The sequence below is a fragment of the Mesoplodon mirus genome (assembly GCF_964341445.2).
Source record: "Mesoplodon mirus genome assembly, chromosome: 1".
Classification (NCBI taxonomy): Eukaryota; Metazoa; Chordata; class Mammalia; order Artiodactyla; family Ziphiidae; genus Mesoplodon; species Mesoplodon mirus.
This window is the reverse complement of record NC_138976.1, coordinates 172095803-172167891: the sequence shown is the minus strand read 5'-3', so window position 1 is coordinate 172167891 and position 72089 is coordinate 172095803.

The window sequence follows — 72089 nt, the reverse complement described above, 5'->3', positions numbered from 1 at the left end:
TAAGGGTATTTCAAATGGCTTGTCTGCAAAGAAAGGTGAGATGTAGGGAATCACAGAAAGTCGAGGGGAAAATAGGTCAATATATACATTGCTATATGGTGAACTAAACCTTAGGCCAGCAACAATGGAGAGGACCTGACCCTTAGAAACTTACAAGTAAGCTGGAATCTTCAAAAGTTCCAATCTTTATAAGTAAAATATTTATTAAAATGAATAACCAAGTGTTTTAATTGACATCAGAAGATCAAAACAATAAACCCTGAGAACATAGAAAAAAGATAAATAAAGATATGAGCAGAACTTAATACAACAGAAAACGTATAAAATTGAGGTGATTTAGTAAGTCCAAAGAATCTTCTTTGAAAAGATTGAAAAGACACACTTTGATTAAGGAAAACAAAAACATAAGTATAGAATATACAGAAAGAATCAGGACAATGTATAGCAGAGAATATATGAAATGCCAGTAAATTTGAACATTTCTGTAAAGTGGACCATTTCCTAGCTCCTAAAGTTTACCAAACCTGACACAAGAGGAAATCATTTAAGGTCATCATGTCTGCCCTTGGCATTCTCGGAACACCCTGGCCTCAGGATGCAGCCTCTGTAGTCCATGGTAACCTGCGGAGAGGGGGCGGGGCTGAGGGTGGGTGGAACTCTGGCCTCACTGGAGGAGTGTGTGTGGCCATCTCTGCTGTGACTGAACAAAGGGCAGGGGAGCAGGGGGCCCAGGGCAGGGCCCTCAGAGCCGGCAGGTCCAGTGGGGTGTCACAAGAATTTAGGCCCAGGCCAAAGGGCGCCTTCTTTGTTTGCAGAGCTGCCCAAACTCTCACCTTTCCACTCAGGCCGACCTCTTACTTGAAGTGTGTGTGGAAACTGTCCTCACAGTACACTTCGCTGCACAGCTAACCATAGGTCTGGGCATCGTAGCTTCCTGCCAGGTGACCGAAGTTCGCAGGCAGATGTTTCCCAGGGACACATGCAAAGAGGCTCCAGCCCGGGCCACAGGCTGCCCACTGCCCCTGCCCCAGATCGGGGGCCGCCAATCAGCCCTGTCGGAGTCCACTACCTCTAGAGGGAGTATTGGACCAACACTTGTAGAAAACGGTGTCCTCGTGGGCAACTCATTGGAGGGACACAAATAAATCTTTGCCGTCTTTCTGCAGAAGCTTACGAGCGTTCACAACTAAGCGTCTTACAAGGTCAGCTGTTTAGCTAAACATGAGCTCATGATCTAAATTTACACAATAATGAAAAAATCAGCTACGAGGGAAGACAATCAGGAAAGAGTATCAATACCAGAATTAGATTCCCAAGGCCATCCATCAATTGTTGGAATATTCAGGTGCAAGGCAGAATATATACATAAAACTGGAACTGAAACAAGGAACAAGGATGTTTTCAAAGACTGGTAGGATGTCTAAAACATTTTTAAAGTACATGTCATTGATAAAGCTAAATACTCAAAGGTTGTGTAATACAACAGATTAAGAATTGAGAAGAGTGAAATTATGCTGTTTTGAAAACTATGGCAAGTGAGATTTTCTGCCTAATTATATAAGAAGATTTCTCTAAAAATACACATTATTTCAATGACTTATTGGCTGTGAAATAAGTTAAGGGTATTTCAAATGGCTTGTCTGCAAAGAAAGGTGAGATGTAGGGAATCACAGAAAGTCGAGGGGAAAATAGTTCAATATATACATTGCTATATGTTGAACTAAACCTTAGGCCAGCAACAATGAAGAGGACCTGACCCTTAGAAACTTACAAGTAAGCTGGAATCTTCAAAAGTTCCAATCTTTATAAGTAAAATATTTATTAAAATGAATAACCAAGTGTTTTAATTGACATCAGAAGATCAAAACAATAAACCCTGAGAACATAGAAAAAAGATAAATAAAGATATGAGCAGAACTTAATACAACAGAAAACGTATAAAATTGAGGTGATTTAGTAAGTCCAAAGAATCTTCTTTGAAAAGATTGAAAAGACACACTTTGATTAAGGAAAACAAAAACATAAGTATAGAATATACAGAAAGAATCAGGACAATGTTATAGCAGAGAATATATGAAATGCCAGTAAATTTGAACATTTCTGTAAAGTGGACCATTTCCTAGCTCCTAAAGTTTACCAAACCTGACACAAGAGGAAATCATTTAAGGTCATCATGTCTGCCCTTGGCATTCTCGGAACGCCCTGGCCTCAGGATGCAGCCTCTGTAGTCCATGGTAACCTGCGGAGAGGGGGCGTGGCTGAGGGTGGGTGGAACTCTGGCCTCACTGGAGGAGTGGGTGTGGCCATCTCTGCTGTGACTGAACAAAGGGCAGGGGAGCAGGGGGCCCAGGGCAGGACCCTCAGAGCATGGCAGGTCCAGTGGGCTGTCACAAGCATTTAGGCCCAGGCCAAAGGGCGCCTTCTTTGTCTGCACAGCTGCCCAAACTCTCACCTTTCCACTCAGGCCGACCTCTTACTTGAAGTGTGTGTGGAACCTGTCCTCACAGTACACCTCGCTGCACAGCTAACCATAGGTCTGGGCATCGTAGCTTCCTGCCAGGTGACCGAAGTTCGCAGGCAGATGTGTCCCAGGGACACATGCAAAGAGGCTCCTGCCCGGGCCACAGGCTGCCCACTGCCCCTGCCCCAGATCGGGGGCCGCCAATCAGCCCTGTCTGAGTCCCCTTCCTCTAGAGGGAGTATTGGACCAACACTTGTAGAAAACGGTGTCCTCGTGGGCAACTCATTGGAGGGACACAAATAAATCTTTGCCGTCTATCTGCGGAATCTTACGAGCGTTCACACCTAAGCGTCTTACAAGGTCAGCTGTTTAGCTAAACATGAGCTCATGATCTAAATTTACACAATAATGAAGAAATCAGCTACGAGGGGAGACAATCAGTAAAGACTATCAATACCAGAATTAGATTCCCAAGGCCATCCATCAATTGTTGGAATAATCAGGTGCAAGGCAGAATATATACATAAAACTGGAACTGAAACAAGGAACAAGGATGTTTTCAAAGACTGGTAGGATCTCTAAAACATTTTTAAAGTACATGTCATTGATAAAGCTAAATACTCAAAGGTTGTGTAATACAACAGATTAAGCATTGAGAAGAGTGAAATTATGCTGTTTTGAAAACTATGGCAGGTGAGATTTTCTGCCTAATTATAGAAGAAGATTTCTCTAAAAATACACATTATTTCAATGACTTATTGGCTGTGAAATAAGTTAAGGGTATTTCAAATGGCTTGTCTGCAAAGAAAGGTGAGATGGAGGGAATCACAGAAAGTCGAGGGGAAAATAGGTCAATATATACATTGCTATATGGTGAACTAAAACTTAGGCCAGCAACAATGGAGAGGACCTGACCCTTAGAAACTTACAAGTAAGCTGGAATCTTCAAAAGTTCCAATTTTTATAAGTAAAATATTTATTAAAATGAATAACCAAGTGTTTTAATTGACATCAGAAGATCAAAACAATAAACCCTGAGAACATAGAAAAAAGATAAATAAAGATATGAGCAGAACTTAATACAACAGAAAACGTATAAAATTGAGGTGATTTAGTAAGTCCAAAGAATCTTCTTTGAAAAGATTGAAAAGACACACTTTGATTAAGGAAAACAAAAACATAAGTATAGAATATACAGAAAGAATCAGGACAATGTATAGCAGAGAATATATGAAATGCCAGTAAATTTGAACATTTCTGTAAAGTGGACCATTTCCTAGCTCCTAAAGTTTACCAAACCTGACACAAGAGGAAATCATTTAAGGTCATCATGTCTGCCCTTGGCATTCTCGGAACGCCCTGGCCTCAGGATGCAGCCTCTGTAGTCCATGGTAACCTGCGGAGAGGGGGCGGGGCTGAGGGTGGGTGGAACTCTGGCCTCACTGGAGGAGTGTGTGTGGCCATCTCTGCTCTGACTGAACAAAGGGCAGGGGAGCAGGGGGCCCAGGGCAGGGCCCTCAGAGCCGGCAGGTCCAGTGGCGTGTCACAAGCATTTAGGCCCAGGCCAAAGGGCGCCTTCTTTGTTTGCAGAGCTGCCCAAACTCTCACCTTTCCACTCAGGCCGACCTCTTACTTGAAGTGTGTGTGGAACCTGTCCTCACAGTACACTTCGCTGCACAGCTAACCATAGGTCTGGGCATCGTAGCTTCCTGCCTGGTGACCGAAGTTCGCAGGCAGATGTTTCCCAGGGACACTTGCAAAGAGGCTCCAGCCCGGGCCACAGGCTGCCCACTGCCCCTGCCCCAGATCGGGGGCCGCCAATCAGCCCTGTCGGAGTCCCCTACCTCTAGAGGGAGTATTGGACCAACACTTGTAGAAAACGGTGTCCTCGTGGGCAACTCATTGGAGGGACACAAATAAATCTTTGCCGTCTTTCTGCGGAAGCTTACGAGCGTTCACACCTAAGCGTCTTACAAGGTCAGCTGTTTAGCTAAACATGAGCTCATGATCTAAATTTACACAATAATGAAAAAATCAGCTACGAGGGAAGACAATCAGGAAAGAGTATCAATACCAGAATTAGATTCCCAAGGCCATCCATCAATTGTTGGAATAATCAGGTGCAAGGCAGAATATATACATAAAACTGGAACTGAAACAAGGAACAAGGATGTTTTCAAAGACTGGTAGGATGTCTAAAACATTTTTAAAGTACATGTCATTGATAAAGCTAAATACTCAAAGGTTGTGTAATACAACAGATTAAGCATTGAGAAGAGTGAAATTATGCTGTTTTGAAAACTATGGCAGGTGAGATTTTCTGCCTAATTATATAAGAAGATTTCTCTAAAAATACACATTATTTCAATGACTTATTGGCTGTGAAATAAGTTAAGGGTATTTCAAATGGCTTGTCTGCAAAGAAAGGTGAGATGTAGGGAATCACAGAAAGTCGAGGGGAAAATAGGTCAATATATACATTGCTATATGGTGAACTAAACCTTAGGCCAGCAACAATGGAGAGGACCTGACCCTTAGAAACTTACAAGTAAGCTGGAATCTTCAAAAGTTCCAATCTTTATAAGTAAAATATTTATTAAAATGAATAACCAAGTGTTTTAATTGACATCAGAAGATCAAAACAATAAACCCTGAGAACATAGAAAAAAGATAAATAAAGATATGAGCAGAACTTAATACAACAGAAAACGTATAAAATTGAGGTGATTTAGTAAGTCCAAAGAATCTTCTTTGAAAAGATTGAAAAGACACACTTTGATTAAGGAAAACAAAAACATAAGTATAGAATATACAGAAAGAATTAGGACAATGTATAGCAGAGAATATATGAAATGCCAGTAAATTTGAACATTTCTGTAAAGTGGACCATTTCCTAGCTCCTAAAGTTTACCAAACCTGACACAAGAGGAAATCATTTAAGGTCATCATGTCTGCCCTTGGCATTCTCGGAACGCCCTGGCCTCAGGACGCAGCCTCTGTAGTCCATGGTAATCTGCGGAGAGGGGGCGGGGCTGAGGGTGGGTGGAACTCTGGCCTCACTGGAGGAGTGTGTGTGGCCATCTCTGCTGTGACTGAACAAAGGGCAGGGGAGCAGGGGGCCCAGGGCAGGGCCCTCAGAGCCGGCAGGTCCAGTGGGGTGTCACAAGCATTTAGGCCCAGGCCAAAGGGCGCCTTCTTTGTTTGCAGAGCTGCCCAAACTCTCACCTTTCCACTCAGGCCGACCTCTTACTTGAAGTGTGTGTGGAAACTGTCCTCACAGTACACTTCGCTGCACAGCTAACCATAGGTCTGGGCATCGTAGCTTCCTGCCAGGTGACCGAAGTTCGCAGGCAGATGTTTCCCAGGGACACATGCAAAGAGGCTCCAGCCCGGGCCACAGGCTGCCCACTGCCCCTGCCCCAGATCAGGGGCCGCCAATCAGCCCTGTCGGAGTCCACTACCTCTAGAGGGAGTATTGGACCAACACTTGTAGAAAACGGTGTCCTCGTGGGCAACTCATTGGAGGGACACAAATAAATCTTTGCCGTCTTTCTGCAGAAGCTTACGAGCGTTCACACCTAAGCGTCTTACAAGGTCAGCTGTTTAGCTAAACATGAGCTCATGATCTAAATTTACACAATAATGAAAAAATCAGCTACGAGGGAAGACAATCAGGAAAGAGTATCAATACCAGAATTAGATTCCCAAGGCCATCCATCAATTGTTGGAATATTCAGGTGCAAGGCAGAATATATACATAAAACTGGAACTGAAACAAGGAACAAGGATGTTTTCAAAGACTGGTAGGATGTCTAAAACATTTTTAAAGTACATGTCATTGATAAAGCTAAATACTCAAAGGTTGTGTAATACAACAGATTAAGAATTGAGAAGAGTGAAATTATGCTGTTTTGAAAACTATGGCAAGTGAGATTTTCTGCCTAATTATATAAGAAGATTTCTCTAAAAATACACATTATTTCAATGACTTATTGGCTGTGAAATAAGTTAAGGGTATTTCAAATGGCTTGTCTGCAAAGAAAGGTGAGATGTAGGGAATCACAGAAAGTCGAGGGGAAAATAGTTCAATATATACATTGCTATATGTTGAACTAAACCTTAGGCCAGCAACAATGGAGAGGACCTGACCCTTAGAAACTTACAAGTAAGCTGGAATCTTCAAAAGTTCCAATCTTTATAAGTAAAATATTTATTAAAATGAATAACCAAGTGTTTTAATTGACATCAGAAGATCAAAACAATAAACCCTGAGAACATAGAAAAAAGATAAATAAAGATATGAGCAGAACTTAATACAACAGAAAACGTATAAAATTGAGGTGATTTAGTAAGTCCAAAGAATCTTCTTTGAAAAGATTGAAAAGACACACTTTGATTAAGGAAAACAAAAACATAAGTATAGAATATACAGAAAGAATCAGGACAATGTTATAGCAGAGAATATATGAAATGCCAGTAAATTTGAACATTTCTGTAAAGTGGACCATTTCCTAGCTCCTAAAGTTTACCAAACCTGACACAAGAGGAAATCATTTAAGGTCATCATGTCTGCCCTTGGCATTCTCGGAACGCCCTGGCCTCAGGATGCAGCCTCTGTAGTCCATGGTAACCTGAGGAGAGGGGGCGTGGCTGAGGGTGGGTGGAACTCTGGCCTCACTGGAGGAGTGGGTGTGGCCATCTCTGCTGTGACTGAACAAAGGGCAGGGGAGCAGGGGGCCCAGGGCAGGACCCTCAGAGCACGGCAGGTCCAGTGGGCTGTCACAAGCATTTAGGCCCAGGCCAAAGGGCGCCTTCTTTGTCTGCACAGCTGCCCAAACTCTCACCTTTCCACTCAGGCCGACCTCTTACTTGAAGTGTGTGTGGAACCTGTCCTCACAGTACACCTCGCTGCACAGCTAACCATAGGTCTGGGCATCGTAGCTTCCTGCCAGGTGACCGAAGTTCGCAGGCAGATGTGTCTCAGGGACACATGCAAAGAGGCTCCTGCCCGGGCCACAGGCTGCCCACTGCCCTTGCCCCAGATCGGGGGCCGCCAATCAGCCCTGTCTGAGTCCCCTTCCTCTAGAGGGAGTATTGGACCAACACTTGTAGAAAACGGTGTCCTCGTGGGCAACTCATTGGAGGGACACAAATAAATCTTTGCCGTCTATCTGCGGAATCTTACGAGCGTTCACACCTAAGCGTCTTACAAGGTCAGCTGTTTAGCTAAACATGAGCTCATGATCTAAATTTACACAATAATGAAGAAATCAGCTACGAGGGGAGACAATCAGTAAAGACTATCAATACCAGAATTAGATTCCCAAGGCCATCCATCAATTGTTGGAATAATCAGGTGCAAGGCAGAATATATACATAAAACTGGAACTGAAACAAGGAACAAGGATGTTTTCAAAGACTGGTAGGATCTCTAAAACATTTTTAAAGTACATGTCATTGATAAAGCTAAATACTCAAAGGTTGTGTAATACAACAGATTAAGCATTGAGAAGAGTGAAATTATGCTGTTTTGAAAACTATGGCAGGTGAGATTTTCTGCCTAATTATAGAAGAAGATTTCTCTAAAAATACACATTATTTCAATGACTTATTGGCTGTGAAATAAGTTAAGGGTATTTCAAATGGCTTGTCTGCAAAGAAAGGTGAGATGGAGGGAATCACAGAAAGTCGAGGGGAAAATAGGTCAATATATACATTGCTATATGGTGAACTAAACCTTAGGCCAGCAACAATGGAGAGGACCTGACCCTTAGAAACTTACAAGTAAGCTGGAATCTTCAAAAGTTCCAATCTTTATAAGTAAAATATTTATTAAAATGAATAACCAAGTGTTTTAATTGACATCAGAAGATCAAAACAATAAACCCTGAGAACATAGAAAAAAGATAAATAAAGATATGAGCAGAACTTAATACAACAGAAAACGTATAAAATTGAGGTGATTTAGTAAGTCCAAAGAATCTTCTTTGAGAAGATTGAAAAGACACACTTTGATTAAGGAAAACAAAAACATAAGTATAGAATATACAGAAAGAATCAGGACAATGTTATAGCAGAGAATATATGAAATGCCAGTAAATTTGAACATTTCTGTAAAGTGGACCATTTCCTAGCTCCTAAAGTTTACCAAACCTGACACAAGAGGAAATCATTTAAGGTCATCATGTCTGCCCTTGGCATTCTCGGAACGCCCTGGCCTCAGGATGCAGCCTCTGTAGTCCATGGTAACCTGCGGAGAGGGGGCGGGGCTGAGGGTGGGTGGAACTCTGGCCTCACTGGAGGAGTGGGTGTGGCCATCTCTGCTGTGACTGAACAAAGGGCAGGGGAGCAGTGCGCCCAGGGCAGGGCCCTCAGAGCACGGCAGGTCCAGTGGGCTGTCACAAGCATTTAGGCCGAGGCCAAAGGGCGCCTTCTTTGTCTGCACAGCTGCCCAAACTCTCACCTTTCCACTCAGGCCGACCTCTTACTTGAAGTGTGTGTGGAACCTGTCCTCACAGTACACCTCGCTGCACAGCTAACCATAGGTCTGGGCATCGTAGCTTCCTGCCAGGTGACCGAAGTTCGCAGGCAGATATGTCCCAGGGACACGTGCAAAGAGGCTCCTGCCCGGGCCACAGGCTGCCCACTGCCCCTGCCCTAGATCGGGGGCCGCCAATCAGCCCTGTCGGAGTCCCCTTCCTCTAGAGGGAGTATTGGACCAACACTTGTAGAAAACGGTGTCCTCGTGGGCAACTCATTGGAGGGACACAAATAAATCTTTGCCGTCTTTCTGCGGAAGCTTACGAGCGTTCACACCTAAGCGTCTTACAAGGTCAGCTGTTTAGCTAAACATGAGCTCATGATCTAAATTTACACAATAATGAAAAAATCAGCTACGAGGGGAGACAATCAGTAAAGACTATCAATACCAGAATTAGATTCCCAAGGCCATCCATCAATTGTTGGAATAATCAGGTGCAAGGCAGAATATATACATAAAACTGGAACTGAAACAAGGAACAAGGATGTTTTCAAAGACTGGTAGGATGTCTAAAACATTTTTAAAGTACATGTCATTGATAAAGCTAAATACTCAAAGGTTGTGTAATACAACAGATTAAGCATTGAGAAGAGTGAAATTATGCTGTTTTGAAAACTATGGCAGGTGAGATTTTCTGCCTAATTATATAAGAAGATTTCTCTAAAAATACACATTATTTCAATGACTTATTGGCTGTGAAATAAGTTAAGGGTATTTCAAATGGCTTGTCTGCAAAGAAAGGTGAGATGTAGGGAATCACAGAAAGTCGAGGGGAAAATAGGTCAATATATACATTGCTATATGGTGAACTAAACCTTAGGCCAGCAACAATGGAGAGGACCTGACCCTTAGAAACTTACAAGTAAGCTGGAATCTTCAAAAGTTCCAATCTTTATAAGTAAAATATTTATTAAAATGAATAACCAAGTGTTTTAATTGACATCAGAAGATCAAAACAATAAACCCTGAGAACATAGAAAAAAGATAAATAAAGATATGAGCAGAACTTAATACAACAGAAAACGTATAAAATTGAGGTGATTTAGTAAGTCCAAAGAATCTTCTTTGAAAAGATTGAAAAGACACACTTTGATTAAGGAAAACAAAAACATAAGTATAGAATATACAGAAAGAATCAGGACAATGTATAGCAGAGAATATATGAAATGCCAGTAAATTTGAACATTTCTGTAAAGTGGACCATTTCCTAGCTCCTAAAGTTTACCAAACCTGACACAAGAGGAAATCATTTAAGGTCATCATGTCTGCCCTTGGCATTCTCGGAACACCCTGGCCTCAGGATGCAGCCTCTGTAGTCCATGGTAACCTGCGGAGAGGGGGCGGGGCTGAGGGTGGGTGGAACTCTGGCCTCACTGGAGGAGTGTGTGTGGCCATCTCTGCTGTGACTGAACAAAGGGCAGGGGAGCAGGGGGCCCAGGGCAGGGCCCTCAGAGCCGGCAGGTCCAGTGGGGTGTCACAAGAATTTAGGCCCAGGCCAAAGGGCGCCTTCTTTGTTTGCAGAGCTGCCCAAACTCTCACCTTTCCACTCAGGCCGACCTCTTACTTGAAGTGTGTGTGGAAACTGTCCTCACAGTACACTTCGCTGCACAGCTAACCATAGGTCTGGGCATCGTAGCTTCCTGCCAGGTGACCGAAGTTCGCAGGCAGATGTTTCCCAGGGACACATGCAAAGAGGCTCCAGCCCGGGCCACAGGCTGCCCACTGCCCCTGCCCCAGATCGGGGGCCGCCAATCAGCCCTGTCGGAGTCCACTACCTCTAGAGGGAGTATTGGACCAACACTTGTAGAAAACGGTGTCCTCGTGGGCAACTCATTGGAGGGACACAAATAAATCTTTGCCGTCTTTCTGCAGAAGCTTACGAGCGTTCACAACTAAGCGTCTTACAAGGTCAGCTGTTTAGCTAAACATGAGCTCATGATCTAAATTTACACAATAATGAAAAAATCAGCTACGAGGGAAGACAATCAGGAAAGAGTATCAATACCAGAATTAGATTCCCAAGGCCATCCATCAATTGTTGGAATATTCAGGTGCAAGGCAGAATATATACATAAAACTGGAACTGAAACAAGGAACAAGGATGTTTTCAAAGACTGGTAGGATGTCTAAAACATTTTTAAAGTACATGTCATTGATAAAGCTAAATACTCAAAGGTTGTGTAATACAACAGATTAAGAATTGAGAAGAGTGAAATTATGCTGTTTTGAAAACTATGGCAAGTGAGATTTTCTGCCTAATTATATAAGAAGATTTCTCTAAAAATACACATTATTTCAATGACTTATTGGCTGTGAAATAAGTTAAGGGTATTTCAAATGGCTTGTCTGCAAAGAAAGGTGAGATGTAGGGAATCACAGAAAGTCGAGGGGAAAATAGTTCAATATATACATTGCTATATGTTGAACTAAACCTTAGGCCAGCAACAATGAAGAGGACCTGACCCTTAGAAACTTACAAGTAAGCTGGAATCTTCAAAAGTTCCAATCTTTATAAGTAAAATATTTATTAAAATGAATAACCAAGTGTTTTAATTGACATCAGAAGATCAAAACAATAAACCCTGAGAACATAGAAAAAAGATAAATAAAGATATGAGCAGAACTTAATACAACAGAAAACGTATAAAATTGAGGTGATTTAGTAAGTCCAAAGAATCTTCTTTGAAAAGATTGAAAAGACACACTTTGATTAAGGAAAACAAAAACATAAGTATAGAATATACAGAAAGAATCAGGACAATGTTATAGCAGAGAATATATGAAATGCCAGTAAATTTGAACATTTCTGTAAAGTGGACCATTTCCTAGCTCCTAAAGTTTACCAAACCTGACACAAGAGGAAATCATTTAAGGTCATCATGTCTGCCCTTGGCATTCTCGGAACGCCCTGGCCTCAGGATGCAGCCTCTGTAGTCCATGGTAACCTGCGGAGAGGGGGCGTGGCTGAGGGTGGGTGGAACTCTGGCCTCACTGGAGGAGTGGGTGTGGCCATCTCTGCTGTGACTGAACAAAGGGCAGGGGAGCAGGGGGCCCAGGGCAGGACCCTCAGAGCATGGCAGGTCCAGTGGGCTGTCACAAGCATTTAGGCCCAGGCCAAAGGGCGCCTTCTTTGTCTGCACAGCTGCCCAAACTCTCACCTTTCCACTCAGGCCGACCTCTTACTTGAAGTGTGTGTGGAACCTGTCCTCACAGTACACCTCGCTGCACAGCTAACCATAGGTCTGGGCATCGTAGCTTCCTGCCAGGTGACCGAAGTTCGCAGGCAGATGTGTCCCAGGGACACATGCAAAGAGGCTCCTGCCCGGGCCACAGGCTGCCCACTGCCCCTGCCCCAGATCGGGGGCCGCCAATCAGCCCTGTCTGAGTCCCCTTCCTCTAGAGGGAGTATTGGACCAACACTTGTAGAAAACGGTGTCCTCGTGGGCAACTCATTGGAGGGACACAAATAAATCTTTGCCGTCTATCTGCGGAATCTTACGAGCGTTCACACCTAAGCGTCTTACAAGGTCAGCTGTTTAGCTAAACATGAGCTCATGATCTAAATTTACACAATAATGAAGAAATCAGCTACGAGGGGAGACAATCAGTAAAGACTATCAATACCAGAATTAGATTCCCAAGGCCATCCATCAATTGTTGGAATAATCAGGTGCAAGGCAGAATATATACATAAAACTGGAACTGAAACAAGGAACAAGGATGTTTTCAAAGACTGGTAGGATCTCTAAAACATTTTTAAAGTACATGTCATTGATAAAGCTAAATACTCAAAGGTTGTGTAATACAACAGATTAAGCATTGAGAAGAGTGAAATTATGCTGTTTTGAAAACTATGGCAGGTGAGATTTTCTGCCTAATTATAGAAGAAGATTTCTCTAAAAATACACATTATTTCAATGACTTATTGGCTGTGAAATAAGTTAAGGGTATTTCAAATGGCTTGTCTGCAAAGAAAGGTGAGATGGAGGGAATCACAGAAAGTCGAGGGGAAAATAGGTCAATATATACATTGCTATATGGTGAACTAAAACTTAGGCCAGCAACAATGGAGAGGACCTGACCCTTAGAAACTTACAAGTAAGCTGGAATCTTCAAAAGTTCCAATTTTTATAAGTAAAATATTTATTAAAATGAATAACCAAGTGTTTTAATTGACATCAGAAGATCAAAACAATAAACCCTGAGAACATAGAAAAAAGATAAATAAAGATATGAGCAGAACTTAATACAACAGAAAACGTATAAAATTGAGGTGATTTAGTAAGTCCAAAGAATCTTCTTTGAAAAGATTGAAAAGACACACTTTGATTAAGGAAAACAAAAACATAAGTATAGAATATACAGAAAGAATCAGGACAATGTATAGCAGAGAATATATGAAATGCCAGTAAATTTGAACATTTCTGTAAAGTGGACCATTTCCTAGCTCCTAAAGTTTACCAAACCTGACACAAGAGGAAATCATTTAAGGTCATCATGTCTGCCCTTGGCATTCTCGGAACGCCCTGGCCTCAGGATGCAGCCTCTGTAGTCCATGGTAACCTGCGGAGAGGGGGCGGGGCTGAGGGTGGGTGGAACTCTGGCCTCACTGGAGGAGTGTGTGTGGCCATCTCTGCTCTGACTGAACAAAGGGCAGGGGAGCAGGGGGCCCAGGGCAGGGCCCTCAGAGCCGGCAGGTCCAGTGGCGTGTCACAAGCATTTAGGCCCAGGCCAAAGGGCGCCTTCTTTGTTTGCAGAGCTGCCCAAACTCTCACCTTTCCACTCAGGCCGACCTCTTACTTGAAGTGTGTGTGGAACCTGTCCTCACAGTACACTTCGCTGCACAGCTAACCATAGGTCTGGGCATCGTAGCTTCCTGCCTGGTGACCGAAGTTCGCAGGCAGATGTTTCCCAGGGACACTTGCAAAGAGGCTCCAGCCCGGGCCACAGGCTGCCCACTGCCCCTGCCCCAGATCGGGGGCCGCCAATCAGCCCTGTCGGAGTCCCCTACCTCTAGAGGGAGTATTGGACCAACACTTGTAGAAAACGGTGTCCTCGTGGGCAACTCATTGGAGGGACACAAATAAATCTTTGCCGTCTTTCTGCGGAAGCTTACGAGCGTTCACACCTAAGCGTCTTACAAGGTCAGCTGTTTAGCTAAACATGAGCTCATGATCTAAATTTACACAATAATGAAAAAATCAGCTACGAGGGAAGACAATCAGGAAAGAGTATCAATACCAGAATTAGATTCCCAAGGCCATCCATCAATTGTTGGAATAATCAGGTGCAAGGCAGAATATATACATAAAACTGGAACTGAAACAAGGAACAAGGATGTTTTCAAAGACTGGTAGGATGTCTAAAACATTTTTAAAGTACATGTCATTGATAAAGCTAAATACTCAAAGGTTGTGTAATACAACAGATTAAGCATTGAGAAGAGTGAAATTATGCTGTTTTGAAAACTATGGCAGGTGAGATTTTCTGCCTAATTATATAAGAAGATTTCTCTAAAAATACACATTATTTCAATGACTTATTGGCTGTGAAATAAGTTAAGGGTATTTCAAATGGCTTGTCTGCAAAGAAAGGTGAGATGTAGGGAATCACAGAAAGTCGAGGGGAAAATAGGTCAATATATACATTGCTATATGGTGAACTAAACCTTAGGCCAGCAACAATGGAGAGGACCTGACCCTTAGAAACTTACAAGTAAGCTGGAATCTTCAAAAGTTCCAATCTTTATAAGTAAAATATTTATTAAAATGAATAACCAAGTGTTTTAATTGACATCAGAAGATCAAAACAATAAACCCTGAGAACATAGAAAAAAGATAAATAAAGATATGAGCAGAACTTAATACAACAGAAAACGTATAAAATTGAGGTGATTTAGTAAGTCCAAAGAATCTTCTTTGAAAAGATTGAAAAGACACACTTTGATTAAGGAAAACAAAAACATAAGTATAGAATATACAGAAAGAATTAGGACAATGTATAGCAGAGAATATATGAAATGCCAGTAAATTTGAACATTTCTGTAAAGTGGACCATTTCCTAGCTCCTAAAGTTTACCAAACCTGACACAAGAGGAAATCATTTAAGGTCATCATGTCTGCCCTTGGCATTCTCGGAACGCCCTGGCCTCAGGACGCAGCCTCTGTAGTCCATGGTAATCTGCGGAGAGGGGGCGGGGCTGAGGGTGGGTGGAACTCTGGCCTCACTGGAGGAGTGTGTGTGGCCATCTCTGCTGTGACTGAACAAAGGGCAGGGGAGCAGGGGGCCCAGGGCAGGGCCCTCAGAGCCGGCAGGTCCAGTGGGGTGTCACAAGCATTTAGGCCCAGGCCAAAGGGCGCCTTCTTTGTTTGCAGAGCTGCCCAAACTCTCACCTTTCCACTCAGGCCGACCTCTTACTTGAAGTGTGTGTGGAAACTGTCCTCACAGTACACTTCGCTGCACAGCTAACCATAGGTCTGGGCATCGTAGCTTCCTGCCAGGTGACCGAAGTTCGCAGGCAGATGTTTCCCAGGGACACATGCAAAGAGGCTCCAGCCCGGGCCACAGGCTGCCCACTGCCCCTGCCCCAGATCAGGGGCCGCCAATCAGCCCTGTCGGAGTCCACTACCTCTAGAGGGAGTATTGGACCAACACTTGTAGAAAACGGTGTCCTCGTGGGCAACTCATTGGAGGGACACAAATAAATCTTTGCCGTCTTTCTGCAGAAGCTTACGAGCGTTCACACCTAAGCGTCTTACAAGGTCAGCTGTTTAGCTAAACATGAGCTCATGATCTAAATTTACACAATAATGAAAAAATCAGCTACGAGGGAAGACAATCAGGAAAGAGTATCAATACCAGAATTAGATTCCCAAGGCCATCCATCAATTGTTGGAATATTCAGGTGCAAGGCAGAATATATACATAAAACTGGAACTGAAACAAGGAACAAGGATGTTTTCAAAGACTGGTAGGATGTCTAAAACATTTTTAAAGTACATGTCATTGATAAAGCTAAATACTCAAAGGTTGTGTAATACAACAGATTAAGAATTGAGAAGAGTGAAATTATGCTGTTTTGAAAACTATGGCAAGTGAGATTTTCTGCCTAATTATATAAGAAGATTTCTCTAAAAATACACATTATTTCAATGACTTATTGGCTGTGAAATAAGTTAAGGGTATTTCAAATGGCTTGTCTGCAAAGAAAGGTGAGATGTAGGGAATCACAGAAAGTCGAGGGGAAAATAGTTCAATATATACATTGCTATATGTTGAACTAAACCTTAGGCCAGCAACAATGGAGAGGACCTGACCCTTAGAAACTTACAAGTAAGCTGGAATCTTCAAAAGTTCCAATCTTTATAAGTAAAATATTTATTAAAATGAATAACCAAGTGTTTTAATTGACATCAGAAGATCAAAACAATAAACCCTGAGAACATAGAAAAAAGATAAATAAAGATATGAGCAGAACTTAATACAACAGAAAACGTATAAAATTGAGGTGATTTAGTAAGTCCAAAGAATCTTCTTTGAAAAGATTGAAAAGACACACTTTGATTAAGGAAAACAAAAACATAAGTATAGAATATACAGAAAGAATCAGGACAATGTTATAGCAGAGAATATATGAAATGCCAGTAAATTTGAACATTTCTGTAAAGTGGACCATTTCCTAGCTCCTAAAGTTTACCAAACCTGACACAAGAGGAAATCATTTAAGGTCATCATGTCTGCCCTTGGCATTCTCGGAACGCCCTGGCCTCAGGATGCAGCCTCTGTAGTCCATGGTAACCTGAGGAGAGGGGGCGTGGCTGAGGGTGGGTGGAACTCTGGCCTCACTGGAGGAGTGGGTGTGGCCATCTCTGCTGTGACTGAACAAAGGGCAGGGGAGCAGGGGGCCCAGGGCAGGACCCTCAGAGCACGGCAGGTCCAGTGGGCTGTCACAAGCATTTAGGCCCAGGCCAAAGGGCGCCTTCTTTGTCTGCACAGCTGCCCAAACTCTCACCTTTCCACTCAGGCCGACCTCTTACTTGAAGTGTGTGTGGAACCTGTCCTCACAGTACACCTCGCTGCACAGCTAACCATAGGTCTGGGCATCGTAGCTTCCTGCCAGGTGACCGAAGTTCGCAGGCAGATGTGTCTCAGGGACACATGCAAAGAGGCTCCTGCCCGGGCCACAGGCTGCCCACTGCCCTTGCCCCAGATCGGGGGCCGCCAATCAGCCCTGTCTGAGTCCCCTTCCTCTAGAGGGAGTATTGGACCAACACTTGTAGAAAACGGTGTCCTCGTGGGCAACTCATTGGAGGGACACAAATAAATCTTTGCCGTCTATCTGCGGAATCTTACGAGCGTTCACACCTAAGCGTCTTACAAGGTCAGCTGTTTAGCTAAACATGAGCTCATGATCTAAATTTACACAATAATGAAGAAATCAGCTACGAGGGGAGACAATCAGTAAAGACTATCAATACCAGAATTAGATTCCCAAGGCCATCCATCAATTGTTGGAATAATCAGGTGCAAGGCAGAATATATACATAAAACTGGAACTGAAACAAGGAACAAGGATGTTTTCAAAGACTGGTAGGATCTCTAAAACATTTTTAAAGTACATGTCATTGATAAAGCTAAATACTCAAAGGTTGTGTAATACAACAGATTAAGCATTGAGAAGAGTGAAATTATGCTGTTTTGAAAACTATGGCAGGTGAGATTTTCTGCCTAATTATAGAAGAAGATTTCTCTAAAAATACACATTATTTCAATGACTTATTGGCTGTGAAATAAGTTAAGGGTATTTCAAATGGCTTGTCTGCAAAGAAAGGTGAGATGGAGGGAATCACAGAAAGTCGAGGGGAAAATAGGTCAATATATACATTGCTATATGGTGAACTAAACCTTAGGCCAGCAACAATGGAGAGGACCTGACCCTTAGAAACTTACAAGTAAGCTGGAATCTTCAAAAGTTCCAATCTTTATAAGTAAAATATTTATTAAAATGAATAACCAAGTGTTTTAATTGACATCAGAAGATCAAAACAATAAACCCTGAGAACATAGAAAAAAGATAAATAAAGATATGAGCAGAACTTAATACAACAGAAAACGTATAAAATTGAGGTGATTTAGTAAGTCCAAAGAATCTTCTTTGAGAAGATTGAAAAGACACACTTTGATTAAGGAAAACAAAAACATAAGTATAGAATATACAGAAAGAATCAGGACAATGTTATAGCAGAGAATATATGAAATGCCAGTAAATTTGAACATTTCTGTAAAGTGGACCATTTCCTAGCTCCTAAAGTTTACCAAACCTGACACAAGAGGAAATCATTTAAGGTCATCATGTCTGCCCTTGGCATTCTCGGAACGCCCTGGCCTCAGGATGCAGCCTCTGTAGTCCATGGTAACCTGCGGAGAGGGGGCGGGGCTGAGGGTGGGTGGAACTCTGGCCTCACTGGAGGAGTGGGTGTGGCCATCTCTGCTGTGACTGAACAAAGGGCAGGGGAGCAGTGCGCCCAGGGCAGGGCCCTCAGAGCACGGCAGGTCCAGTGGGCTGTCACAAGCATTTAGGCCGAGGCCAAAGGGCGCCTTCTTTGTCTGCACAGCTGCCCAAACTCTCACCTTTCCACTCAGGCCGACCTCTTACTTGAAGTGTGTGTGGAACCTGTCCTCACAGTACACCTCGCTGCACAGCTAACCATAGGTCTGGGCATCGTAGCTTCCTGCCAGGTGACCGAAGTTCGCAGGCAGATATGTCCCAGGGACACGTGCAAAGAGGCTCCTGCCCGGGCCACAGGCTGCCCACTGCCCCTGCCCTAGATCGGGGGCCGCCAATCAGCCCTGTCGGAGTCCCCTTCCTCTAGAGGGAGTATTGGACCAACACTTGTAGAAAACGGTGTCCTCGTGGGCAACTCATTGGAGGGACACAAATAAATCTTTGCCGTCTTTCTGCGGAAGCTTACGAGCGTTCACACCTAAGCGTCTTACAAGGTCAGCTGTTTAGCTAAACATGAGCTCATGATCTAAATTTACACAATAATGAAAAAATCAGCTACGAGGGGAGACAATCAGTAAAGACTATCAATACCAGAATTAGATTCCCAAGGCCATCCATCAATTGTTGGAATAATCAGGTGCAAGGCAGAATATATACATAAAACTGGAACTGAAACAAGGAACAAGGATGTTTTCAAAGACTGGTAGGATCTCTAAAACATTTTTAAAGTACATGTCATTGATAAAGCTAAATACTCAAAGGTTGTGTAATACAACAGATTAAGCATTGAGAAGAGTGAAATTATGCTGTTTTGAAAACTATGGCAGGTGAGATTTTCTGCCTAATTATATAAGAAGATTTCTCTAAAAATACACATTATTTCAATGACTTATTGGCTGTGAAATAATTTAAGGGTATTTCAAATGGCTTGTCTGCAAAGAAAGGTGAGATGGAGGGAATCACAGAAAGTCGAGGGGAAAATAGGTCAATATATACATTGCTATATGGTGAACTAAACCTTAGGCCAGCAACAATGGAGAGGACCTGACCCTTAGAAACTTACAAGTAAGCTGGAATCTTCAAAAGTTCCAATCTTTATAAGTAAAATATTTATTAAAATGAATAACCAAGTGTTTTAATTGACATCAGAAGATGAAAACAATAAACCCTGAGAACATAGAAAAAAGATAAATAAAGATATGAGCAGAACTTAATACAACAGAAAACGTATAAAATTGAGGTGATTTAGTAAGTCCAAAGAATCTTCTTTGAAAAGATTGAAAAGACACACTTTGATTAAGGAAAACAAAAACATAAGTATAGAATATACAGAAAGAATCAGGACAATGTTATAGCAGAGAATATATGAAATGCCAGTAAATTTGAACATTTCTGTAAAGTGGACCATTTCCTAGCTCCTAAAGTTTACCAAACCTGACACAAGAGGAAATCATTTAAGGTCATCATGTCTGCCCTTGGCATTCTCGGAACGCCCTGGCCTCAGGGTGCAGCCTCTGTAGTCCATGGTAACCTGCGGAGAGGGGGCGGGGCTGAGGGTGGGTGGAACTCTGGCCTCACTGGAGGAGTGGGTGTGGCCATCTCTGCTGTGACTGAACAAAGGGCAGGGGAGCAGGGGGCCCAGGGCAGGGCCCTCAGAGCACGGCAGGTCCAGTGGGCTGTCACAAGCATTTAGGCCCAGGCCAAAGGGCGCCTTCTTTGTCTGCACAGCTGCCCAAACTCTCACCTTTCCACTCAGGCCGACCTCTTACTTGAAGTGTGTGTGGAACCTGTCCTCACAGTACACCTCGCTGCACAGCTAACCATAGGTCTGGGCATCGTAGCTTCCTGCCAGGTGACCGAAGTTCGCAGGCAGATATGTCCCAGGGACACATGCAAAGAGGCTCCTGCCCGGGCCACAGGCTGCCCACTGCCCCTGCCCCAGATCGGGGGCCGCCAATCAGCCCTGTCGGAGTCCCCTTCCTCTAGAGGGAGTATTGGACCAACACTTGTAGAAAACGGTGTCCTCGTGGGCAACTCATTGGAGGGACACAAATAAATCTTTGCCGTCTTTCTGCGGAAGCTTACGAGCGTTCACACCTAAGCGTCTTACAAGGTCAGCTGTTTAGCTAAACATGAGCTCATGATCTAAATTTACACAATAATGAAGAAATCAGCTACGAGGGGAGACAATCAGTAAAGACTATCAATACCAGAATTAGATTCCCAAGGCCATCCATCAATTGTTGGAATAATCAGGTGCAAGGCAGAATATATACATAAAACTGGAACTGAAACAAGGAACAAGGATGTTTTCAAAGACTGGTAGGATCTCTAAAACATTTTTAAAGGACATGTCATTGATAAAGCTAAATACTCAAAGGTTGTGTAATACAACAGATTAAGCATTGAGAAGAGTGAAATTATGCTGTTTTGAAAACTATGGCAGGTGAGATTTTCTGCCTAATTATATAAGAAGATTTCTCTAAAAATACACATTATTTCAATGACTTATTGGCTGTGAAATAATTTAAGGGTATTTCAAATGGCTTGTCTGCAAAGAAAGGTGAGATGGAGGGAATCACAGAAAGTCGAGGGGAAAATAGGTCAATATATACATTGCTATATGGTGAACTAAACCTTAGGCCAGCAACAATGGAGAGGACCTGACCCTTAGAAACTTACAAGTAAGCTGGAATCTTCAAAAGTTCCAATCTTTATAAGTAAAATATTTATTAAAATGAATAACCAAGTGTTTTAATTGACATCAGAAGATGAAAACAATAAACCCTGAGAACATAGAAAAAAGATAAATAAAGATATGAGCAGAACTTAATACAACAGAAAACGTATAAAATTGAGGTGATTTAGTAAGTCCAAAGAATCTTCTTTGAAAAGATTGAAAAGACACACTTTGATTAAGGAAAACAAAAACATAAGTATAGAATATACAGAAAGAATCAGGACAATGTTATAGCAGAGAATATATGAAATGCCAGTAAATTTGAACATTTCTGTAAAGTGGACCATTTCCTAGCTCCTAAAGTTTACCAAACCTGACACAAGAGGAAATCATTTAAGGTCATCATGTCTGCCCTTGGCATTCTCGGAACGCCCTGGCCTCAGGATGCAGCCTCTGTAGTCCATGGTAACCTGAGGAGAGGGGGCGTGGCTGAGGGTGGGTGGAACTCTGGCCTCACTGGAGGAGTGGGTGTGGCCATCTCTGCTGTGACTGAACAAAGGGCAGGGGAGCAGGGGGCCCAGGGCAGGACCCTCAGAGCACGGCAGGTCCAGTGGGCTGTCACAAGCATTTAGGCCCAGGCCAAAGGGCGCCTTCTTTGTCTGCACAGCTGCCCAAACTCTCACCTTTCCACTCAGGCCGACCTCTTACTTGAAGTGTGTGTGGAACCTGTCCTCACAGTACACCTCGCTGCACAGCTAACCATAGGTCTGGGCATCGTAGCTTCCTGCCAGGTGACCGAAGTTCGCAGGCAGATGTGTCTCAGGGACACATGCAAAGAGGCTCCTGCCCGGGCCACAGGCTGCCCACTGCCCTTGCCCCAGATCGGGGGCCGCCAATCAGCCCTGTCTGAGTCCCCTTCCTCTAGAGGGAGTATTGGACCAACACTTGTAGAAAACGGTGTCCTCGTGGGCAACTCATTGGAGGGACACAAATAAATCTTTGCCGTCTATCTGCGGAATCTTACGAGCGTTCACACCTAAGCGTCTTACAAGGTCAGCTGTTTAGCTAAACATGAGCTCATGATCTAAATTTACACAATAATGAAGAAATCAGCTACGAGGGGAGACAATCAGTAAAGACTATCAATACCAGAATTAGATTCCCAAGGCCATCCATCAATTGTTGGAATAATCAGGTGCAAGGCAGAATATATACATAAAACTGGAACTGAAACAAGGAACAAGGATGTTTTCAAAGACTGGTAGGATCTCTAAAACATTTTTAAAGTACATGTCATTGATAAAGCTAAATACTCAAAGGTTGTGTAATACAACAGATTAAGCATTGAGAAGAGTGAAATTATGCTGTTTTGAAAACTATGGCAGGTGAGATTTTCTGCCTAATTATAGAAGAAGATTTCTCTAAAAATACACATTATTTCAATGACTTATTGGCTGTGAAATAAGTTAAGGGTATTTCAAATGGCTTGTCTGCAAAGAAAGGTGAGATGGAGGGAATCACAGAAAGTCGAGGGGAAAATAGGTCAATATATACATTGCTATATGGTGAACTAAACCTTAGGCCAGCAACAATGGAGAGGACCTGACCCTTAGAAACTTACAAGTAAGCTGGAATCTTCAAAAGTTCCAATCTTTATAAGTAAAATATTTATTAAAATGAATAACCAAGTGTTTTAATTGACATCAGAAGATCAAAACAATAAACCCTGAGAACATAGAAAAAAGATAAATAAAGATATGAGCAGAACTTAATACAACAGAAAACGTATAAAATTGAGGTGATTTAGTAAGTCCAAAGAATCTTCTTTGAGAAGATTGAAAAGACACACTTTGATTAAGGAAAACAAAAACATAAGTATAGAATATACAGAAAGAATCAGGACAATGTTATAGCAGAGAATATATGAAATGCCAGTAAATTTGAACATTTCTGTAAAGTGGACCATTTCCTAGCTCCTAAAGTTTACCAAACCTGACACAAGAGGAAATCATTTAAGGTCATCATGTCTGCCCTTGGCATTCTCGGAACGCCCTGGCCTCAGGATGCAGCCTCTGTAGTCCATGGTAACCTGCGGAGAGGGGGCGGGGCTGAGGGTGGGTGGAACTCTGGCCTCACTGGAGGAGTGGGTGTGGCCATCTCTGCTGTGACTGAACAAAGGGCAGGGGAGCAGTGCGCCCAGGGCAGGGCCCTCAGAGCACGGCAGGTCCAGTGGGCTGTCACAAGCATTTAGGCCGAGGCCAAAGGGCGCCTTCTTTGTCTGCACAGCTGCCCAAACTCTCACCTTTCCACTCAGGCCGACCTCTTACTTGAAGTGTGTGTGGAACCTGTCCTCACAGTACACCTCGCTGCACAGCTAACCATAGGTCTGGGCATCGTAGCTTCCTGCCAGGTGACCGAAGTTCGCAGGCAGATATGTCCCAGGGACACGTGCAAAGAGGCTCCTGCCCGGGCCACAGGCTGCCCACTGCCCCTGCCCTAGATCGGGGGCCGCCAATCAGCCCTGTCGGAGTCCCCTTCCTCTAGAGGGAGTATTGGACCAACACTTGTAGAAAACGGTGTCCTCGTGGGCAACTCATTGGAGGGACACAAATAAATCTTTGCCGTCTTTCTGCGGAAGCTTACGAGCGTTCACACCTAAGCGTCTTACAAGGTCAGCTGTTTAGCTAAACATGAGCTCATGATCTAAATTTACACAATAATGAAAAAATCAGCTACGAGGGGAGACAATCAGTAAAGACTATCAATACCAGAATTAGATTCCCAAGGCCATCCATCAATTGTTGGAATAATCAGGTGCAAGGCAGAATATATACATAAAACTGGAACTGAAACAAGGAACAAGGATGTTTTCAAAGACTGGTAGGATCTCTAAAACATTTTTAAAGTACATGTCATTGATAAAGCTAAATACTCAAAGGTTGTGTAATACAACAGATTAAGCATTGAGAAGAGTGAAATTATGCTGTTTTGAAAACTATGGCAGGTGAGATTTTCTGCCTAATTATATAAGAAGATTTCTCTAAAAATACACATTATTTCAATGACTTATTGGCTGTGAAATAATTTAAGGGTATTTCAAATGGCTTGTCTGCAAAGAAAGGTGAGATGGAGGGAATCACAGAAAGTCGAGGGGAAAATAGGTCAATATATACATTGCTATATGGTGAACTAAACCTTAGGCCAGCAACAATGGAGAGGACCTGACCCTTAGAAACTTACAAGTAAGCTGGAATCTTCAAAAGTTCCAATCTTTATAAGTAAAATATTTATTAAAATGAATAACCAAGTGTTTTAATTGACATCAGAAGATGAAAACAATAAACCCTGAGAACATAGAAAAAAGATAAATAAAGATATGAGCAGAACTTAATACAACAGAAAACGTATAAAATTGAGGTGATTTAGTAAGTCCAAAGAATCTTCTTTGAAAAGATTGAAAAGACACACTTTGATTAAGGAAAACAAAAACATAAGTATAGAATATACAGAAAGAATCAGGACAATGTTATAGCAGAGAATATATGAAATGCCAGTAAATTTGAACATTTCTGTAAAGTGGACCATTTCCTAGCTCCTAAAGTTTACCAAACCTGACACAAGAGGAAATCATTTAAGGTCATCATGTCTGCCCTTGGCATTCTCGGAACGCCCTGGCCTCAGGGTGCAGCCTCTGTAGTCCATGGTAACCTGCGGAGAGGGGGCGGGGCTGAGGGTGGGTGGAACTCTGGCCTCACTGGAGGAGTGGGTGTGGCCATCTCTGCTGTGACTGAACAAAGGGCAGGGGAGCAGGGGGCCCAGGGCAGGGCCCTCAGAGCACGGCAGGTCCAGTGGGCTGTCACAAGCATTTAGGCCCAGGCCAAAGGGCGCCTTCTTTGTCTGCACAGCTGCCCAAACTCTCACCTTTCCACTCAGGCCGACCTCTTACTTGAAGTGTGTGTGGAACCTGTCCTCACAGTACACCTCGCTGCACAGCTAACCATAGGTCTGGGCATCGTAGCTTCCTGCCAGGTGACCGAAGTTCGCAGGCAGATATGTCCCAGGGACACATGCAAAGAGGCTCCTGCCCGGGCCACAGGCTGCCCACTGCCCCTGCCCCAGATCGGGGGCCGCCAATCAGCCCTGTCGGAGTCCCCTTCCTCTAGAGGGAGTATTGGACCAACACTTGTAGAAAACGGTGTCCTCGTGGGCAACTCATTGGAGGGACACAAATAAATCTTTGCCGTCTTTCTGCGGAAGCTTACGAGCGTTCACACCTAAGCGTCTTACAAGGTCAGCTGTTTAGCTAAACATGAGCTCATGATCTAAATTTACACAATAATGAAGAAATCAGCTACGAGGGGAGACAATCAGTAAAGACTATCAATACCAGAATTAGATTCCCAAGGCCATCCATCAATTGTTGGAATAATCAGGTGCAAGGCAGAATATATACATAAAACTGGAACTGAAACAAGGAACAAGGATGTTTTCAAAGACTGGTAGGATCTCTAAAACATTTTTAAAGGACATGTCATTGATAAAGCTAAATACTCAAAGGTTGTGTAATACAACAGATTAAGCATTGAGAAGAGTGAAATTATGCTGTTTTGAAAACTATGGCAGGTGAGATTTTCTGCCTAATTATATAAGAAGATTTCTCTAAAAATACACATTATTTCAATGACTTATTGGCTGTGAAATAATTTAAGGGTATTTCAAATGGCTTGTCTGCAAAGAAAGGTGAGATGGAGGGAATCACAGAAAGTCGAGGGGAAAATAGGTCAATATATACATTGCTATATGGTGAACTAAACCTTAGGCCAGCAACAATGGAGAGGACCTGACCCTTAGAAACTTACAAGTAAGCTGGAATCTTCAAAAGTTCAAATCTTTATAAGTAAAATATTTATTAAAATGAATAACCAAGTGTTTTAATTGACATCAGAAGATCAAAACAATAAACCCTGAGAACATAGAAAAAAGATAAATAAAGATATGAGCAGAACTTAATACAACAGAAAACGTATAAAATTGAGGTGATTTAGTAAGTCCAAAGAATCTTCTTTGAAAAGATTGAAAAGACACACTTTGATTAAGGAAAACAAAAACATAAGTATAGAATATACAGAAAGAATCAGGACAATGTTATAGCAGAGAATATATGAAATGCCAGTAAATTTGAACATTTCTGTAAAGTGGACCATTTCCTAGCTCCTAAAGTTTACCAAACCTGACACAAGAGGAAATCATTTAAGGTCATCATGTCTGCCCTTGGCATTCTCGGAACGCCCTGGCCTCAGGATGCAGCCTCTGTAGTCCATGGTAACCTGCGGAGAGGGGGCGTGGCTGAGGGTGGGTGGAACTCTGGCCTCACTGGAGGAGTGGGTGTGGCCATCTCTGCTGTGACTGAACAAAGGGCAGGGGAGCAGGGCGCCCAGGGCAGGGCCCTCAGAGCACGGCAGGTCCAGTGGGCTGTCACAAGCATTTAGGCCCAGGCCAAAGGGCGCCTTCTTTGTCTGCACAGCTGCCCAAACTCTCACCTTTCCACTCAGGCCGACCTCTTACTTGAAGTGTGTGTGGAACCTGTCCTCACAGTACACCTCGCTGCACAGCTAACCATAGGTCTGGGCATCGTAGCTTCCTGCCAGGTGACCGAAGTTCGCAGGCAGATATGTCCCAGGGACACATGCAAAGAGGCTCCTGCCCGGGCCACAGGCTGCCCACTGCCCCTGCCCTAGATCGGGGGCCGCCAATCAGCCCTGTCGGAGTCCCCTTCCTCTAGAGGGAGTATTGGACCAACACTTGTAGAAAACGGTGTCCTCGTGGGCAACTCATTGGAGGGACACAAATAAATCTTTGCCGTCTTTCTGCGGAAGCTTACGAGCGTTCACACCTAAGCGTCTTACAAGGTCAGCTGTTTAGCTAAACATGAGCTCATGATCTAAATTTACACAATAATGAAGAAATCAGCTACGAGGGGAGACAATCAGTAAAGACTATCAATACCAGAATTAGATTCCCAAGGCCATCCATCAATTGTTGGAATAATCAGGTGCAAGGCAGAATATATACATAAAACTGGAACTGAAACAAGGAACAAGGATGTTTTCAAAGACTGGTAGGATGTCTAAAACATTTTTAAAGTACATGTCATTGATAAAGCTAAATACTCAAAGGTTGTGTAATACAACAGATTAAGCATTGAGAAGAGTGAAATTATGCTGTTTTGAAAACTATGGCAGGTGAGATTTTCTGCCTAATTATATAAGAAGATTTCTCTAAAAATACACATTATTTCAATGACTTATTGGCTGTGAAATAAGTTAAGGGTATTTCAAATGGCTTGTCTGCAAAGAAAGGTGAGATGTAGGGAATCACAGAAAGTCGAGGGGAAAATAGGTCAATATATACATTGCTATATGGTGAACTAAACCTTAGGCCAGCAACAATGGAGAGGACCTGACCCTTAGAAACTTACAAGTAAGCTGGAATCTTCAAAAGTTCCAATCTTTATAAGTAAAATATTTATTAAAATGAATAACCAAGTGTTTTAATTGACATCAGAAGATCAAAACAATAAACCCTGAGAACATAGAAAAAAGATAAATAAAGATATGAGCAGAACTTAATACAACAGAAAACGTATAAAATTGAGGTGATTTAGTAAGTCCAAAGAATCTTCTTTGAAAAGATTGAAAAGACACACTTTGATTAAGGAAAACAAAAACATAAGTATAGAATATACAGAAAGAATCAGGACAATGTATAGCAGAGAATATATGAAATGCCAGTAAATTTGAACATTTCTGTAAAGTGGACCATTTCGTAGCTCCTAAAGTTTACCAAACCTGACACAAGAGGAAATCATTTAAGGTCATCATGTCTGCCCTTGGCATTCTCGGAACACCCTGGCCTCAGGATGCAGCCTCTGTAGTCCATGGTAATCTGCGGAGAGGGGGCGGGGCTGAGGGTGGGTGGAACTCTGGCCTCACTGGAGGAGTGTGTGTGGCCATCTCTGCTGTGACTGAACAAAGGGCAGGGGAGCAGGGGGCCCAGGGCAGGGCCCTCAGAGCCGGCAGGTCCAGTGGGGTGTCACAAGCATTTAGGCCCAGGCCAAAGGGCGCCTTCTTTGTTTGCAGAGCTGCCCAAACTCTCACCTTTCCACTCAGGCCGACCTCTTACTTGAAGTGTGTGTGGAAACTGTCCTCACAGTACACTTCGCTGCACAGCTAACCATAGGTCTGGGCATCGTAGCTTCCTGCCAGGTGACCGAAGTTCGCAGGCAGATGTTTCCCAGGGACACATGCAAAGAGGCTCCAGCCCGGGCCACAGGCTGCCCACTGCCCCTGCCCCAGATCGGGGGCCGCCAATCAGCCCTGTCGGAGTCCACTACCTCTAGAGGGAGTATTGGACCAACACTTGTAGAAAACGGTGTCCTCGTGGGCAACTCATTGGAGGGACACAAATAAATCTTTGCCGTCTTTCTGCAGAAGCTTACGAGCGTTCACAACTAAGCGTCTTACAAGGTCAGCTGTTTAGCTAAACATGAGCTCATGATCTAAATTTACACAATAATGAAAAAATCAGCTACGAGGGAAGACAATCAGGAAAGAGTATCAATACCAGAATTAGATTCCCAAGGCCATCCATCGATTGTTGGAATATTCAGGTGCAAGGCAGAATATATACATAAAACTGGAACTGAAACAAGGAACAAGGATGTTTTCAAAGACTGGTAGGATGTCTAAAACATTTTTAAAGTACATGTCATTGATAAAGCTAAATACTCAAAGGTTGTGTAATACAACAGATTAAGAATTGAGAAGAGTGAAATTATGCTGTTTTGAAAACTATGGCAAGTGAGATTTTCTGCCTAATTATATAAGAAGATTTCTCTAAAAATACACATTATTTCAATGACTTATTGGCTGTGAAATAAGTTAAGGGTATTTCAAATGGCTTGTCTGCAAAGAAAGGTGAGATGTAGGGAATCACAGAAAGTCGAGGGGAAAATAGTTCAATATATACATTGCTATATGTTGAACTAAACCTTAGGCCAGCAACAATGGAGAGGACCTGACCCTTAGAAACTTACAAGTAAGCTGGAATCTTCAAAAGTTCCAATCTTTATAAGTAAAATATTTATTAAAATGAATAACCAAGTGTTTTAATTGACATCAGAAGATCAAAACAATAAACCCTGAGAACATAGAAAAAAGATAAATAAAGATATGAGCAGAACTTAATACAACAGAAAACGTATAAAATTGAGGTGATTTAGTAAGTCCAAAGAATCTTCTTTGAAAAGATTGAAAAGACACACTTTGATTAAGGAAAACAAAAACATAAGTATAGAATATACAGAAAGAATCAGGACAATGTTATAGCAGAGAATATATGAAATGCCAGTAAATTTGAAAATTTCTGTAAAGTGGACCATTTCCTAGCTCCTAAAGTTTACCAAACCTGACACAAGAGGAAATCATTTAAGGTCATCATGTCTGCCCTTGGCATTCTCGGAACGCCCTGGCCTCAGGATGCAGCCTCTGTAGTCCATGGTAACCTGCAGAGAGGGGGCGGAGCTGAGGTTGGTTGGAACTCTGCACTCACTGAAGGAGTGGGTGTGGCCATTTCTGCTGTGACTGAACAAAGGGCAGGGGAGCAGGGGGCCCAGGGCAGGACCCTCAGAGCATGGCAGGTCCAGTGGGCTGTCACAAGCATTTAGGCCCAGGCCAAAGGGCGCCTTCTTTGTCTGCACAGCTGCCCAAACTCTCACCTTTCCACTCAGGCCGACCTCTTACTTGAAGTGTGTGTGGAACCTGTCCTCACAGTACACCTCGCTGCACAGCTAACCATAGGTCTGGGCATCGTAGCTTCCTGCCAGGTGACCGAAGTTCGCAGGCAGATGTGTCCCAGGGACACATGCAAAGAGGCTCCTGCCCGGGCCACAGGCTGCCCACTGCCCCTGCCCCAGATCGGGGGCCGCCAATCAGCCCTGTCTGAGTCCCCTTCCTCTAGAGGGAGTATTGGACCAACACTTGTAGAAAACGGTGTCCTCGTGGGCAACTCATTGGAGGGACACAAATAAATCTTTGCCGTCTATCTGCGGAATCTTACGAGCGTTCACACCTAAGCGTCTTACAAGGTCAGCTGTTTAGCTAAACATGAGCTCATGATCTAAATTTACACAATAATGAAGAAATCAGCTACGAGGGGAGACAATCAGTAAAGACTATCAATACCAGAATTAGATTCCCAAGGCCATCCATCAATTGTTGGAATAATCAGGTGCAAGGCAGAATATATACATAAAACTGGAACTGAAACAAGGAACAAGGATGTTTTCAAAGACTGGTAGGATCTCTAAAACATTTTTAAAGTACATGTCATTGATAAAGCTAAATACTCAAAGGTTGTGTAATACAACAGATTAAGCATTGAGAAGAGTGAAATTATGCTGTTTTGAAAACTATGGCAGGTGAGATTTTCTGCCTAATTATAGAAGAAGATTTCTCTAAAAATACACATTATTTCAATGACTTATTGGCTGTGAAATAAGTTAAGGGTATTTCAAATGGCTTGTCTGCAAAGAAAGGTGAGATGGAGGGAATCACAGAAAGTCGAGGGGAAAATAGGTCAATATATACATTGCTATATGGTGAACTAAAACTTAGGCCAGCAACAATGGAGAGGACCTGACCCTTAGAAACTTACAAGTAAGCTGGAATCTTCAAAAGTTCCAATTTTTATAAGTAAAATATTTATTAAAATGAATAACCAAGTGTTTTAATTGACATCAGAAGATCAAAACAATAAACCCTGAGAACATAGAAAAAAGATAAATAAAGATATGAGCAGAACTTAATACAACAGAAAACGTATAAAATTGAGGTGATTTAGTAAGTCCAAAGAATCTTCTTTGAAAAGATTGAAAAGACACACTTTGATTAAGGAAAACAAAAACATAAGTATAGAATATACAGAAAGAATCAGGACAATGTATAGCAGAGAATATATGAAATGCCAGTAAATTTGAACATTTCTGTAAAGTGGACCATTTCCTAGCTCCTAAAGTTTACCAAACCTGACACAAGAGGAAATCATTTAAGGTCATCATGTCTGCCCTTGGCATTCTCGGAACGCCCTGGCCTCAGGATGCAGCCTCTGTAGTCCATGGTAACCTGCGGAGAGGGGGCGGGGCTGAGGGTGGGTGGAACTCTGGCCTCACTGGAGGAGTGTGTGTGGCCATCTCTGCTGTGACTGAACAAAGGGCAGGGGAGCAGGGGGCCCAGGGCAGGGCCCTCAGAGCCGGCAGGTCCAGTGGCGTGTCACAAGCATTTAGGCCCAGGCCAAAGGGCGCCTTCTTTGTTTGCAGAGCTGCCCAAACTCTCACCTTTCCACTCAGGCCGACCTCTTACTTGAAGTGTGTGTGGAACCTGTCCTCACAGTACACTTCGCTGCACAGCTAACCATAGGTCTGGGCATCGTAGCTTCCTGCCTGGTGACCGAAGTTCGCAGGCAGATGTTTCCCAGGGACACTTGCAAAGAGGCTCCAGCCCGGGCCACAGGCTGCCCACTGCCCCTGCCCCAGATCGGGGGCCGCCAATCAGCCCTGTCGGAGTCCCCTACCTCTAGAGGGAGTATTGGACCAACACTTGTAGAAAACGGTGTCCTCGTGGGCAACTCATTGGAGGGACACAAATAAATCTTTGCCGTCTTTCTGCGGAAGCTTACGAGCGTTCACACCTAAGCGTCTTACAAGGTCAGCTGTTTAGCTAAACATGAGCTCATGATCTAAATTTACACAATAATGAAAAAATCAGCTACGAGGGAAGACAATCAGGAAAGAGTATCAATACCAGAATTAGATTCCCAAGGCCATCCATCAATTGTTGGAATAATCAGGTGCAAGGCAGAATATATACATAAAACTGGAACTGAAACAAGGAACAAGGATGTTTTCAAAGACTGGTAGGATGTCTAAAACATTTTTAAAGTACATGTCATTGATAAAGCTAAATACTCAAAGGTTGTGTAATACAACAGATTAAGCATTGAGAAGAGTGAAATTATGCTGTTTTGAAAACTATGGCAGGTGAGATTTTCTGCCTAATTATATAAGAAGATTTCTCTAAAAATACACATTATTTCAATGACTTATTGGCTGTGAAATAAGTTAAGGGTATTTCAAATGGCTTGTCTGCAAAGAAAGGTGAGATGTAGGGAATCACAGAAAGTCGAGGGGAAAATAGGTCAATATATACATTGCTATATGGTGAACTAAACCTTAGGCCAGCAACAATGGAGAGGACCTGACCCTTAGAAACTTACAAGTAAGCTGGAATCTTCAAAAGTTCCAATCTTTATAAGTAAAATATTTATTAAAATGAATAACCAAGTGTTTTAATTGACATCAGAAGATCAAAACAATAAACCCTGAGAACATAGAAAAAAGATAAATAAAGATATGAGCAGAACTTAATACAACAGAAAACGTATAAAATTGAGGTGATTTAGTAAGTCCAAAGAATCTTCTTTGAAAAGATTGAAAAGACACACTTTGATTAAGGAAAACAAAAACATAAGTATAGAATATACAGAAAGAATTAGGACAATGTATAGCAGAGAATATATGAAATGCCAGTAAATTTGAACATTTCTGTAAAGTGGACCATTTCCTAGCTCCTAAAGTTTACCAAACCTGACACAAGAGGAAATCATTTAAGGTCATCATGTCTGCCCTTGGCATTCTCGGAACGCCCTGGCCTCAGGATGCAGCCTCTGTAGTCCATGGTAATCTGCGGAGAGGGGGCGGGGCTGAGGGTGGGTGGAACTCTGGCCTCACTGGAGGAGTGTGTGTGGCCATCACTGCTGTGACTGAACAAAGGGCAGGGGAGCAGGGGGCCCAGGGCAGGGCCCTCAGAGCCGGCAGGTCCAGTGGGGTGTCACAAGCATTTAGGCCCAGGCCAAAGGGCGCCTTCTTTGTTTGCAGAGCTGCCCAAACTCTCACCTTTCCACTCAGGCCGACCTCTTACTTGAAGTGTGTGTGGAAACTGTCCTCACAGTACACTTCGCTGCACAGCTAACCATAGGTCTGGGCATCGTAGCTTCCTGCCAGGTGACCGAAGTTCGCAGGCAGATGTTTCCCAGGGACACATGCAAAGAGGCTCCAGCCCGGGCCACAGGCTGCCCACTGCCCCTGCCCCAGATCGGGGGCCGCCAATCAGCCCTGTCGGAGTCCACTACCTCTAGAGGGAGTATTGGACCAACACTTGTAGAAAACGGTGTCCTCGTGGGCAACTCTTTGGAGGGACACACATAAATCTTTGCCGTCTTTCTGCAGAAGCTTACGAGCGTTCACACCTAAGCGTCTTACAAGGTCAGCTGTTTAGCTAAACATGAGCTCATGATCTAAATTTACACAATAATGAAAAAATCAGCTACGAGGGAAGACAATCAGGAAAGAGTATCAATACCAGAATTAGATTCCCAAGGCCATCCATCAATTGTTGGAATATTCAGGTGCAAGGCAGAATATATACATAAAACTGGAACTGAAACAAGGAACAAGGATGTTTTCAAAGACTGGTAGGATGTCTAAAACATTTTTAAAGTACATGTCATTGATAAAGCTAAATACTCAAAGGTTGTGTAATACAACAGATTAAGAATTGAGAAGAGTGAAATTATGCTGTTTTGAAAACTATGGCAAGTGAGATTTTCTGCCTAATTATATAAGAAGATTTCTCTAAAAATACACATTATTTCAATGACTTATTGGCTGTGAAATAAGTTAAGGGTATTTCAAATGGCTTGTCTGCAAAGAAAGGTGAGATGTAGGGAATCACAGAAAGTCGAGGGGAAAATAGTTCAATATATACATTGCTATATGTTGAACTAAACCTTAGGCCAGCAACAATGGAGAGGACCTGACCCTTAGAAACTTACAAGTAAGCTGGAATCTTCAAAAGTTCCAATCTTTATAAGTAAAATATTTATTAAAATGAATAACCAAGTGTTTTAATTGACATCAGAAGATCAAAACAATAAACCCTGAGAACATAGAAAAAAGATAAATAAAGATATGAGCAGAACTTAATACAACAGAAAACGTATAAAATTGAGGTGATTTAGTAAGTCCAAAGAATCTTCTTTGAAAAGATTGAAAAGACACACTTTGATTAAGGAAAACAAAAACATAAGTATAGAATATACAGAAAGAATCAGGACAATGTTATAGCAGAGAATATATGAAATGCCAGTAAATTTGAACATTTCTGTAAAGTGGACCATTTCCTAGCTCCTAAAGTTTACCAAACCTGACACAAGAGGAAATCATTTAAGGTCATCATGTCTGCCCTTGGCATTCTCGGAACGCCCTGGCCTCAGGATGCAGCCTCTGTAGTCCATGGTAACCTGAGGAGAGGGGGCGTGGCTGAGGGTGGGTGGAACTCTGGCCTCACTGGAGGAGTGGGTGTGGCCATCTCTGCTGTGACTGAACAAAGGGCAGGGGAGCAGGGGGCCCAGGGCAGGACCCTCAGAGCACGGCAGGTCCAGTGGGCTGTCACAAGCATTTAGGCCCAGGCCAAAGGGCGCCTTCTTTGTCTGCACAGCTGCCCAAACTCTCACCTTTCCACTCAGGCCGACCTCTTACTTGAAGTGTGTGTGGAACCTGTCCTCACAGTACACCTCGCTGCACAGCTAACCATAGGTCTGGGCATCGTAGCTTCCTGCCAGGTGACCGAAGTTCGCAGGCAGATGTGTCCCAGGGACACATGCAAAGAGGCTCCTGCCCGGGCCACAGGCTGCCCACTGCCCCTGCCCCAGATCGGGGGCCGCCAATCAGCCCTGTCTGAGTCCCCTTCCTCTAGAGGGAGTATTGGACCAACACTTGTAGAAAACGGTGTCCTCGTGGGCAACTCATTGGAGGGACACAAATAAATCTTTGCCGTCTTTCTGCGGAAGCTTACGAGCGTTCACACCTAAGCGTCTTACAAGGTCAGCTGTTTAGCTAAACATGAGCTCATGATCTAAATTTACACAATAATGAAGAAATCAGCTACGAGGGGAGACAATCAGTAAAGACTATCAATACCAGAATTAGATTCCCAAGGCCATCCATCAATTGTTGGAATAATCAGGTGCAAGGCAGAATATATACATAAAACTGGAACTGAAACAAGGAACAAGGATGTTTTCAAAGACTGGTAGGATCTCTAAAACATTTTTAAAGGACATGTCATTGATAAAGCTAAATACTCAAAGGTTGTGTAATACAACAGATTAAGCATTGAGAAGAGTGAAATTATGCTGTTTTGAAAACTATGGCAGGTGAGATTTTCTGCCTAATTATAGAAGAAGATTTCTCTAAAAATACACATTATTTCAATGACTTATTGGCTGTGAACTAAGTTAAGGGTATTTCAAATGGCTTGTCTGCAAAGAAAGGTGAGATGGAGGGAATCACAGAAAGTCGAGGGGAAAATAGGTCAATATATACATTGCTATATGGTGAACTAAACCTTAGGCCAGCAACAATGGAGAGGACCTGACCCTTAGAAACTTACAAGTAAGCTGGAATCTTCAAAAGTTCCAATTTTTATAAGTAAAATATTTATTAAAATGAATAACCAAGTGTTTTAATTGACATCAGAAGATCAAAACAATAAACCCTGAGAACATAGAAAAAAGATAAATAAAGATATGAGCAGAACTTAATACAACAGAAAACGTATAAAATTGAGGTGATTTAGTAAGTCCAAAGAATCTTCTTTGAGAAGATTGAAAAGACACACTTTGATTAAGGAAAACAAAAACATAAGTATAGAATATACAGAAAGAATCAGGATAATGTTATAGCAGAGAATATATGAAATGCCAGTAAATTTGAACATTTCTGTAAAGTGGACCATTTCCTACCTCCTAAAGTTTACCAAAGCTGACACAAGAGGAAATCATTTAAGGTCATCATGTCTGCCCTTGGCATTCTCGGAACGCCCTGGCCTCAGGATGCAGCCTCTGTAGTCCATGGTAACCTGCGGAGAGGGGGCGGGGCTGAGGGTGGGTGGAACTCTGGCCTCACTGGAGGAGTGGGTGTGGCCATCTCTGCTGTGACTGAACAAAGGGCAGGGGAGCAGGGCGCCCAGGGCAGGGCCCTCAGAGCACGGCAGGTCCAGTGGGCTGTCACAAGCATTTAGGCCCAGGCTAAAGGGCGCCTTCTTTGTCTGCACAGCTGCCCAAACTCTCACCTTTCCACTCAGGCCGACCTCTTACTTGAAGTGTGTGTGGAACCTGTCCTCACAGTACACCTCGCTGCACAGCTAACCATAGGTCTGGGCATCGTAGCTTCCTGCCAGGTGACCGAAGTTCGCAGGCAGATATGTCCCAGGGACACGTGCAAAGAGGCTCCTGCCCGGGCCACAGGCTGCCCACTGCCCCTGCCCTAGATCGGGGGCCGCCAATCAGCCCTGTCGGAGTCCCCTTCCTCTAGAGGGAGTATTGGACCAACACTTGTAGAAAACGGTGTCCTCGTGGGCAACTCATTGGAGGGACACAAATAAATATTTGCCGTCTTTCTGCGGAAGCTTACGAGCGTTCACACCTAAGCGTCTTACAAGGTCAGCTGTTTAGCTAAACATGAGCTCATGATCTAAATTTACACAATAATGAAAAAATCAGCTACGAGGGAAGACAATCAGGAAAGAGTATCAATACCAGAATTAGATTCCCAAGGCCATCCATCAATTGTTGGAATAATCAGGTGCAAGGCAGAATATATACATAAAACTGGAACTGAAACAAGGAACAAGGATGTTTTCAAAGACTGGTAGGATGTCTAAAACATTTTTAAAGTACATGTCATTGATAAAGCTAAATACTCAAAGGTTGTGTAATACAACAGATTAAGCATTGAGAAGAGTGAAATTATGCTGTTTTGAAAACTATGGCAGGTGAGATTTTCTGCCTAATTATATAAGAAGATTTCTCTAAAAATACACATTATTTCAATGACTTATTGGCTGTGAAATAAGTTAAGGGTATTTCAAATGGCTTGTCTGCAAAGAAAGGTGAGATGTAGGGAATCACAGAAAGTCGAGGGGAAAATAGGTCAATATATACATTGCTATATGGTGAACTAAACCTTAGGCCAGCAACAATGGAGAGGACCTGACCCTTAGAAACTTACAAGTAAGCTGGAATCTTCAAAAGTTCCAATCTTTATAAGTAAAATATTTATTAAAATGAATAACCAAGTGTTTTAATTGACATCAGAAGATCAAAACAATAAACCCTGAGAACATAGAAAAAAGATAAATAAAGATATGAGCAGAACTTAATACAACAGAAAACGTATAAAATTGAGGTGATTTAGTAAGTCCAAAGAATCTTCTTTGAAAAGATTGAAAAGACACACTTTGATTAAGGAAAACAAAAACATAAGTATAGAATATACAGAAAGAATTAGGACAATGTATAGCAGAGAATATATGAAATGCCAGTAAATTTGAACATTTCTGTAAAGTGGACCATTTCCTAGCTCCTAAAGTTTACCAAACCTGACACAAGAGGAAATCATTTAAGGTCATCATGTCTGCCCTTGGCATTCTCGGAACGCCCTGGCCTCAGGATGCAGCCTCTGTAGTCCATGGTAATCTGCGGAGAGGGGGCGGGGCTGAGGGTGGGTGGAACTCTGGCCTCACTGGAGGAGTGTGTGTGGCCATCACTGCTGTGACTGAACAAAGGGCAGGGGAGCAGGGGGCCCAGGGCAGGGCCCTCAGAGCCGGCAGGTCCAGTGGGGTGTCACAAGCATTTAGGCCCAGGCCAAAGGGCGCCTTCTTTGTTTGCAGAGCTGCCCAAACTCTCACCTTTCCACTCAGGCCGACCTCTTACTTGAAGTGTGTGTGGAAACTGTCCTCACAGTACACTTCGCTGCACAGCTAACCATAGGTCTGGGCATCGTAGCTTCCTGCCAGGTGACCGAAGTTCGCAGGCAGATGTTTCCCAGGGACACATGCAAAGAGGCTCCAGCCCGGGCCACAGGCTGCCCACTGCCCCTGCCCCAGATCGGGGGCCGCCAATCAGCCCTGTCGGAGTCCACTACCTCTAGAGGGAGTATTGGACCAACACTTGTAGAAAACGGTGTCCTCGTGGGCAACTTTTTGGAGGGACACACATAAATCTTTGCCGTCTTTCTGCAGAAGCTTACGAGCGTTCACACCTAAGCGTCTTACAAGGTCAGCTGTTTAGCTAAACATGAGCTCATGATCTAAATTTACACAATAATGAAAAAATCAGCTACGAGGGAAGACAATCAGGAAAGAGTATCAATACCAGAATTAGATTCCCAAGGCCATCCATCAATTGTTGGAATATTCAGGTGCAAGGCAGAATATATACATAAAACTGGAACTGAAACAAGGAACAAGGATGTTTTCAAAGACTGGTAGGATCTCTAAAACATTTTTAAAGTACATGTCATTGATAAAGCTAAATACTCAAAGGTTGTGTAATACAACAGATTAAGAATTGAGAAGAGTGAAATTATGCTGTTTTGAAAACTATGGCAAGTGAGATTTTCTGCCTAATTATATAAGAAGATTTCTCTAAAAATACACATTATTTCAATGACTTATTGGCTGTGAAATAAGTTAAGGGTATTTCAAATGGCTTGTCTGCAAAGAAAGGTGAGATGTAGGGAATCACAGAAAGTCGAGGGGAAAATAGTTCAATATATACATTGCTATATGTTGAACTAAACCTTAGGCCAGCAACAATGGAGAGGACCTGACCCTTAGAAACTTACAAGTAAGCTGGAATCTTCAAAAGTTCCAATCTTTATAAGTAAAATATTTATTAAAATGAATAACCAAGTGTTTTAATTGACATCAGAAGATCAAAACAATAAACCCTGAGAACATAGAAAAAAGATAAATAAAGATATGAGCAGAACTTAATACAACAGAAAACGTATAAAATTGAGGTGATTTAGTAAGTCCAAAGAATCTTCTTTGAAAAGATTGAAAAGACACACTTTGATTAAGGAAAACAAAAACATAAGTATAGAATATACAGAAAGAATCAGGACAATGTTATAGCAGAGAATATATGAAATGCCAGTAAATTTGAACATTTCTGTAAAGTGGACCATTTCCTAGCTCCTAAAGTTTACCAAACCTGACACAAGAGGAAATCATTTAAGGTCATCATGTCTGCCCTTGGCATTCTCGGAACGCCCTGGCCTCAGGATGCAGCCTCTGTAGTCCATGGTAACCTGAGGAGAGGGGGCGTGGCTGAGGGTGGGTGGAACTCTGGCCTCACTGGAGGAGTGGGTGTGGCCATCTCTGCTGTGACTGAACAAAGGGCAGGGGAGCAGGGGGCCCAGGGCAGGACCCTCAGAGCACGGCAGGTCCAGTGGGCTGTCACAAGCATTTAGGCCCAGGCCAAAGGGCGCCTTCTTTGTCTGCACAGCTGCCCAAACTCTCACCTTTCCACTCAGGCCGACCTCTTACTTGAAGTGTGTGTGGAACCTGTCCTCACAGTACACCTCGCTGCACAGCTAACCATAGGTCTGGGCATCGTAGCTTCCTGCCAGGTGACCGAAGTTCGCAGGCAGATGTGTCCCAGGGACACATGCAAAGAGGCTCCTGCCCGGGCCACAGGCTGCCCACTGCCCCTGCCCCAGATCGGGGGCCGCCAATCAGCCCTGTCTGAGTCCCCTTCCTCTAGAGGGAGTATTGGACCAACACTTGTAGAAAACGGTGTCCTCGTGGGCAACTCATTGGAGGGACACAAATAAATCTTTGCCGTCTATCTGCGGAATCTTACGAGCGTTCACACCTAAGCGTCTTACAAGGTCAGCTGTTTAGCTAAACATGAGCTCATGATCTAAATTTACACAATAATGAAGAAATCAGCTACGAGGGGAGACAATCAGTAAAGACTATCAATACCAGAATTAGATTCCCAAGGCCATCCATCAATTGTTGGAATAATCAGGTGCAAGGCAGAATATATACATAAAACTGGAACTGAAACAAGGAACAAGGATGTTTTCAAAGACTGGTAGGATCTCTAAAACATTTTTAAAGTACATGTCATTGATAAAGCTAAATACTCAAAGGTTGTGTAATACAACAGATTAAGCATTGAGAAGAGTGAAATTATGCTGTTTTGAAAACTATGGCAGGTGAGATTTTCTGCCTAATTATATAAGAAGATTTCTCTAAAAATACACATTATTTCAATGACTTATTGGCTGTGAACTAAGTTAAGGGTATTTCAAATGGCTTGTCTGCAAAGAAAGGTGAGATGGAGGGAATCACAGAAAGTCGAGGGGAAAATAGGTCAATATATACATTGCTATATGGTGAACTAAACCTTAGGCCAGCAACAATGGAGAGGACCTGACCCTTAGAAACTTACAAGTAAGCTGGAATCTTCAAAAGTTCCAATTTTTATAAGTAAAATATTTATTAAAATGAATAACCAAGTGTTTTAATTGACATCAGAAGATCAAAACAATAAACCCTGAGAACATAGAAAAAAGATAAATAAAGATATGAGCAGAACTTAATACAACAGAAAACGTATAAAATTGAGGTGATTTAGTAAGTCCAAAGAATCTTCTTTGAGAAGATTGAAAAGACACACTTTGATTAAGGAAAACAAAAACATAAGTATAGAATATACAGAAAGAATCAGGATAATGTTATAGCAGAGAATATATGAAATGCCAGTAAATTTGAACATTTCTGTAAAGTGGACCATTTCCTACCTCCTAAAGTTTACCAAAGCTGACACAAGAGGAAATCATTTAAGGTCATCATGTCTGCCCTTGGCATTCTCGGAACGCCCTGGCCTCAGGATGCAGCCTCTGTAGTCCATGGTAACCTGCGGAGAGGGGGCGGGGCTGAGGGTGGGTGGAACTCTGGCCTCACTGGAGGAGTGGGTGTGGCCATCTCTGCTGTGACTGAACAAAGGGCAGGGGAGCAGGGCGCCCAGGGCAGGGCCCTCAGAGCACGGCAGGTCCAGTGGGCTGTCACAAGCATTTAGGCCCAGGCTAAAGGGCGCCTTCTTTGTCTGCACAGCTGCCCAAACTCTCACCTTTCCACTCAGGCCGACCTCTTACTTGAAGTGTGTGTGGAACCTGTCCTCACAGTACACCTCGCTGCACAGCTAACCATAGGTCTGGGCATCGTAGCTTCCTGCCAGGTGACCGAAGTTCGCAGGCAGATATGTCCCAGGGACACGTGCAAAGAGGCTCCTGCCCGGGCCACAGGCTGCCCACTGCCCCTGCCCTAGATCGGGGGCCGCCAATCAGCCCTGTCGGAGTCCCCTTCCTCTAGAGGGAGTATTGGACCAACACTTGTAGAAAACGGTGTCCTCGTGGGCAACTCATTGGAGGGACACAAATAAATCTTTGCCGTCTTTCTGCGGAAGCTTACGAGCGTTCACACGTAAGCGTCTTACAAGATCAGCTGTTTAGCTAAACATGAGCTCATGATCTAAATTTACACAATAATGAAGAAATCAGCTACGAGGGGAGACAATCAGTAAAGACTATTAATACCAGAATTAGATTCCCAAGGCCATCCATCAATTGTTGGAATAATCAGGTGCAAGGCAGAATATATACATAAAACTGGAACTGAAACAAGGAACAAGGATGTTTTCAAAGACTGGTAGGATGTCTAAAACATTTTTAAAGTACATGTCATTGATAAAGCTAAATACTCAAAGGTTGTGTAATACAACAGATTAAGCATTGAGAAGAGTGAAATTATGCTGTTTTGAAAACTATGGCAGGTGAGATTTTCTGCCTAATTATATAAGAAGATTTCTCTAAAAATACACATTATTTCAATGACTTATTGGCTGTGAAATAAGTTAAGGGTATTTCAAATGGCTTGTCTGCAAAGAAAGGTGAGATGTAGGGAATCACAGAAAGTCGAGGGGAAAATAGGTCAATATATACATTGCTATATGGTGAACTAAACCTTAGGCCAGCAACAATGGAGAGGACCTGACCCTTAGAAACTTACAAGTAAGCTGGAATCTTCAAAAGTTCAAATCTTTATAAGTAAAATATTTATTAAAATGAATAACCAAGTGTTTTAATTGACATCAGAAGATGAAAACAATAAACCCTGAGAACATAGAAAAAAGATAAATAAAGATATGAGCAGAACTTAATACAACAGAAAACGTATAAAATTGAGGTGATTTAGTAAGTCCAAAGAATCTTCTTTGAAAAGATTGAAAAGACACACTTTGATTAAGGAAAACAAAAACATAAGTATAGAATATACAGAAAGAATCAGGACAATGTTATAGCAGAGTATATATGAAATGCCAGTAAATTTGAACATTTCTGTAAAGTGGACCATGTCCTAGCTCCTAAAGTTTACCAAACCTGACACAAGAGGAAATCATTTAAGGTCATCATGTCTGCCCTTGGCATTCTCGGAACGCCCTGGCCTCAGGATGCAGCCTCTGTAGTCCATGGTAACCTGCGGAGAGGGGGCGGGGCTGAGGGTGGGTGGAACTCTGGCCTCACTGGAGGAGTGGGTGTGGCCATCTCTGCTGTGACTGAACAAAGGGCAGGGGAGCAGGGGGCCCAGGGCAGGACCCTCAGAGCAAGGCAGGTCCAGTGGGCTGTCACAAGCATTTAGGCCCAGGCCAAAGGGCGCCTTCTTTGTCTGCACAGCTGCCCAAACTCTCACCTTTCCACTCAGGCCGACCTCTTACTTGAAGTGTGTGTGGAACCTGTCCTCACAGTACACCTCGCTGCACAGCTAACCATAGGTCTGGGCATCGTAGCTTCCTGCCAGGTGACCGAAGTTCGCAGGCAGATGTGTCCCAGGGACACATGCAAAGAGGCTCCTGCCCGGGCCACAGGCTGCCCACTGCCCCTGCCCCAGATCGGGGGCCGCCAATCAGCCCTGTCTGAGTCCCCGTCCTCTAGAGGGAGTATTGGACCAACACTTGTAGAAAACGGTGTCCTCGTGGGCAACTCTTTGGAGGGACACACATAAATCTTTGCCGTCTATCTGCGGAAGCTTACGAGCGTTCACACCTAAGCGTCTTACAAGGTCAGCTGTTTAGCTAAACATGAGCTCATGATCTAAATTTACACAATAATGAAGAAATCAGCTACGAGGGGAGACAATCAGTAAAGACTATCAATACCAGAATTAGATTCCCAAGTCCATACATCAATTGTTGGAATAATCAGGTGCAAGGCAGAATATATACATAAAACTGGAACTGAAACAAGGAACAAGGATGTTTTCAAAGACTGGTAGGATCTCTAAAACATTTTTAAAGTACATGTCATTGATAAAGCTAAATACTCAAAGGTTGTGTAATACAACAGATTAAGCATTGAGAAGAGTGAAATTATGCTGTTTTGAAAACTATGGCAGGTGAGATTTTCTGCCTAATTATATAAGAAGATTTCTCTAAGAATACACATTATTTCAATGACTTATTGGCTGTGAAATAAGTTAAGGGTATTTCAAATGGCTTGTCTGCAAAGAAAGGTGAGATGTAGGGAATCACAGAAAGTCGAGGGGAAAATAGGTCAATATATACATTGCTATATGGTGAACTAAACCTTAGGCCAGCAACAATGGAGAGGACCTGACCCTTAGAAACTTACAAGTAAGCTGGAATCTTCAAAAGTTCCAATCTTTATAAGTAAAATATTTATTAAAATGAATAACCAAGTGTTTGAATTGACATCAGAAGATCAAAACAATAAACCCTGAGAACATAGAAAAAAGATAAATAAAGATATGAGCAGAACTTAATACAACAGAAAACGTATAAAATTGAGGTGATTTAGTAAGTCCAAAGAATCTTCTTTGAAAAGATTGAAAAGACACACTTTGATTAAGGAAAACAAAAACATAAGTATAGAATATACAGAAAGAATCAGGACAATGTATAGCAGAGAATATATGAAATGCCAGTAAATTTGAACATTTCTGTAAAGTGGACCATTTCGTAGCTCCTAAAGTTTACCAAACCTGACACAAGAGGAAATCATTTAAGGTCATCATGTCTGCCCTTGGCATTCTCGGAACACCCTGGCCTCAGGATGCAGCCTCTGTAGTCCATGGTAATCTGCGGAGAGGGGGCGGGGCTGAGGGTGGGTGGAACTCTGGCCTCACTGGAGGAGTGTGTGTGGCCATCTCTGCTGTGACTGAACAAAGGGCAGGGGAGCAGGGGGCCCAGGGCAGGGCCCTCAGAGCCGGCAGGTCCAGTGGGGTGTCACAAGCATTTAGGCCCAGGCCAAAGGGCGCCTTCTTTGTTTGCAGAGCTGCCCAAACTCTCACCTTTCCACTCAGGCCGACCTCTTACTTGAAGTGTGTGTGGAAACTGTCCTCACAGTACACTTCGCTGCACAGCTAACCATAGGTCTGGGCATCGTAGCTTCCTGCCAGGTGACCGAAGTTCGCAGGCAGATGTTTCCCAGGGACACATGCAAAGAGGCTCCAGCCCGGGCCACAGGCTGCCCACTGCCCCTGCCCCAGATCGGGGGCCGCCAATCAGCCCTGTCGGAGTCCACTACCTCTAGAGGGAGTATTGGACCAACACTTGTAGAAAACGGTGTCCTCGTGGGCAACTCATTGGAGGGACACAAATAAATCTTTGCCGTCTTTCTGCAGAAGCTTACGAGCGTTCACAACTAAGCGTCTTACAAGGTCAGCTGTTTAGCTAAACATGAGCTCATGATCTAAATTTACACAATAATGAAAAAATCAGCTACGAGGGAAGACAATCAGGAAAGAGTATCAATACCAGAATTAGATTCCCAAGGCCATCCATCGATTGTTGGAATATTCAGGTGCAAGGCAGAATATATACATAAAACTGGAACTGAAACAAGGAACAAGGATGTTTTCAAAGACTGGTAGGATGTCTAAAACATTTTTAAAGTACATGTCATTGATAAAGCTAAATACTCAAAGGTTGTGTAATACAACAGATTAAGAATTGAGAAGAGTGAAATTATGCTGTTTTGAAAACTATGGCAAGTGAGATTTTCTGCCTAATTATATAAGAAGATTTCTCTAAAAATACACATTATTTCAATGACTTATTGGCTGTGAAATAAGTTAAGGGTATTTCAAATGGCTTGTCTGCAAAGAAAGGTGAGATGTAGGGAATCACAGAAAGTCGAGGGGAAAATAGTTCAATATATACATTGCTATATGTTGAACTAAACCTTAGGCCAGCAACAATGGAGAGGACCTGACCCTTAGAAACTTACAAGTAAGCTGGAATCTTCAAAAGTTCCAATCTTTATAAGTAAAATATTTATTAAAATGAATAACCAAGTGTTTTAATTGACATCAGAAGATCAAAACAATAAACCCTGAGAACATAGAAAAAAGATAAATAAAGATATGAGCAGAACTTAATACAACAGAAAACGTATAAAATTGAGGTGATTTAGTAAGTCCAAAGAATCTTCTTTGAAAAGATTGAAAAGACACACTTTGATTAAGGAAAACAAAAACATAAGTATAGAATATACAGAAAGAATCAGGACAATGTTATAGCAGAGAATATATGAAATGCCAGTAAATTTGAACATTTCTGTAAAGTGGACCATTTCCTAGCTCCTAAAGTTTACCAAACCTGACACAAGAGGAAATCATTTAAGGTCATCATGTCTGCCCTTGGCATTCTCGGAACGCCCTGGCCTCAGGATGCAGCCTCTGTAGTCCATGGTAACCTGCGGAGAGGGGGCGTGGCTGAGGGTGGGTGGAACTCTGGCCTCACTGGAGGAGTGGGTGTGGCCATCTCTGCTGTGACTGAACAAAGGGCAGGGGAGCAGGGGGCCCAGGGCAGGACCCTCAGAGCATGGCAGGTCCAGTGGGCTGTCACAAGCATTTAGGCCCAGGCCAAAGGGCGCCTTCTTTGTCTGCACAGCTGCCCAAACTCTCACCTTTCCACTCAGGCCGACCTCTTACTTGAAGTGTGTGTGGAACCTGTCCTCACAGTACACCTCGCTGCACAGCTAACCATAGGTCTGGGCATCGTAGCTTCCTGCCAGGTGACCGAAGTTCGCAGGCAGATGTGTCCCAGGGACACATGCAAAGAGGCTCCTGCCCGGGCCACAGGCTGCCCACTGCCCCTGCCCCAGATCGGGGGCCGCCAATCAGCCCTGTCTGAGTCCCGTTCCTCTAGAGGGAGTATTGGACCAACACTTGTAGAAAACGGTGTCCTCGTGGGCAACTCATTGGAGGGACACAAATAAATCTTTGCCGTCTATCTGCGGAATCTTACGAGCGTTCACACCTAAGCGTCTTACAAGGTCAGCTGTTTAGCTAAACATGAGCTCATGATCTAAATTTACACAATAATGAAGAAATCAGCTACGAGGGGAGACAATCAGTAAAGACTATCAATACCAGAATTAGATTCCCAAGGCCATCCATCAATTGTTGGAATAATCAGGTGCAAGGCAGAATATATACATAAAACTGGAACTGAAACAAGGAACAAGGATGTTTTCAAAGACTGGTAGGATGTCTAAAACATTTTTAAAGTACATGTCATTGATAAAGCTAAATACTCAAAGGTTGTGTAATACAACAGATTAAGCATTGAGAAGAGTGAAATTATGCTGTTTTGAAAACTATGGCAGGTGAGATTTTCTGCCTAATTATATAAGAAGATTTCTCTAAAAATACACATTATTTCAATGACTTATTGGCTGTGAAATAAGTTAAGGGTATTTCAAATGGCTTGTCTGCAAAGAAAGGTGAGATGTAGGGAATCACAGAAAGTCGAGGGGAAAATAGGTCAATATATACATTGCTATATGGTGAACTAAACCTTAGGCCAGCAACAATGGAGAGGACCTGACCCTTAGAAACTTACAAGTAAGCTGGAATCTTCAAAAGTTCAAATCTTTATAAGTAAAATATTTATTAAAATGAATAACCAAGTGTTTTAATTGACATCAGAAGATGAAAACAATAAACCCTGAGAACATAGAAAAAAGATAAATAAAGATATGAGCAGAACTTAATACAACAGAAAACGTATAAAATTGAGGTGATTTAGTAAGTCCAAAGAATCTTCTTTGAAAAGATTGAAAAGACACACTTTGATTAAGGAAAACAAAAACATAAGTATAGAATATACAGAAAGAATCAGGACAATGTTATAGCAGAGTATATATGAAATGCCAGTAAATTTGAACATTTCTGTAAAGTGGACCATGTCCTAGCTCCTAAAGTTTACCAAACCTGACACAAGAGGAAATCATTTAAGGTCATCATGTCTGCCCTTGGCATTCTCGGAACGCCCTGGCCTCAGGATGCAGCCTCTGTAGTCCATGGTAACCTGCGGAGAGGGGGCGGGGCTGAGGGTGGGTGGAACTCTGGCCTCACTGGAGGAGTGGGTGTGGCCATCTCTGCTGTGACTGAACAAAGGGCAGGGGAGCAGGGGGCCCAGGGCAGGACCCTCAGAGCACGGCAGGTCCAGTGGGCTGTCACAAGCATTTAGGCCCAGGCCAAAGGGCGCCTTCTTTGTCTGCACAGCTGCCCAAACTCTCACCTTTCCACTCAGGCCGACCTCTTACTTGAAGTGTGTGTGGAACCTGTCCTCACAGTACACCTCGCTGCACAGCTAACCATAGGTCTGGGCATCGTAGCTTCCTGCCAGTTGACCGAAGTTCGCAGGCAGATGTGTCCCAGGGACACATGCAAAGAGGCTCCTGCCCGGGCCACAGGCTGCCCACTGCCCCTGCCCCATATCGGGGGCCGCCAATCAGCCCTGTCTGAGTCCCCGTCCTCTAGAGGGAGTATTGGACCAACACTTGTAGAAAACGGTGTCCTCGTGGGCAACTCTTTGGAGGGACACACATAAATCTTTGCCGTCTATCTGCGGAAGCTTACGAGCGTTCACACCTAAGCGTCTTACAAGGTCAGCTGTTTAGCTAAACATGAGCTCATGATCTAAATTTACACAATAATGAAGAAATCAGCTACGAGGGGAGACAATCAGTAAAGACTATCAATACCAGAATTAGATTCCCAAGTCCATACATCAATTGTTGGAATAATCAGGTGCAAGGCAGAATATATACATAAAACTGGAACTGAAACAAGGAACAAGGATGTTTTCAAAGACTGGTAGGATCTCTAAAACATTTTTAAAGTACATGTCATTGATAAAGCTAAATACTCAAAGGTTGTGTAATACAACAGATTAAGCATTGAGAAGAGTGAAATTATGCTGTTTTGAAAACTATGGCAGGTGAGATTTTCTGCCTAATTATAGAAGAAGATTTCTCTAAAAATACACATTATTTCAATGACTTATTGGCTGTGAAATAAGTTAAGGGTATTTCAAATGGCTTGTCTGCAAAGAAAGGTGAGATGGAGGGAATCACAGAAAGTCGAGGGGAAAATAGGTCAATATATACATTGCTATATGGTGAACTAAACCTTAGGCCAGCAACAATGGAGAGGACCTGACCCTTAGAAACTTACAAGTAAGCTGGAATCTTCAAAAGTTCCAATCTTTATAAGTAAAATATTTATTAAAATGAATAACCAAGTGTTTTAATTGACATCAGAAGATCAAAACAATAAACCCTGAGAACATAGAAAAAAGATAAATAAAGATATGAGCAGAACTTAATACAACAGAAAACGTATAAAATTGAGGTGATTTAGTAAGTCCAAAGAATCTTCTTTGAGAAGATTGAAAAGACACACTTTGATTAAGGAAAACAAAAACATAAGTATAGAATATACAGAAAGAATCAGGACAATGTTATAGCAGAGAATATATGAAATGCCAGTAAATTTGAACATTTCTGTAAAGTGGACCATTTCCTAGCTCCTAAAGTTTACCAAACCTGACACAAGAGGAAATCATTTAAGGTCATCATGTCTGCCCTTGGCATTCTCGGAACGCCCTGGCCTCAGGATGCAGCCTCTGTAGTCCATGGTAACCTGCGGAGAGGGGGCGGGGCTGAGGGTGGGTGGAACTCTGGCCTCACTGGAGGAGTGTGTGTGGCCATCACTGCTGTGACTGAACAAAGGGCAGGGGAGCAGGGGGCCCAGGGCAGGGCCCTCAGAGCCGGCAGGTCCAGTGGGGTGTCACAAGCATTTAGGCCCAGGCCAAAGGGCGCCTTCTTTGTTTGCAGAGCTGCCCAAACTCTCACCTTTCCACTCAGGCCGACCTCTTACTTGAAGTGTGTGTGGAAACTGTCCTCACAGTACACTTCGCTGCACAGCTAACCATAGGTCTGGGCATCGTAGCTTCCTGCCAGGTGACCGAAGTTCGCAGGCAGATGTTTCCCAGGGACACATGCAAAGAGGCTCCAGCCCGGGCCACAGGCTGCCCACTGCCCCTGCCCCAGATCGGGGGCCGCCAATCAGCCCTGTCGGAGTCCACTACCTCTAGAGGGAGTATTGGACCAACACTTGTATTAAACGGTGTCCTCGTGGGCAACTCTTTGGAGGGACACACATAAATCTTTGCCGTCTTTCTGCAGAAGCTTACGAGCGTTCACACCTAAGCGTCTTACAAGGTCAGCTGTTTAGCTAAACATGAGCTCATGATCTAAATTTACACAATAATGAAAAAATCAGCTACGAGGGAAGACAATCAGGAAAGAGTATCAATACCAGAATTAGATTCCCAAGGCCATCCATCAATTGTTGGAATATTCAGGTGCAAGGCAGAATATATACATAAAACTGGAACTGAAACAAGGAACAAGGATGTTTTCAAAGACTGGTAGGATGTCTAAAACATTTTTAAAGTACATGTCATTGATAAAGCTAAATACTCAAAGGTTGTGTAATACAACAGATTAAGAATTGAGAAGAGTGAAATTATGCTGTTTTGAAAACTATGGCAAGTGAGATTTTCTGCCTAATTATATAAGAAGATTTCTCTAAAAATACACATTATTTCAATGACTTATTGGCTGTGAAATAAGTTAAGGGTATTTCAAATGGCTTGTCTGCAAAGAAAGGTGAGATGTAGGGAATCACAGAAAGTCGAGGGGAAAATAGTTCAATATATACATTGCTATATGTTGAACTAAACCTTAGGCCAGCAACAATGGAGAGGACCTGACCCTTAGAAACTTACAAGTAAGCTGGAATCTTCAAAAGTTCCAATCTTTATAAGTAAAATATTTATTAAAATGAATAACCAAGTGTTTTAATTGACATCAGAAGATCAAAACAATAAACCCTGAGAACATAGAAAAAAGATAAATAAAGATATGAGCAGAACTTAATACAACAGAAAACGTATAAAATTGAGGTGATTTAGTAAGTCCAAAGAATCTTCTTTGAAAAGATTGAAAAGACACACTTTGATTAAGGAAAACAAAAACATAAGTATAGAATATACAGAAAGAATCAGGACAATGTTATAGCAGAGAATATATGAAATGCCAGTAAATTTGAACATTTCTGTAAAGTGGACCATTTCCTAGCTCCTAAAGTTTACCAAACCTGACACAAGAGGAAATCATTTAAGGTCATCATGTCTGCCCTTGGCATTCTCGGAACGCCCTGGCCTCAGGATGCAGCCTCTGTAGTCCATGGTAACCTGAGGAGAGGGGGCGTGGCTGAGGGTGGGTGGAACTCTGGCCTCACTGGAGGAGTGGGTGTGGCCATCTCTGCTGTGACTGAACAAAGGGCAGGGGAGCAGGGGGCCCAGGGCAGGACCCTCAGAGCACGGCAGGTCCAGTGGGCTGTCACAAGCATTTAGGCCCAGGCCAAAGGGCGCCTTCTTTGTCTGCACAGCTGCCCAAACTCTCACCTTTCCACTCAGGCCGACCTCTTACTTGAAGTGTGTGTGGAACCTGTCCTCACAGTACACCTCGCTGCACAGCTAACCATAGGTCTGGGCATCGTAGCTTCCTGCCAGGTGACCGAAGTTCGCAGGCAGATGTGTCCCAGGGACACATGCAAAGAGGCTCCTGCCCGGGCCACAGGCTGCCCACTGCCCCTGCCCCAGATCGGGGGCCGCCAATCAGCCCTGTCTGAGTCCCCTTCCTCTAGAGGGAGTATTGGACCAACACTTGTAGAAAACGGTGTCCTCGTGGGCAACTCATTGGAGGGACACAAATAAATCTTTGCCGTCTATCTGCGGAATCTTACGAGCGTTCACACCTAAGCGTCTTACAAGGTCAGCTGTTTAGCTAAACATGAGCTCATGATCTAAATTTACACAATAATGAAGAAATCAGCTACGAGGGGAGACAATCAGTAAAGACTATCAATACCAGAATTAGATTCCCAAGGCCATCCATCAATTGTTGGAATAATCAGGTGCAAGGCAGAATATATACATAAAACTGGAACTGAAACAAGGAACAAGGATGTTTTCAAAGACTGGTAGGATCTCTAAAACATTTTTAAAGTACATGTCATTGATAAAGCTAAATACTCAAAGGTTGTGTAATACAACAGATTAAGCATTGAGAAGAGTGAAATTATGCTGTTTTGAAAACTATGGCAGGTGAGATTTTCTGCCTAATTATATAAGAAGATTTCTCTAAAAATACACATTATTTCAATGACTTATTGGCTGTGAACTAAGTTAAGGGTATTTCAAATGGCTTGTCTGCAAAGAAAGGTGAGATGGAGGGAATCACAGAAAGTCGAGGGGAAAATAGGTCAATATATACATTGCTATATGGTGAACTAAACCTTAGGCCAGCAACAATGGAGAGGACCTGACCCTTAGAAACTTACAAGTAAGCTGGAATCTTCAAAAGTTCCAATTTTTATAAGTAAAATATTTATTAAAATGAATAACCAAGTGTTTTAATTGACATCAGAAGATCAAAACAATAAACCCTGAGAACATAGAAAAAAGATAAATAAAGATATGAGCAGAACTTAATACAACAGAAAACGTATAAAATTGAGGTGATTTAGTAAGTCCAAAGAATCTTCTTTGAGAAGATTGAAAAGACACACTTTGATTAAGGAAAACAAAAACATAAGTATAGAATATACAGAAAGAATCAGGATAATGTTATAGCAGAGAATATATGAAATGCCAGTAAATTTGAACATTTCTGTAAAGTGGACCATTTCCTACCTCCTAAAGTTTACCAAAGCTGACACAAGAGGAAATCATTTAAGGTCATCATGTCTGCCCTTGGCATTCTCGGAACGCCCTGGCCTCAGGATGCAGCCTCTGTAGTCCATGGTAACCTGCGGAGAGGGGGCGGGGCTGAGGGTGGGTGGAACTCTGGCCTCACTGGAGGAGTGGGTGTGGCCATCTCTGCTGTGACTGAACAAAGGGCAGGGGAGCAGGGCGCCCAGGGCAGGGCCCTCAGAGCACGGCAGGTCCAGTGGGCTGTCACAAGCATTTAGGCCCAGGCTAAAGGGCGCCTTCTTTGTCTGCACAGCTGCCCAAACTCTCACCTTTCCACTCAGGCCGACCTCTTACTTGAAGTGTGTGTGGAACCTGTCCTCACAGTACACCTCGCTGCACAGCTAACCATAGGTCTGGGCATCGTAGCTTCCTGCCAGGTGACCGAAGTTCGCAGGCAGATATGTCCCAGGGACACGTGCAAAGAGGCTCCTGCCCGGGCCACAGGCTGCCCACTGCCCCTGCCCTAGATCGGGGGCCGCCAATCAGCCCTGTCGGAGTCCCCTTCCTCTAGAGGGAGTATTGGACCAACACTTGTAGAAAACGGTGTCCTCGTGGGCAACTCATTGGAGGGACACAAATAAATCTTTGCCGTCTTTCTGCGGAAGCTTACGAGCGTTCACACGTAAGCGTCTTACAAGATCAGCTGTTTAGCTAAACATGAGCTCATGATCTAAATTTACACAATAATGAAGAAATCAGCTACGAGGGGAGACAATCAGTAAAGACTATTAATACCAGAATTAGATTCCCAAGGCCATCCATCAATTGTTGGAATAATCAGGTGCAAGGCAGAATATATACATAAAACTGGAACTGAAACAAGGAACAAGGATGTTTTCAAAGACTGGTAGGATGTCTAAAACATTTTTAAAGTACATGTCATTGATAAAGCTAAATACTCAAAGGTTGTGTAATACAACAGATTAAGCATTGAGAAGAGTGAAATTATGCTGTTTTGAAAACTATGGCAGGTGAGATTTTCTGCCTAATTATATAAGAAGATTTCTCTAAAAATACACATTATTTCAATGACTTATTGGCTGTGAAATAAGTTAAGGGTATTTCAAATGGCTTGTCTGCAAAGAAAGGTGAGATGTAGGGAATCACAGAAAGTCGAGGGGAAAATAGGTCAATATATACATTGCTATATGGTGAACTAAACCTTAGGCCAGCAACAATGGAGAGGACCTGACCCTTAGAAACTTACAAGTAAGCTGGAATCTTCAAAAGTTCAAATCTTTATAAGTAAAATATTTATTAAAATGAATAACCAAGTGTTTTAATTGACATCAGAAGATGAAAACAATAAACCCTGAGAACATAGAAAAAAGATAAATAAAGATATGAGCAGAACTTAATACAACAGAAAACGTATAAAATTGAGGTGATTTAGTAAGTCCAAAGAATCTTCTTTGAAAAGATTGAAAAGACACACTTTGATTAAGGAAAACAAAAACATAAGTATAGAATATACAGAAAGAATCAGGACAATGTTATAGCAGAGTATATATGAAATGCCAGTAAATTTGAACATTTCTGTAAAGTGGACCATGTCCTAGCTCCTAAAGTTTACCAAACCTGACACAAGAGGAAATCATTTAAGGTCATCATGTCTGCCCTTGGCATTCTCGGAACGCCCTGGCCTCAGGATGCAGCCTCTGTAGTCCATGGTAACCTGCGGAGAGGGGGCGGGGCTGAGGGTGGGTGGAACTCTGGCCTCACTGGAGGAGTGGGTGTGGCCATCTCTGCTGTGACTGAACAAAGGGCAGGGGAGCAGGGGGCCCAGGGCAGGACCCTCAGAGCACGGCAGGTCCAGTGGGCTGTCACAAGCATTTAGGCCCAGGCCAAAGGGCGCCTTCTTTGTCTGCACAGCTGCCCAAACTCTCACCTTTCCACTCAGGCCGACCTCTTACTTGAAGTGTGTGTGGAACCTGTCCTCACAGTACACCTCGCTGCACAGCTAACCATAGGTCTGGGCATCGTAGCTTCCTGCCAGGTGACCGAAGTTCGCAGGCAGATGTGTCCCAGGGACACATGCAAAGAGGCTCCTGCCCGGGCCACAGGCTGCCCACTGCCCCTGCCCCATATCGGGGGCCGCCAATCAGCCCTGTCTGAGTCCCCGTCCTCTAGAGGGAGTATTGGACCAACACTTGTAGAAAACGGTGTCCTCGTGGGCAACTCTTTGGAGGGACACACATAAATCTTTGCCGTCTATCTGCGGAAGCTTACGAGCGTTCACACCTAAGCGTCTTACAAGGTCAGCTGTTTAGCTAAACATGAGCTCATGATCTAAATTTACACAATAATGAAGAAATCAGCTACGAGGGGAGACAATCAGTAAAGACTATCAATACCAGAATTAGATTCCCAAGTCCATACATCAATTGTTGGAATAATCAGGTGCAAGGCAGAATATATACATAAAACTGGAACTGAAACAAGGAACAAGGATGTTTTCAAAGACTGGTAGGATCTCTAAAACATTTTTAAAGTACATGTCATTGATAAAGCTAAATACTCAAAGGTTGTGTAATACAACAGATTAAGCATTGAGAAGAGTGAAATTATGCTGTTTTGAAAACTATGGCAGGTGAGATTTTCTGCCTAATTATAGAAGAAGATTTCTCTAAAAATACACATTATTTCAATGACTTATTGGCTGTGAAATAAGTTAAGGGTATTTCAAATGGCTTGTCTGCAAAGAAAGGTGAGATGGAGGGAATCACAGAAAGTCGAGGGGAAAATAGGTCAATATATACATTGCTATATGGTGAACTAAACCTTAGGCCAGCAACAATGGAGAGGACCTGACCCTTAGAAACTTACAAGTAAGCTGGAATCTTCAAAAGTTCCAATCTTTATAAGTAAAATATTTATTAAAATGAATAACCAAGTGTTTTAATTGACATCAGAAGATCAAAACAATAAACCCTGAGAACATAGAAAAAAGATAAATAAAGATATGAGCAGAACTTAATACAACAGAAAACGTATAAAATTGAGGTGATTTAGTAAGTCCAAAGAATCTTCTTTGAGAAGATTGAAAAGACACACTTTGATTAAGGAAAACAAAAACATAAGTATAGAATATACAGAAAGAATCAGGACAATGTTATAGCAGAGAATATATGAAATGCCAGTAAATTTGAACATTTCTGTAAAGTGGACCATTTCCTAGCTCCTAAAGTTTACCAAACCTGACACAAGAGGAAATCATTTAAGGTCATCATGTCTGCCCTTGGCATTCTCGGAACGCCCTGGCCTCAGGATGCAGCCTCTGTAGTCCATGGTAACCTGCGGAGAGGGGGCGGGGCTGAGGGTGGGTGGAACTCTGGCCTCACTGGAGGAGTGGGTGTGGCCATCTCTGCTGTGACTGAACAAAGGGCAGGGGAGCAGTGCGCCCAGGGCAGGGCCCTCAGAGCACGGCAGGTCCAGTGGGCTGTCACAAGCATTTAGGCCCAGGCCAAAGGGCGCCTTCTTTGTCTGCACAGCTGCCCAAACTCTCACCTTTCCACTCAGGCCGACCTCTTACTTGAAGTGTGTGTGGAACCTGTCCTCACAGTACACCTCGCTGCACAGCTAACCATAGGTCTGGGCATCGTAGCTTCCTGCCAGGTGACCGAAGTTCGCAGGCAGATATGTCCCAGGGACACGTGCAAAGAGGCTCCTGCCCGGGCCACAGGCTGCCCACTGCCCCTGCCCTAGATCGGGGGCCGCCAATCAGCCCTGTCGGAGTCCCCTTCCTCTAGAGGGAGTATTGGACCAACACTTGTAGAAAACGGTGTCCTCGTGGGCAACTCATTGGAGGGACACAAATAAATCTTTGCCGTCTTTCTGCGGAAGCTTACGAGCGTTCACACCTAAGCGTCTTACAAGGTCAGCTGTTTAGCTAAACATGAGCTCATGATCTAAATTTACACAATAATGAAAAAATCAGCTACGAGGGGAGACAATCAGTAAAGACTATCAATACCAGAATTAGATTCCCAAGGCCATCCATCAATTGTTGGAATAATCAGGTGCAAGGCAGAATATATACATAAAACTGGAACTGAAACAAGGAACAAGGATGTTTTCAAAGACTGGTAGGATCTCTAAAACATTTTTAAAGTACATGTCATTGATAAAGCTAAATACTCAAAGGTTGTGTAATACAACAGATTAAGCATTGAGAAGAGTGAAATTATGCTGTTTTGAAAACTATGGCAGGTGAGATTTTCTGCCTAATTATATAAGAAGATTTCTCTAAAAATACACATTATTTCAATGACTTATTGGCTGTGAAATAATTTAAGGGTATTTCAAATGGCTTGTCTGCAAAGAAAGGTGAGATGGAGGGAATCACAGAAAGTCGAGGGGAAAATAGGTCAATATATACATTGCTATATGGTGAACTAAACCTTAGGCCAGCAACAATGGAGAGGACCTGACCCTTAGAAACTTACAAGTAAGCTGGAATCTTCAAAAGTTCCAATCTTTATAAGTAAAATATTTATTAAAATGAATAACCAAGTGTTTTAATTGACATCAGAAGATCAAAACAATAAACCCTGAGAACATAGAAAAAAGATAAATAAAGATATGAGCAGAACTTAATACAACAGAAAACGTATAAAATTGAGGTGATTTAGTAAGTCCAAAGAATCTTCTTTGAAAAGATTGAAAAGACACACTTTGATTAAGGAAAACAAAAACATAAGTATAGAATATACAGAAAGAATCAGGACAATGTTATAGCAGAGAATATATGAAATGCCAGTAAATTTGAACATTTCTGTAAAGTGGACCATTTCCTAGCTCCTAAAGTTTACCAAACCTGACACAAGAGGAAATCATTTAAGGTCATCATGTCTGCCCTTGGCATTCTCGGAACGCCCTGGCCTCAGGGTGCAGCCTCTGTAGTCCATGGTAACCTGCGGAGAGGGGGCGGGGCTGAGGGTGGGTGGAACTCTGGCCTCACTGGAGGAGTGGGTGTGGCCATCTCTGCTGTGACTGAACAAAGGGCAGGGGAGCAGGGGGCCCAGGGCAGGGCCCTCAGAGCACGGCAGGTCCAGTGGGCTGTCACAAGCATTTAGGCCCAGGCCAAAGGGCGCCTTCTTTGTCTGCACAGCTGCCCAAACTCTCACCTTTCCACTCAGGCCGACCTCTTACTTGAAGTGTGTGTGGAACCTGTCCTCACAGTACACCTCGCTGCACAGCTAACCATAGGTCTGGGCATCGTAGCTTCCTGCCAGGTGACCGAAGTTCGCAGGCAGATATGTCCCAGGGACACATGCAAAGAGGCTCCTGCCCGGGCCACAGGCTGCCCACTGCCCCTGCCCCAGATCGGGGGCCGCCAATCAGCCCTGTCGGAGTCCCCTTCCTCTAGAGGGAGTATTGGACCAACACTTGTAGAAAACGGTGTCCTCGTGGGCAACTCATTGGAGGGACACAAATAAATCTTTGCCGTCTTTCTGCGGAAGCTTACGAGCGTTCACACCTAAGCGTCTTACAAGGTCAGCTGTTTAGCTAAACATGAGCTCATGATCTAAATTTACACAATAATGAAGAAATCAGCTACGAGGGGAGACAATCAGTAAAGACTATCAATACCAGAATTAGATTCCCAAGGCCATCCATCAATTGTTGGAATAATCAGGTGCAAGGCAGAATATATACATAAAACTGGAACTGAAACAAGGAACAAGGATGTTTTCAAAGACTGGTAGGATCTCTAAAACATTTTTAAAGGACATGTCATTGATAAAGCTAAATACTCAAAGGTTGTGTAATACAACAGATTAAGCATTGAGAAGAGTGAAATTATGCTGTTTTGAAAACTATGGCAGGTGAGATTTTCTGCCTAATTATATAAGAAGATTTCTCTAAAAATACACATTATTTCAATGACTTATTGGCTGTGAAATAATTTAAGGGTATTTCAAATGGCTTGTCTGCAAAGAAAGGTGAGATGGAGGGAATCACAGAAAGTCGAGGGGAAAATAGGTCAATATATACATTGCTATATGGTGAACTAAACCTTAGGCCAGCAACAATGGAGAGGACCTGACCCTTAGAAACTTACAAGTAAGCTGGAATCTTCAAAAGTTCAAATCTTTATAAGTAAAATATTTATTAAAATGAATAACCAAGTGTTTTAATTGACATCAGAAGATCAAAACAATAAACCCTGAGAACATAGAAAAAAGATAAATAAAGATATGAGCAGAACTTAATACAACAGAAAACGTATAAAATTGAGGTGATTTAGTAAGTCCAAAGAATCTTCTTTGAAAAGATTGAAAAGACACACTTTGATTAAGGAAAACAAAAACATAAGTATAGAATATACAGAAAGAATCAGGACAATGTTATAGCAGAGAATATATGAAATGCCAGTAAATTTGAACATTTCTGTAAAGTGGACCATTTCCTAGCTCCTAAAGTTTACCAAACCTGACACAAGAGGAAATCATTTAAGGTCATCATGTCTGCCCTTGGCATTCTCGGAACGCCCTGGCCTCAGGATGCAGCCTCTGTAGTCCATGGTAACCTGCGGAGAGGGGGCGGGGATGAGGGTGGGTGGAACTCTGGCCTCACTGGAGGAGTGGGTGTGGCCATCTCTGCTGTGACTGAACAAAGGGCAGGGGAGCAGGGGGCCCAGGGCAGGGCCCTCAGAGCACGGCAGGTCCAGTGGGGTGTCACAAGCATTTATGCCCAGGCCAAAGGGCGCCTTCTTTGTCTGCACAGCTGCCCAAACTCTCACCTTTCCACTCAGGCCGACCTCTTACTTGAAGTGTGTGTGGAACCTGTCCTCACAGTACACCTCGCTGCACAGCTAACCATAGGTCTGGGCATCGTAGCTTCCTGCCAGTTGACCGAAGTTCGCAGGCAGATGTGTCCCAGGGACACATGCAAAGAGGCTCCAGCCCGGGCCACAGGCTGCCCACTGCCCCTGCCCCAGATCGGGGGCCGCCAATCAGCCCTGTCTGAGTTCCCTTCCTCTAGAGGGAGTATTGGACCAACACTTGTAGAAAACGGTGTCCTCGTGGGCAACTCATTGGAGGGACACAAATAAATCTTTGCCGTCTTTCTGCGGAAGCTTACGAGCGTTCACACCTAAGCGTCTTACAAGGTCAGCTGTTTAGCTAAACATGAGCTCATGATCTAAATTTACACAATAATGAAGAAATCAGCTACGAGTGGAGAAAATCAGTAAAGACTATCAATACCAGAATTAGATTCCCAAGGCCATCCATCAATTGTTGGAATAATCAGGTGCAAGGCAGAATATATACATAAAACTGGAACTGAAACAAGGAACAAGGATGTTTTCAAAGACTGGTAGGATCTCTAAAACATTTTTAAAGTACATGACATTGATAAAGTTAAATACTCAAAGGTTGTGTAATACAACAGATTAAGCATTGAGAAGAGTGAAATTATGCTGTTTTGAAAACTATGGCAGGTGAGATTTTCTGCCTAATTATATAAGAAGATTTCTCTAAAAATACACATTATTTCAATGACTTATTGGCTGTGAAATAAGTTAAGGGTATTTCAAATGGCTTGTCTGCAAAGAAAGGTGAGATGTAGGGAATCACAGAAAGTCGAGGGGAAAATAGGTCAATATATACATTGCTATATGGTGAACTAAACCTTAGGCCAGCAACAATGGAGAGGACCTGACCCTTAGAAACTTACAAGTAAGCTGGAATCTTCAAAAGTTCCAATCTTTATAAGTAAAATATTTATTAAAATGAATAACCAAGTGTTTTAATTGACATCAGAAGATCAAAACAATAAACCCTGAGAACATAGAAAAAAGATAAATAAAGATATGAGCAGAACTTAATACAACAGAAAACGTATAAAATTGAGGTGATTTAGTAAGTCCAAAGAATCTTCTTTGAGAAGATTGAAAAGACACACTTTGATTAAGGAAAACAAAAACATAAGTATAGAATATACAGAAAGAATCAGGACAATGTTATAGCAGAGAATATATGAAATGCCAGTAAATTTGAACATTTCTGTAAAGTGGACCATTTCCTAGCTCCTAAAGTTTACCAAACCTGACACAAGAGGAAATCATTTAAGGTCATCATGTCTGCCCTTGGCATTCTCGGAACGCCCTGGCCTCAGGATGCAGCCTCTGTAGTCCATGGTAACCTGCGGAGAGGGGGCGGGGCTGAGGGTGGGTGGAACTCTGGCCTCACTGGAGGAGTGGGTGTGGCCATCTCTGCTGTGACTGAACAAAGGGCAGGGGAGCAGGGCGCCCAGGGCAGGTCCCTCAGAGCACGGCAGGTCCAGTGGGCTGTCACAAGCATTTAGGCCCAGGCCAAAGGGCGCCTTCTTTGTCTGCACAGCTGCCCAAACTCTCACCTTTCCACTCAGGCCGACCTCTTACTTGAAGTGTGTGTGGAACCTGTCCTCACAGTACACCTCGTTGCACAGCTAACCATAGGTCTGGGCATCGTAGCTTCCTGCCAGGTGACCGAAGTTCGCAGGCAGATATGTCCCAGGGACACATGCAAAGAGGCTCCTGCCCGGGCCACAGGCTGCCCACTGCCCCTGCCCTAGATCGGGGGCCGCCAATCAGCCCTGTCGGAGTCCCCTTCCTCTAGAGGGAGTATTGGACCAACACTTGTAGAAAACGGTGTCCTCGTGGGCAACTCATTGGAGGGACACAAATAAATCTTTGCCGTCTTTCTGCGGAAGCTTACGAGCGTTCACACCTAAGCGTCTTACAAGGTCAGCTGTTTAGCTAAACATGAGCTCATGATCTAAATTTACACAATAATGAAGAAATCAGCTACGAGGGGAGACAATCAGTAAAGACTATCAATACCAGAATTAGATTCCCAAGGCCATCCATCAATTGTTGGAATAATCAGGTGCAAGGCAGAATATATACATAAAACTGGAACTGAAACAAGGAACAAGGATGTTTTCAAAGACTGGTAGGATCTCTAAAACATTTTTAAAGGACATGTCATTGATAAAGCTAAATACTCAAAGGTTGTGTAATACAACAGATTAAGCATTGAGAAGAGTGAAATTATGCTGTTTTGAAAACTATGGCAGGTGAGATTTTCTGCCTAATTATATAAGAAGATTTCTCTAAAAATACACATTATTTCAATGACTTATTGGCTGTGAAATAATTTAAGGGTATTTCAAATGGCTTGTCTGCAAAGAAAGGTGAGATGTAGGGAATCACAGAAAGTCGAGGGGAAAATAGGTCAATATATACATTGCTATATGGTGAACTAAACCTTAGGCCAGCAACAATGGAGAGGAGCTGACCCTTAGAAACTTACAAGTAAGCTGGAATCTTCAAAAGTTCAAATCTTTATAAGTAAAATATTTATTAAAATGAATAACCAAGTGTTTTAATTGACATCAGAAGATCAAAACAATAAACCCTGAGAACATAGAAAAAAGATAAATAAAGATATGAGCAGAACTTAATACAACAGAAAACGTATAAAATTGAGGTGATTTAGTAAGTCCAAAGAATCTTCTTTGAAAAGATTGAAAAGACACACTTTGATTAAGGAAAACAAAAACATAAGTATAGAATATACAGAAAGAATCAGGACAATGTTATAGCAGAGAATATATGAAATGCCAGTAAATTTGAACATTTCTGTAAAGTGGACCATTTCCTAGCTCCTAAAGTTTACCAAACCTGACACAAGAGGAAATCATTTAAGGTCATCATGTCTGCCCTTGGCATTCTCGGAACGCCCTGGCCTCAGGGTGCAGCCTCTGTAGTCCATGGTAACCTGCGGAGAGGGGGCGGGGCTGAGGGTGGGTGGAACTCTGGCCTCACTGGAGGAGTGGGTGTGGCCATCTCTGCTGTGACTGAACAAAGGGCAGGGGAGCAGGGCGCCCAGGGCAGGGCCCTCAGAGCACGGCAGGTCCAGTGGGCTGTCACAAGCATTTAGGCCCAGGCCAAAGGGCGCCTTCTTTGTCTGCACAGCTGCCCAAACTCTCACCTTTCCACTCAGGCCGACCTCTTACTTGAAGTGTGTGTGGAACCTGTCCTCACAGTACACCTCGCTGCACAGCTAACCATAGGTCTGGGCATCGTAGCTTCCTGCCAGGTGACCGAAGTTCGCAGGCAGATATGTCCCAGGGACACATGCAAAGAGGCTCCTGCCCGGGCCACAGGCTGCCCACTGCCCCTGCCCCAGATCGGGGGCCGCCAATCAGCCCTGTCGGAGTCCCCTTCCTCTAGAGGGAGTATTGGACCAACACTTGTAGAAAACGGTGTCCTCGTGGGCAACTCATTGGAGGGACACAAATAAATCTTTGCCGTCTTTCTGCGGAAGCTTACGAGCGTTCACACCTAAGCGTCTTACAAGGTCAGCTGTTTAGCTAAACATGAGCTCATGATCTAAATTTACACAATAATGAAGAAATCAGCTACGAGTGGAGACAATCAGTAAAGACTATCAATACCAGAATTAGATTCCCAAGGCCATCCATCAATTGTTGGAATAATCAGGTGCAAGGCAGAATATATACATAAAACTGGAACTGAAACAAGGAACAAGGATGTTTTCAAAGACTGGTAGGATCTCTAAAACATTTTTAAAGTACATGTCATTGATAAAGCTAAATACTCAAAGGTTGTGTAATACAACAGATTAAGCATTGAGAAGAGTGAAATTATGCTGTTTTGAAAACTATGGCAGGTGAGATTTTCTGCCTAATTATATAAGAAGATTTCTCTAAAAATACACATTATTTCAATGACTTATTGGCTGTGAAATAATTTAAGGGTATTTCAAATGGCTTGTCTGCAAAGAAAGGTGAGATGGAGGGAATCACAGAAAGTCGAGGGGAAAATAGGTCAATATATACATTGCTATATGGTGAACTAAACCTTAGGCCAGCAACAATGGAGAGGACCTGACCCTTAGAAACTTACAAGTAAGCTGGAATCTTCAAAAGTTCAAATCTTTATAAGTAAAATATTTATTAAAATGAATAACCAAGTGTTTTAATTGACATCAGAAGATCAAAACAATAAACCCTGAGAACATAGAAAAAAGATAAATAAAGATATGAGCAGAACTTAATACAACAGAAAACGTATAAAATTGAGGTGATTTAGTAAGTCCAAAGAATCTTCTTTGAAAAGATTGAAAAGACACACTTTGATTAAGGAAAACAAAAACATAAGTATAGAATATACAGAAAGAATCAGGACAATGTTATAGCAGAGAATATATGAAATGCCAGTAAATTTGAACATTTCTGTAAAGTGGACCATTTCCTAGCTCCTAAAGTTTACCAAACCTGACACAAGAGGAAATCATTTAAGGTCATCATGTCTGCCCTTGGCATTCTCGGAACGCCCTGGCCTCAGGATGCAGCCTCTGTAGTCCATGGTAACCTGCGGAGAGGGGGCGGGGCTGAGGGTGGGTGGAACTCTGGCCTCACTGGAGGAGTGGGTGTGGCCATCTCTGCTGTGACTGAACAAAGGGCAGGGGAGCAGGGGGCCCAGGGCAGGGCCCTCAGAGCACGGCAGGTCCAGTGGGGTGTCACAAGCATTTATGCCCAGGCCAAAGGGCGCCTTCTTTGTCTGCACAGCTGCCCAAACTCTCACCTTTCCACTCAGGCCGACCTCTTACTTGAAGTGTGTGTGGAACCTGTCCTCACAGTACACCTCGCTGCACAGCTAACCATAGGTCTGGGCATCGTAGCTTCCTGCCAGTTGACCGAAGTTCGCAGGCAGATGTGTCCCAGGGACACATGCAAAGAGGCTCCAGCCCGGGCCACAGGCTGCCCACTGCCCCTGCCCCAGATCGGGGGCCGCCAATCAGCCCTGTCTGAGTTCCCTTCCTCTAGAGGGAGTATTGGACCAACACTTGTAGAAAACGGTGTCCTCGTGGGCAACTCATTGGAGGGACACAAATAAATCTTTGCCGTCTTTCTGCGGAAGCTTACGAGCGTTCACACCTAAGCGTCTTACAAGGTCAGCTGTTTAGCTAAACATGAGCTCATGATCTAAATTTACACAATAATGAAGAAATCAGCTACGAGTGGAGACAATCAGTAAAGACTATCAATACCAGAATTAGATTCCCAAGGCCATCCATCAATTGTTGGAATAATCAGGTGCAAGGCAGAATATATACATAAAACTGGAACTGAAACAAGGAACAAGGATGTTTTCAAAGACTGGTAGGATCTTTAAAACATTTTTAAAGTACATGACATTGATAAAGCTAAATACTCAAAGGTTGTGTAATACAACAGATTAAGCATTGAGAAGAGTGAAATTATGCTGTTTTGAAAACTATGGCAGGTGAGATTTTCTGCCTAATTATATAAGAAGATTTCTCTAAAAATACACATTATTTCAATGACTTATTGGCTGTGAAATAAGTTAAGGGTATTTCAAATGGCTTGTCTGCAAAGAAAGGTGAGATGTAGGGAATCACAGAAAGTCGAGGGGAAAATAGGTCAATATATACATTGCTATATGGTGAACTAAACCTTAGGCCAGCAACAATGGAGAGGACCTGACCCTTAGAAACTTACAAGTAAGCTGGAATCTTCAAAAGTTCAAATCTTTATAAGTAAAATATTTATTAAAATGAATAACCAAGTGTTTTAATTGACATCAGAAGATCAAAACAATAAACCCTGAGAACATAGAAAAAAGATAAATAAAGATATGAGCAGAACTTAATACAACAGAAAACGGATAAAATTGAGGTGATTTAGTAAGTCCAAAGAATCTTCTTTGAAAAGATTGAAAAGACACACTTTGATTAAGGAAAACAAAAACATAAGTATAGAATATACAGAAAGAATCAGGACAATGTTATAGCAGAGAATATATGAAATGCCAGTAAATTTGAACATTTCTGTAAAGTGGACCATTTCCTAGCTCCTAAAGTTTACCAAACCTGACACAAGAGGAAATCATTTAAGGTCATCATGTCTGCCCTTGGCATTCTCGGAACGCCCTGGCCTCAGGATGCAGCCTCTGTAGTCCATGGTAACCTGCGGAGAGGGGGCGGGGCTGAGGGTGGGTGGAACTCTGGCCTCACTGGAGGAGTGGGTGTGGCCATCTCTGCTGTGACTGAACAAAGGGCAGGGGAGCAGGGGGCCCAGGGCAGGGCCCTCAGAGCACGGCAGGTCCAGTGGGGTGTCACAAGCATTTAGGCCCAGGCCAAAGGGCGCCTTCTTTGTCTGCACAGCTGCCCAAACTCTCACCTTTCCACTCAGGCCGACCTCTTACTTGAAGTGTGTGTGGAACCTGTCCTCACAGTACACCTCGCTGCACAGCTAACCATAGGTCTGGGCATCGTAGCTTCCTGCCAGGTGACCGAAGTTCGCAGGCAGATGTGTCCCAGGGACACATGCAAAGAGGCTCCTGCCCGGGCCACAGGCTGCCCACTGCCCCTGCCCCAGATCGGGGGCCGCCAATCAGCCCTGTCTGAGTTCCCTTCCTCTAGAGGGAGTATTGGACCAACACTTGTAGAAAACGGTGTCCTCGTGGGCAACTCATTGGAGGGACACAAATAAATCTTTGCCGTCTTTCTGCGGAAGCTTACGAGCGTTCACACCTAAGCGTCTTACAAGGTCAGCTGTTTAGCTAAACATGAGCTCATGATCTAAATTTACACAATAATGAAGAAATCAGCTACGAGGGGAGACAATCAGTAAAGACTATCAATACCAGAATTAGATTCCCAAGGCCATCCATCAATTGTTGGAATAATCAGGTGCAAGGCAGAATATATACATAAAACTGGAACTGAAACAAGGAACAAGGATGTTTTCAAAGACTGGTAGGATGTCTAAAACATTTTTAAAGTACATGTCATTGATAAAGCTAAATACTCAAAGGTTGTGTAATACAACAGATTAAGCATTGAGAAGAGTGAAATTATGCTGTTTTGAAAACTATGGCAGGTGAGATTTTCTGCCTAATTATATAAGAAGATTTCTCTAAAAATACACATTATTTCAATGACTTATTGGCTGTGAAATAAGTTAAGGGTATTTCAAATGGCTTGTCTGCAAAGAAAGGTGAGATGGAGGGAATCACAGAAAGTCGAGGGGAAAATAGGTCAATATATACATTGCTATATGGTGAACTAAACCTTAGGCCAGCAACAATGGAGAGGACCTGACCCTTAGAAACTTACAAGTAAGCTGGAATCTTCAAAAGTTCCAATCTTTATAAGTAAAATATTTATTAAAATGAATAACCAAGTGTTTTAATTGACATCAGAAGATCAAAACAATAAACCCTGAGAACATAGAAAAAAGATAAATAAAGATATGAGCAGAACTTAATACAACAGAAAACGGATAAAATTGAGGTGATTTAGTAAGTCCAAAGAATCTTCTTTGAAAAGATTGAAGAGACACAATTTGATTAAGGAAAACAAAAACATAAGTATAGAATATACAGAAAGAATCAGGACAATGTTATAGCAGAGAATATATGAAATGCCAGTAAATTTGAACATTTCTGTAAAGTGGACCATTTCCTAGCTCCTAAAGTTTACCAAACCTGACACAAGAGGAAATCATTTAAGGTCATCATGTCTGCCCTTGGCATTGTCGGAACGCCCTGGCCTCAGGATGCAGCCTCTGTAGTCCATGGTAACCTGCGGAGAGGGGGCGGGGCTGAGGGTGGGTGGAACTCTGGCCTCACTGGAGGAGTGGGTGTGGCCATCTCTGCTGTGCCTGAACAAAGGGCAGGGGAGCAGGGCGCCCAGGGCAGGGCCCTCAGAGCACGGCAGGTCCAGTGGGGTGTCACAAGCATTTAGGCCCAGGCCAAAGGGCGCCTTCTTTGTCTGCACAGCTGCCCAAACTCTCACCTTTCCACTCAGGCCGACCTCTTACTTGAAGTGTGTGTGGAACCTGTCCTCACAGTACACCTCGCTGCACAGCTAACCATAGGTCTGGGCATCGTAGCTTCCTGCCAGGTGACCGAAGTTCGCAGGCAGATGTGTCCCAGGGACACATGCAAAGAGGCTCCTGCCCGGGCCACAGGCTGCCCACTGCCCCTGCCCCAGATCGGGGGCCGCCAATCAGCCCTGTCGGAGTCCCCTTCCTCTAGAGGGAGTATTGGACCAACACTTGTAGAAAACGGTGTCCTCGTGGGCAACTCATTGGAGGGACACAAATAAATCTTTGCCGTCTTTCTGCGGAAGCTTACGAGCGTTCACACCTAAGCGTCTTACAAGGTCAGCTGTTTAGCTAAACATGAGCTCATGATCTAAATTTACACAATAATGAAGAAATCAGCTACGAGGGGAGACAATCAGTAAAGACTATCAATACCAGAATTAGATTCCCAAGGCCATCCATCAATTGTTGGAATAATCAGGTGCAAGGCAGAATATATACATAAAACTGGAACTGAAACAAGGAACAAGGATGTTTTCAAAGACTGGTAGGATCTCTAAAACATTTTTAAAGTACATGTCATTGATAAAGCTAAATACTCAAAGGTTGTGTAATACAACAGATTAAGCATTGAGAAGAGTGAAATTATGCTGTTTTGAAAACTATGGCAGGTGAGATTTTCTGCCTAATTATATAAGAAGATTTCTCTAAAAATACACATTATTTCAATGACTTATTGGCTGTGAAATAAGTTAAGGGTATTTCAAATGGCTTGTCTGCAAAGAAAGGTGAGATGTAGGGAATCACAGAAAGTCGAGGGGAAAATAGGTCAATATATACATTGCTATATGGTGAACTAAACCTTAGGCCAGCAACAATGGAGAGGACCTGACCCTTAGAAACTTACAAGTAAGCTGGAATCTTCAAAAGTTCAAATCTTTATGAGTAAAATATTTATTAAAATGAATAACCAAGTGTTTTAATTGACATCAGAAGATCAAAACAATAAACCCTGAGAACATAGAAAAAAGATAAATAAAGATATGAGCAGAACTTAATACAACAGAAAACGTATAAAATTGAGGTGATTTAGTAAGTCCAAAGAATCTTCTTTGAAAAGATTGAAAAGACACACTTTGATTAAGGAAAACAAAAACATAAGTATAGAATATACAGAAAGAATCAGGACAATGTTATAGCAGAGAATATATGAAATGCCAGTAAATTTGAACATTTCTGTAAAGTGGACCATTTCCTAGCTCCTAAAGTTTACCAAACCTGACACAAGAGGAAATCATTTAAGGTCATCATGTCTGCCCTTGGCATTCTCGGAACGCCCTGGCCTCAGGATGCAGCCTCTGTAGTCCATGGTAACCTGCGGAGAGGGGGCGGGGCTGAGGGTGGGTGGAACTCTGGCCTCACTGGAGGAGTGGGTGTGGCCATCTCTGCTGTGACTGAACAAAGGGCAGGGGAGCAGGGGGCCCAGGGCAGGGCCCTCAGAGCACGGCAGGTCCAGTGGGGTGTCACAAGCATTTATGCCCAGGCCAAAGGGCGCCTTCTTTGTCTGCACAGCTGCCCAAACTCTCACCTTTCCACTCAGGCCGACCTCTTACTTGAAGTGTGTGTGGAACCTGTCCTCACAGTACACCTCGCTGCACAGCTAACCATAGGTCTGGGCATCGTAGCTTCCTGCCAGGTGACCGAAGTTCGCAGGCAGATGTGTCCCAGGGACACATGCAAAGAGGCTCCAGCCCGGGCCACAGGCTGCCCACTGCCCCTGCCCCAGATCGGGGGCCGCCAATCAGCCCTGTCTGAGTTCCCTTCCTCTAGAGGGAGTATTGGACCAACACTTGTAGAAAACGGTGTCCTCGTGGGCAACTCATTGGAGGGACACAAATAAATCTTTGCCGTCTTTCTGCGGAAGCTTACGAGCGTTCACACCTAAGCGTCTTACAAGGTCAGCTGTTTAGCTAAACATGAGCTCATGATCTAAATTTACACAATAATGAAGAAATCAGCTACGAGTGGAGACAATCAGTAAAGACTATCAATACCAGAATTAGATTCCCAAGGCCATCCATCAATTGTTGGAATAATCAGGTGCAAGGCAGAATATATACATAAAACTGGAACTGAAACAAGGAACAAGGATGTTTTCAAAGACTGGTATGATCTTTAAAACATTTTTAAAGTACATGACATTGATAAAGCTAAATACTCAAAGGTTGTGTAATACAACAGATTAAGCATTGAGAAGAGTGAAATTATGCTGTTTTGAAAACTATGGCAGGTGAGATTTTCTGCCTAATTATATAAGAAGATTTCTCTAAAAATACACATTATTTCAATGACTTATTGGCTGTGAAATAAGTTAAGGGTATTTCAAATGGCTTGTCTGCAAAGAAAGGTGAGATGTAGGGAATCACAGAAAGTCGAGGGGAAAATAGGTCAATATATACATTGCTATATGGTGAACTAAACCTTAGGCCAGCAACAATGGAGAGGACCTGACCCTTAGAAACTTACAAGTAAGCTGGAATCTTCAAAAGTTCCAATCTTTATAAGTAAAATATTTATTAAAATGAATAACCAAGTGTTTTAATTGACATCAGAAGATCAAAACAATAAACCCTGAGAACATAGAAAAAAGATAAATAAAGATATGAGCAGAACTTAATACAACAGAAAACGGATAAAATTGAGGTGATTTAGTAAGTCCAAAGAATCTTCTTTGAAAAGATTGAAAAGACACACTTTGATTAAGGAAAACAAAAACATAAGTATAGAATATACAGAAAGAATCAGGACAATGTTATAGCAGAGAATATATGAAATGCCAGTAAATTTGAACATTTCTGTAAAGTGGACCATTTCCTAGCTCCTAAAGTTTACCAAACCTGACACAAGAGGAAATCATTTAAGGTCATCATGTCTGCCCTTGGCATTCTCGGAACGCCCTGGCCTCAGGATGCAGCCTCTGTAGTCCATGGTAACCTGCGGAGAGGGGGCGGGGCTGAGGGTGGGTGGAACTCTGGCCTCACTGGAGGAGTGGGTGTGGCCATCTCTGCTGTGACTGAACAAAGGGCAGGGGAGCAGGGGGCCCAGGGCAGGGCCCTCAGAGCACGGCAGGTCCAGTGGGGTGTCACAAGCATTTAGGCCCAGGCCAAAGGGCGCCTTCTTTGTCTGCACAGCTGCCCAAACTCTCACCTTTCCACTCAGGCCGACCTCTTACTTGAAGTGTGTGTGGAACCTGTCCTCACAGTACACCTCGCTGCACAGCTAACCATAGGTCTGGGCATCGTAGCTTCCTGCCAGGTGACCGAAGTTCGCAGGCAGATGTGTCCCAGGGACACATGCAAAGAGGCTCCTGCCCGGGCCACAGGCTGCCCACTGCCCCTGCCCCAGATCGGGGGCCGCCAATCAGCCCTGTCTGAGTTCCCTTCCTCTAGAGGGAGTATTGGACCAACACTTGTAGAAAACGGTGTCCTCGTGGGCAACTCATTGGAGGGACACAAATAAATCTTTGCCGTCTTTCTCCGGAAGCTTACGAGCGTTCACACCTAAGCGTCTTACAAGGTCAGCTGTTTAGCTAAACATGAGCTCATGATCTAAATTTACACAATAATGAAGAAATCAGCTACGAGGGGAGACAATCAGTAAAGACTATCAATACCAGAATTAGATTCCCAAGGCCATCCATCAATTGTTGGAATAATCAGGTGCAAGGCAGAATATATACATAAAACTGGAACTGAAACAAGGAACAAGGATGTTTTCAAAGACTGGTAGGATGTCTAAAACATTTTTAAAGTACATGTCATTGATAAAGCTAAATACTCAAAGGTTGTGTAATACAACAGATTAAGCATTGAGAAGAGTGAAATTATGCTGTTTTGAAAACTATGGCAGGTGAGATTTTCTGCCTAATTATATAAGAAGATTTCTCTAAAAATACACATTATTTCAATGACTTATTGGCTGTGAAATAAGTTAAGGGTATTTCAAATGGCTTGTCTGCAAAGAAAGGTGAGATGGAGGGAATCACAGAAAGTCGAGGGGAAAATAGGTCAATATATACATTGCTATATGGTGAACTAAACCTTAGGCCAGCAACAATGGAGAGGACCTGACCCTTAGAAACTTACAAGTAAGCTGGAATCTTCAAAAGTTCCAATCTTTATGAGTAAAATATTTATTAAAATGAATAACCAAGTGTTTTAATTGACATCAGAAGATCAAAACAATAAACCCTGAGAACATAGAAAAAAGATAAATAAAGATATGAGCAGAACTTAATACAACAGAAAACGGATAAAATTGAGGTGATTTAGTAAGTCCAAAGAATCTTCTTTGAAAAGATTGAAGAGACACAATTTGATTAAGGAAAACAAAAACATAAGTATAGAATATACAGAAAGAATCAGGACAATGTTATAGCAGAGAATATATGAAATGCCAGTAAATTTGAACATTTCTGTAAAGTGGACCATTTCCTAGCTCCTAAAGTTTACCAAACCTGACACAAGAGGAAATCATTTAAGGTCATCATGTCTGCCCTTGGCATTGTCGGAACGCCCTGGCCTCAGGATGCAGCCTCTGTAGTCCATGGTAACCTGCGGAGAGGGGGCGGGGCTGAGGGTGGGTGGAACTCTGGCCTCACTGGAGGAGTGGGTGTGGCCATCTCTGCTGTGCCTGAACAAAGGGCAGGGGAGCAGGGCGCCCAGGGCAGGGCCCTCAGAGCACGGCAGGTCCAGTGGGCTGTCACAAGCATTTAGGCCCAGGCCAAAGGGCGCCTTCTTTGTCTGCACAGCTGCCCAAACTCTCACCTTTCCACTCAGGCCGACCTCTTACTTGAAGTGTGTGTGGA